Consider the following 70,658-nt stretch of genomic DNA (forward strand, 5'->3'; position numbering starts at 1 on the left):
TGTGCACCCTTGCTTTCCTGCTGGGACAAAAAGCCCTTTCACATCCAGTGTTTTTCCCTATTAGCTGCCCAGCTTCCTTGTTTGGACCAGTCCATTTAACTTAACTGTTTACACCCTGCTGCAAGGGCCTTTTTTTCCCTCTGAACTTTCTGTGGTTTGGCAGTGAGATCCTGGCTGCTGTTCCCAGGTGATGCTCTGCCCCAAAGATGTGCGGCTATCTTTCATGGTTGAGCAAAGCTTCGCATTTTTTTCCATCCTCCTACCCATCTGCTTCCCCCCGTGGTCCTGCAGAAAGATGGAGGCTGGGGGAAGCTCTGGGAGGCCAGGCAGCAGGGGGGCTCAACTTGGAGGCATGTCTCCCCACTCAGACCCACGCTGAGGACCACAGGGCCTGTCCCCTCCTCTCTCCCTCCCCTTGCACCTGTCCTGTTGAATTTCAACCTTTGGATTTGTTTATCTTGGCCTGACAGACTGAAGATCTCCCCAAAGTGCTTTCAGCCCTGGTGTGGGCTGCCACCCCTTTGATAAACCACCACATTAACCTCCGGCAGCCTCTCACCTCCGCTCTCTTCTCCAGTTTTCTTCATTGCTCTGGTGCCTCATCTCATCTCTGAATCCTTCCTGTTCAATATCCTTGAACTACGTGCTGGAGGGGAAGGACTACACAAAGAGCATCGTAGACACATTTTGATGGGACATGTTGAGCTGCGCAGAGCCGGACACAAACCACTGCCGCCCCCCAGCCCCTCCTTTGGGTGTGATTACCCCCGCATTTACAGCCCAAGACATTTTGGTGAGGGCAGGAAGAGCTGTGTTGCCACATAAAGCCAAGCACCACATGAAGCTCCCAGTCAATATAATCAATATTACAAATTTATCAATCCCACCAGAGGACAACGCAGATGGAAGAAAATGCAGATAATTATAACCACGTGGCACTGTCTCATTTCTGTATGAGTTACATATGCCCCGTATGCAGTGCTCGGTACTGTGCCCCACATCAGGGCTGCGCTGCCTGAGCTGTGAGCGTGGAGTGGGCACTGCAGGAGGAGCAGCGTGAGGGGGCAGGGGGCACATGGCCCCTGCCCTGCACACTCAGGGGCTACAGGGGGCTGTGCCAGAGGCCCCCCTGCATCAAGGCAGGCCTGTGGCAGGGTGACAGGCAGCTAGGAACCCTTGGGGACAGCCAGCACACCTTGCCCAAGCCTGGGCACCCCTGGCTGGCCCAGGTCCTGGGGGGCAGCACAGGGCCCCCCTCACTGGGTGGCCTCTGTGAGGGCACTGGTGACAGGGCCAAGCTCCCCTGGGTGCAGGCCATGTCCCCCCCAGTGCAGGCCTTGCCCCCCCGTGACAGACCTGAGCCCCCTGGCACAGGCTGTGCCCCCCCAGTGACAGGACCAAGTCCCTAACTGGTACAGGCCCTGCTCCCCCGTGACAGGATCAGGTCCCTCCGATGCAGGCCATATCCCCTGTGACAGGCCCAGATCCCCTCCCCCATTACAGGACCAGGTCTTCAAACGGTGCAGGCCATGCCCCCCCCACGACAGGACCAGGTCCCTCCCCGTGACAGGCCCGAGTCCCCCAGTGCAGGCTGTGCCTCCCCCATGACAGACCCGAGCCCCGGGGTTGAGGCTGTGCCCCCCCATGACAGACCCAGCTCCGCCCCGGTGCAGGCCGTGCCACCCCATAACAGACCCTAGCCTCGCCCCACTCCGGCTCAGCCCCCGCCCCCGCCTAGCGCGGCCCTTCCGGCGGCGGCGGCGCGCGCAGGCGGCGTGTGACGTCAGGCGGCCTCGGAAGGGTGGGGGGGCGCGGAGCCGGGTCCGATCCCGTCCCGGGTCCCGTCCCGGGTCCCGTCCCGGGTCCCGTGTCTTGCTGCCATGACGCTCGCCATCTTCTTCGGGTGCACCTTCATCGCCTTCGGGCCGGCGCTCGGCCTCTTCCTTTTCACCATCGCCCGCGACCCGCTCCGCATCATCATCCTTATCGCTGGGTCAGTCCCGCACCACCGGTACCGGTGCGGGAGGGGCACTGGTGCCACCGTGGGTACTGGTGTGGGCGTGGAGGGGGCACTGGTACTGGTATCGGTACTGGTATGGCACTAATATTGGTGCTGGTACCAGCATGGGTGTGACAGGGACGTGACTGGTACTGGCAGAGGCGCAACGGGGGGACTAGTGCTGGTGCCGTTGTGGGCACGACAGGGGCACCAGTACTCATACTGGTGGGGTTGCGAGCATGACAGGGGCACCAGTACCCATACTGGTGCCATTCTTTTCACAACAGGGGCTCCGGTACTGGTATTGTACTGGTACCATTGTGGTCACCACATGGCGTGGGCATGATGGAGAGGGATACTGGTATTGGTAATGGTATGGGGTCAGTAGAGCACTGGTACCAGTACAGAGTCAGTAGTGGTACTGACATGCGCACAGCAGGGGCAGTGGTACCAGTACCACTGTGGGATCAGTAGGGTATGGTACTGGTATTGGTACTGGTGTGGGCTTGGTAGGGGCACTGGTGCCAGTTCTGGTTACCAGCAGAAGAGGAGTGCAGGCACAACAGCAGTACCAGTACAGGCACCACCTACCCAGCACTGGTGCCAGAACAACACTGATACTGGTAGGAGAGTGGGCAAGGCTGGGGCACTGTTGCCAGTGCCAGTACCAACACAGAGGGGTGAAGGCGTAGTGCCGATGGGCATGGGCATGGCACTGGCACCAGTCCTGGCACGGCATCAGTGCCAGCAGGCACTCTCTCTCTTGCAGGGCTTTCTTCTGGTTGGTGTCACTGCTGCTCTCCTCCCTCATCTGGTTTATCGCTGTTAAAGCTAGTGACCCCTGGGATGAGCCGTTGCAGAAGGGGCTCTTGATATTTGGGGTGATGTTCTCTGTGCTGCTGCAGGAGGCCTTCCGCTTCCTCTACTACAAGCTCCTCAGGTAAGGGCATCTCCCACCCAGCTCCAGTGCTGCCAGATGGTCCTTCTGCCCTCCCAGCTATGGTGGGTCCAGATTTTGGCTGGGAGCTCCTGGGTGGGGGGGATGCAGAGCGTGGCACCAAGCCACCTTGGTCCTTGCTGGGAGCATGTGGGTGGTACCTGTGTCGGTACGTTGACCTCGAGCAGGTCTCAGGTGGCAGAGCAGAGCAGCCCTAAGGTCTGGAGAACCCAGGGCTGAGGTGGCTGGTAGTGTCTCCCTGAATTCAGGACAGGTAGGCTGTAGGTTTGGGTTGCTGGAGGACGTGTAACATCCTCTCTGCCCTACCACCTGGTGACTAGCGCCAGAAGTGCTCCCGCAGCTCAGACGGATGCTGGGGGTATGCCAGGCACCAGGAAGTGTCCGCTTTGCTGCGTGGGGGATGGGGAAGGGTTAGGGATCTGCCCTCGTCTCCTGGCAAGTCTTGTTCCTTTCTTAGGGATGGCTTTGTGTCAGCAGGGACAGCCTGAAAGTGGTTTCGGTGCTCTGCGGGGTGGTGCATCGTTGCCAGCCTGTGCTCGGTGCCCTGGCCAGTCCTGGGCAAAGTCTGTGCGCAGCCTCAGCAGCTCCCGGCCTCCTTGGTGCTGCCGGCCTGGAGTGCGGGAGCTTGTGCCGCCTGCTGGGTGAGCACATGCTGCGCCCTGTACTGTTTTTGGATGGACAGGCGGATGCTGTGCTGGGCCGGTCAGGCAGACAAGGGGAGGTGATGCTGGAGTCGGCATCCCTCGTTGTCTCCCCAGCAGTCCCCACCTTCCCAGCTGGCTGGGCACTGGTACAGGGCGAGGGGCTGGGGGAAGGGCGGGTACGCAGGCTCCCTGCGGCAGGGCACTACCAGAGGTGGGCAGGCAGAGGGTAGCAGAGTTCCGCGGTACAGCCTCTAACACAAACCACTGCATTTCATTGCCCTGCGGATCTCCGGCTGCAAAGGCTGCTGTCCTCCCAGGGCTGTGGAGCTGTCTGGCATCCTCCTCACCTGCTGCACCTCTAGCCGATAAAACTTATGAAGCCCAGCTCTCTCAGTTTCTCCCCCCAAAGAATTTTTCTAGCTCTTTGAGCTCTTCCCTGCACCCTCTCTGTTTTTTTTTCCCCAACATCTTCTAAGAGTATAACTGCTAAGATCAGGTACACCCTCCTGGCGTGCGCTTCCCACGCCAGTGCTGGGGCTGTTTTCTGTGTGAGGGTGCTGCTTGCTTTGCGCTTGACGTTCCACTTGCCCCACCCCTGCTCTGCGGGGCTGGCTTGCACTTGTGTCCCTCTATGGAAATCTTTCTATGTGGCTTCGTGTGGTTCTCATGTGTGGTTTGTTTGGTGGTTCAGGGTGGTCCCGTGGATGCTCTCTGCGGCAGGTGGTGTGGTTCAGTGATGGGGAGGTTACCAGGATGGTGGGATGGTACAGAGTGAGGCCCTGGCTCCCACCTACTCTGTCCTGGTGCTGCACCATGCCCTGGGAGGCGGCCAGGCTGTGCCGGCCTCCAGTGCGCTCTCCCCTCTGCAGGAAGGCCATCGAGGAGCTGGTGTCCCTCAGCGAGGACGGCTGCTCCCCCATTTCCATCCAGCAAATGGCATACGGTGAGTGCTGCACAGAGCAGCCAGGCAGGGCTGGGCACGGTGCTGGGGGGAAAGGGAGGTTTCTCACCTTGAAGCTGGCTGGGTCCCTCGAGGGGCTGGGAGGTGCCTGGGGTGGTCCTGGATGGCTCAGAGCTTGACAGCATCCCTGTCCTGGTAGTGGCTGGTGTGGGCTTTGGGCTCATGAGCGGCGCCTTCTCCATGATCAGTCTCCTGGCAGACGCATTAGGGCCTGGCACTGTGGGCATCCACGGGGACTCACAGCTCTACTTCCTGACCTCAGGTGAGCGACTGGCACCCTTTGCCCACATCTCTGCCCCACCACAGAGGCGGCAGACCCAGGGGGGCTGGGACTCAGCCCCCCATGCTCTCCCCTCCATGCTGCACCCTGCTGCCACTCCCCATACCTATCTGAGCCCTTTGTGGTCCCTTGTCACATCTCTCTCTGCCAAACCCTTCTCTCTGTCCTGTGACCCTCCCTGTTCCTCTCCCCCATCCCTCCTAACTCTTCCCAGTCTGACCCAGCAGTGCCCCTACTCCCCTGCCCTGGCTCCTCTCCATCCCTCCCCGAGCCTGTGGGCTGGGCCAGGACAAGTGGCTCCCTGGTGACACCCTGTCCTGGTTTCGGCTGGGATAGAGTTAATTTTCTTCCTAGTAGCAGGCATAGTGCTGTGTTTTGGATTTAGTAGGAGAAGAATGTTGATAACATGCTGATGTTTTTAGTTGTTGCTGAGTACTGCTTATGCTAGTCAAGGACTTTTTCAGCTTCCCATGCTCTGCCAGGCGCACAAGAAACTGGGAGGGGGCACAGCCAGAATAGTTGATCCAAACTGACCAAAGGGCTATTCCATACTATATGACGTCATGCTCAGTATATAAACTGGGGGGGGGGGGGGTGGCCAGGGAGCAGCGATCGCTGCTCGGGAACTGTCTGGGTATCGGTTGGCGGGTGGTGAGCAATTGCATTGTGCATCACTTGTTTCGTGTATCATTATTATTATTATCATTATTATACTGTTACTATTAGCATTACTATTTTACTTTATTTCAATTCTTAAACTGTTCTTATCTCAACCCAGGAGTGTTTCTCACTCTTACTCCTCCGATTCTCTCCCCCATCCCATCGGGGTAGGGGGAGTGAGCGAGCGGCTGCGTGGTGCTTAGTTGCTGGCTGGGGCTAAACCACGACACACCCCTCTGCTGCTTCCTGCAGCCTTTATGGTGCTGATTTTCCTTCACACCTTCTGGGCGATCCTCTTCTTCCATGGCTGTGAGCACCAGCACTGGTGGGAGATCACAGCTGTCATTGTCATGCACCTTGCCGTTTCAGGGTCGGTGAGTAGCTGGGAGCAGAGCTCTGCACTGGGACCTATATTCGGGGATGGCCATGGTGCATGCTGGTCCTTGTGCTGGGGGGGGCAACAGCCTTCAGCACTAGCGAAGCAGTTGGTTTTTGGGGATTTGCAGCCGTCCCCGCACAGGACAGGCCCTTTGCAAATTGAATGCCAAAGCTGGTGTCCCCTGTCCCGTTCCGCTCATTGAGGTGGTGACACTGCCACCCATCCTGGCCCTGTCCTCTCCTGCCTGCTCACCCCTTCCCTCTCCCACCTCTCTCCCTAGACGTTTTGCAACCCCCTGTACATGGGCAGCCTGGTGCCCTCCTACCTGCTGATGGCCACCACCGCCACTTGGGCTTACCTGCTCTCAGGGGGCTCTGCCCAGAACCTGCAGTGCTTCCTGCTCTGTAAGTCCTGCTCCATAATGGGGACAGGGGACCCTGCGGGTTCCTCTAGGTACCCGGACCAGCGCTGGGGTGAGGAGAGGGTGCCCTAGGGGCTGGAGCAAGGGCATCATCCCCTTGGCTGCCAGATTAGAGGAGACGCTGGGGTTTGGGGCCATGGTCAAGTTGTTGCCTCTCCTGGGGGAAGTGGATGGGGTAAGGAGTCTGGTGAAAACTGCCCCCCCCCCCCCCCCCCCCCCCCCCCTTGCTTCCCACAGGTTTACGGAGCAGAGCCAGCCCTCAGCTAGAATCCTGAGGCCCTGTGGGATGTTCCTGTCCCCAGCCACCCCTGCCCTCCCTTCCGTCCTGGCGTCAAGAGCAGCCATCACCTTCTCTGCAATATCTTTTCTTCTGGACTGGTGGACCCTGGCCAGTCCTGGCAGGCCAGGTGCTGGGGTCTAGCAGCAGCAGCCAGCTGACCGGTGTGGCTGGGGCTGGCTTGCTCCGCCACCCCTTTGGGAGCCCCCAGAGAACAGCTGTTTTGAGGGACTTGGCTTTGCTGGCCCTGCTGTGAACAGAGCCCCAGTTAGCTTGCCTGGGAAGGATGCTACCTTGGACTGTTGGAGGCCTGAGCCCAATGAAACCCATTGCTTCTCCCCCCTGCTGCAGAAGATGTGCCGTCCCCTGTGCCAGGGCAGGGAGAAACCCATGCCACCTCCTCGCTGTAGGGTGGAGGAAGTGGCTTTGCAAAGCACTGCTGGGCTCTGGGCCAGGGCTGACCGCTGTGGTGACACTTTCTCTGCCTCTTGGCCCAGCCTTGTTGCCCTGGGAGCCACAGCCCCCTACACTGGACTGTGGTAACTGCAGTGAGCTGGCATCCTGGCATGGGAAGAGATAGACAGGGGAGGATGGTGTGTTGGGAGCAGCCACCAGTACTGGGGGACCCAAGGGGGCTGACAGCTTCCAGGGCAGGAGGAGGATGGGAGAAAACAGTGCCATATGGAGGGTGACAGAGGGCTTGGGAGGAGATGCAACCCCACGACTGGTGCCAGCACAGCTTGGGGGGGGGGGGGGTCAGGGGGCCATGCCCTCTCCTGCCCTTCAGGCAGGCATCAGCCCTGATGCTGCGCCACAGGGCTGGGAGGGAGAAACTGCCATCAGGCTCAGGGCTGAGAAGTCCAGTGGGCTTTTATACCAATAAAAAGTACCATAGGTGGTGGTGGGGGGGGGGGGGGGGTATGTGTGCCACTGCTGGTGGCAGTGGCTTGTGTTGGTGTGACCGTGGGGGTTGTTTGGCAGTTGCAGACCTCAGTTGCCTGAAGGTCTTGCTCCTGCTCTGTCCATCTCTGGTTTTACTGCTTTGAGGGGGAGGTTGCTGAGAGCTAGAGACCTGCAGGTTCCTCCCCTCTCCCAGGTCCAGCCCATTTCTCTTGGCTTCAGTGTGGCCGTGGAGCTCCCCAGGGCTTGGCTCTGGCTGTGCTGGAGCTGCCAGGAAAGGTGGGAGGCAGCTATGGATCAGGGACCACTCCAGCTATGTCAGAGCTAGAGGGAAGCTGGGTGAGGGCCAGCCAGCAAGGAAGCTCAGCTCTACCTTTCTCCAGCCCTACTAAGCCACGGTTATGTTTTTTCCAACACTTTGCACAAATAAGGAGAGGAAGAAGTCCCAGAGTGATGGAGGGCAGGGCCAGGCCATGCAAGGAGCCCTGCGCTGCTTGCTCTAGAGCTCTGCCTGGGGCACAGAGGCTGATGTTGTCTCTGCCAGTTGGGAATGGGTCCCTGTGCACTCTCTCTGCTGTGGGTCCAGCTCCACCGGTGCCTGTTCCTGCCCTGCAGCTGCAGACTAGGACAGCAGAGACAGCTGGCACCGTTGGAGGCTTTTATTTTTTTTTCCCCCAAAATGTGTTTTAACTTTTTTTTTTTTTTTTAAATAACAAATATCTGCTGAGGCCAGATGCTGCCCCAGGCAAACAGTCCATGTGGGTAGCCTGTGTGGCCAAAGGATGCTGGAACACTGGCCCTCAGCCTGGGGCAGGAGCGAGGGGGGTGGGGGGGGTGGGGCAGGCTGAGCCAGCAGGGCCAGGACCTCTGCAGAGGCATGGGGCTCACATGGTGTTGTCGGTGGTGGCTGCCGTGTAGATGACCTTGGATTTGGTTGGTGAGTCCAGCCTGGGGGGGTGGTGGTGGGGGGAATGTGTGTGTGGTGTTAGAGCAGGCAGGGGGGCCCTGCTAACCCATGTTGCTGCCTGGGAGACCACCCTTAACCCCACTTCCCATGCCCCAGACTGACCCCTGCCACCCCCTGGGGCCCCTCCTCCTGCAGCTCCCCATCTCATCGCTCACCATTTGTTCTGACTGTGGTGCTTGTAGCTGTACAGCAGGAAGGCCAGTGCCATGATGGCAAAGAGCACCCCAAAGAGCATGGCCAGCACGTCCCCTGCAAGCAAGCCAAGCACAGGCATGTTGCACGGGATGGTCCCCTGTGGCTACCGGACGAGGGAGATGGGGCAAGGCTGGAGAAGGCCGGTGGCCCGAAGGCAGAGGGGACATGAAGGCAGCAGCCTGAGCTGAGCATGTTTACCTGCCTGAAATGAAGAACTGGAGTGTTCTGCAAGAGACAAAGACAAGAGGATGCCTGTGAGAGCCAGCTGTGTAGATGCTAGGGCAGCCCTGCACCCCCACCATGGCTGCCTGCCCCCCAGCTCAGCACACAGCTGCCAGGACCCCCCCTTCCCAGGCAGGTACACAGGTACACCGGTACACCCTGCTGGCTGCCTTCCCCTCCTTCAGGCCAGCACCTCACCTACCTGCTGCGGCTGAGCCGTTGCTATCTGGAAGAGAGACAGCGCAGTCAAGAGGTTGCCAGAGGTGTTTGGGGAGGGAAGAGTCAAGCCTGTGGGGCTTCAGGCCATGCTGCCAAAGCAGGGCTGCCTGCAAGATTCCCCATCGCCCATGAGCAGACAGGGGAGAGCTGCCCTCTGCATCCCCAGCAGCTTGCAAGCCTGGCCCCAACACCCTGCCAAAAGCATTAAGGGAAAGGAAGGGGGGGGAATTTAAAAAAAAAAAAAAAAAAAAAATTCCTTGAACCACAGCCCACGCAAAAGCCTCACTGAGTCCAGCCAGAAACTCCCCCACTGCAACTGCTGCTGCCCAGGAAGTGGGCAGGCAGGGAGCAGAGCACCGCAGCACCCCATGACCATGTCAAACCCTGCAGGAGACCCTGGAGAGGGACATGGGGCAAGCCTGGCAGGCAGCAACCACAGGGACAGCTGCCTGCAGCAAGATGGTGAGCAGCTCCCTGGGAGGAGATAGTTGGCCGTTGCTAGCCCCGGTTGCCCCAGCCTCAGTGGCTGGAGGCTTTGGAACAGCTTCTGCAAGAAAGCTAAAGAAAGGCTTGGCGGTAAGTGGAAAATATGATATAGTATCTAACAGGTTTACAAAAAATAGAGCATGCCAGCCTAACCCAATATCCTTCTTTGATAAGTGATATTCTAGAAAAAAGAAAATGTGGTAGATTTTATCTCTCCTGTCTTCAGTGAAGCATTTGATGTAGTGCCACATGGGAAACTGCTAGCCAGGCTGAAGACCATGTGATTAAAAGCCTATCGCCGTTAGCGAGCTGGCTGCAGGTGGGAAGTGCCCTGCACTGGTGTGTGGTTACTGAGGCATTGCCCAAGGGCCTGCGACCAAGCACGCATGCTGTTTCTATTAGTTACCTTGACACAAAGCGTAGGAAATGCCATCAAAACAGAAAAGGAACAGGATGTTGGACAAAAAACACCCCAGTGACCTCAGAGAGCAGCAACAGGCAATAATTCAGTGATGCGGAGCGATAGTCACACCTGAGGGTTAACAAAAATTTCACTCATCACTGGAAACCACCAATGCAAGAAAGGCCTTCGAGGACAAACTGAAAACAGGCAGATGGGGATGCGTCGGGCAGGGAACCGTGTGCCTGACCAGGATGGCTGCATTACCCCACTGGCAGAGCACAGCCTTCAGGAGGGGTCCCCTGCACTGCCCTTTCTGCAGTTCTTGGCATTTGGCAGTGGGGTGCTCGCTGCAAGCCTGTACCTTTGCAGCTCCTACTGAATTTAGCTATTGCTTCTGGAGATGAAGAATCTGGCTGGGATGCTAGGAGTTGGCTATTTGCTCTTGATCATACATCCCCCAGCCATGCTACTGTTGCTTCTGCAAGGCCAAGGACAAAATAGTTCCTAGAAACCAATCTTCCCCGTGCAGGGAGAGACAAGTGCAGAAACGGGGGAGAGCGTGACCCTGAGACCAGCGCTGCCACAAGTCACCTGCCAGGCAGGGCTAACCCATGCAAATGCTGCATTTCCAAAAGAGATGCGAAGCCTCAACTGCTGCTCCTTGCCCCGTCCCTGCATCCCCGCAGCTGGGTGCAGCCTGAGCACATTCACATGCTCCTTACCAGAAGGCAGCTGCTTTGCCAAAAGGAGGGTGGTCTGGAAACTTGCCAGGACAGCAGCAGGTCCTGCACCAGCTGGAACTTGTTCTGCAGAGGTTTGCTGTCATTGTTCCTCAGGCTTGTCACCAGCACTGACATCTGGAAGGAGAGCAGCATGAGCAGAGATGGGCGTGTCCCACCTTTGGGAGCCAGGCGAGCCCCAGGGGACCAATGTGTATGGTGCGTGCTTGTGGGGAGAGGCTGGGCAAGACTGAGCATGGAGCTCATTGCCCTGATGGACCTGGTCATGAGAGAGCAGCATGGTCTGGTTGAAGACTGTCCACTTCACCATCTGGTAGCAGAAAGGAGTGGTCAGAGAGCCACTGTAGTGAAAGTAGAGTTTTGGGTTGGGAGGCAGCAGGCCTGCAATGTTGAATCCAGGCACCAAGACTTCCTCGCCTGGGAGGAGAAACACTGTGGGAGAAAGTGGGGCAACCCCTCAGGGGACAACAGGCAGGACCAGCATGGAGATCATGGGAACAGACCTGACCTGGAGCATCACCCCCAGCCCAGCTTGGCACCACATGTGCCAGGGTCCACCCTGCTGCATCCAGTGTGCTGGAGAAAGGGCAGTAGGTTTGCCCTGGAGGCAGGGGAAAGCATTTGTGAGCAGAGAGCACCTTGGAAAGCTGTTTCTGTACAAGCTTTGCAATGCTCCCCTTCTCACATACACATGGCAAACACCTGCTGCAGCCTCTCTGCCATGCAGCGGGTTTCTCTGCTGGGCTGCAGCCCCTGAGACAAGTACTAGGTAGGACAGGGCCTTACCTTCTCTTTGGATTTTGCACAGATGCTCAAGTATTTCCTGATAGTATGGCTTCTCCCTTGGCCCAACCTGCAACACAGAAACCCCACAGAAATGACAAGCACAGGGGCTGAATGGAGACCAGGTGGTGATGGCAGTGCCAGCAGGGAAGAATCGCTCCCTGCAAGGGGCACCCTGTCCCAGTGAACCCTTCCTCCCATCAGGGCTGCCCTGCCCTCTCTCTCTCCAGGTACATTTGCACCTTTGCCTGTCCCCAAAACTGTACCTGACTCTGCCCCCCCAGTCCCACTCCCCCCCAGCACTGTTCCTACCCCTTCTTGCCCAGGGCTGAGCTATGAGACTCACCTCCAGGAAGGCTCCCAGTACGGCCAGACCATCCGGGTGGACTATTGCCTCCTTAAAGCTGTCATACTTGGTGCTGTAGTGGACCATGTGGATCTGGAAGGGAAACATGCAACCCTGATGTAGGATGGGCACCTCCAGGAGGTGCTCACCCCCATGGGGCTCTGGAGCAAGGGCTGTGAGAGACATGCACCCCTGCCGAGCACCCCTCTTAGGAAGGGAATATGCTGGTGGAACCAAGAAAGTGTGCCACTGCGAAGCAGCAAGTGTGAAGGGCTGCCCACAGGAACTTCCCTGCTCACAGACAGCAAACCAGTACGCTGCCCTAGATACCAGGGGGTCGTACTGCAGAGCTGGGCTTGGTTTGAGGACAACACTAGTGAAGGATGAATAAAACCAGATGGGATCTGCAGAGCAGGAAGACACTGTGTACAGAGTAAACAGTCCCTGCAGCTCCCAAAGCAGGCTGCTCAGGACTGGGCTGCAGCACAGGGACAGGCTGCACTGCTCACATGTGGCCAGCCCCAGCTCACCTGCAGGCAGAGCGTCCTGTTTCCTCCTCACTTCTGCACCGCAGGCTGCAGCGTGAGTTTGGCTCTTGTTTTGGGCACTTGGCACCAAAGCGTGGGCTCCTACACTGAACTCCGCTGCTGCAGAGCTGCCCAGGGAGCAGGGATCCTGGCCAAGTGGTTACAGCATTCATCCAGTGACAACCAGGACCATGGCCTAGGAGCAGGACAGCACTCCAGCACCAGGAGAGGAAAGGCTGCATCCACCACAAGGGTTCCTTACCTCCACAGCAAAGTGGTGCCCGTTGATGGTGTGCTCCGAGCCAGGTCCCAACAGGGAGCCCCAGTGCAGATGCAGCTGCACGGCTTGGTACTGCTGGGCATAGTCACTGGTGATGGCCAGTGACTGGGGCAGCTCAACGACAACTGCAAGGGCAGAAGGAAGAGGTCAGTCAGTAAAACACAAAGCCCAGTCCATCCCACAGGTACACAGAGATGTCTCAAGGGAAAGAAACACCCTGGGCTTGTGGAAATTTGCCACAAACAAGCTTGCTTTCAATATTTAATGAGGCTATGGGTGGGTCAATGTCCAGAGCTGTGCCAATGCAACAGGCTTCAATTTTCCGCTTCAGGTAGCGAGACACCCTGGTAAATACATCAGCTTCAAAAATAGCTGCTATGAAAATGCTGGAAAGTGAACAGCCCCCCCCCAAGACTCCCAGGGACCAGCTCCAAGCCAGATGTTATCCAACAATTTATTCAGTAAGTGAGAATAATATAAAGAGACTGTGGACAAAATTAATAGAGAAAGATATTGGTAGAGTGGTGAAAGCAGGACAGTCAAGGACAGAGAGCTGCAGCACTTGGCAAGCTGGGACCATTCAAAGTGGCCTGTGAGTGTCTGACCAGCACTGGAGCTGGTGACACAGTAGCATTAAATCTTCTGAAAGCATTTAGAGCTAAAACTTTGCCTCTTTGGGTACAGTAAATACATATTTGGGTTTGCCTTTTACTTTAATGTGGTTTAGCCAGGTATCTTGGACTCATAGAATGCTTTGGGTTGGAAGGGACCTTGAGAGATCATTGAGCCCAACCCCCCCTGCAGTGAGCAGGGATTGAACCTGTGAACTTGGCATTATTAGCACCATGCTCTAACCAACTGAGCTAACCCAGCTGGTCACCCTCATACAGCAGTGTGGCAGATCTAAAAGCTGAGTTACCTGGACATGCAGCAAAAATATCAGGAGCATCCCTGGACCCCGAGAAAGGCTATCCTATCCTTCTAAGCACCTTTTCCTCATTTTTAAAAATCAACTCTTTTCCTACCTCCTCCTTTATAGGTGAAGTGTCTCTTAGTTACATCACAGAGCTCGGGCACAGATTTGGGATTAACAACGTAACAGGGCTGTGACGGGTCATTTGTCCTCTGTGGCGTTCCCTGCCACTGGGCTCAGAGATACAAAACTCAAATACCAGAAGCAGGAGACTGCTCCCTCCCTGGGAATTTATCTGCTTTTACATTTCTTTTGTATATCTAAATCAGTACATTCCTTCTACTAGTTACCAGAGTCATTTTCAGGTCCTTGCAAAAGCTTATACAGTGTATATACTTTATATTACAAAAAAGGAGTAACTGTACAAATACCTTAGTAGATTTGCAACTTTTTATTTATGGCTTTTCAATAAAGCAGACCAGCAGTTGCCAGAATAAAAAAAAGCATCTTATAAGCATGTGAGAAACGACTTCTCCCCCACCACGGGGGCTTGAACACCAAGCAACACCAGATGCCAGGGTGTCTAAAATAGCAACTAGTTTAACTCTGCAGGCATGCTAGGGCAGGAGGAAATAATATAAAGCTCTGTGCATGCACTGCATGGCTGATCTGACCATGCACAGTGAGTCCAACCTGCTGAGTTTGCTGTATACACAGATCAGCTCCATCTTGCTAGCTACCAGGGCAAGGAGGTGCCTTATCACACCTTCAGCGAGTTTAAGTCCCTGTCTCCGCCAGCTTTTCTTAGCTTAGGGACTGGCAGACACCAGCACACACAAAACACTCAACGTGCTCCCAGAAAGAGCCAGTAGCAACCAGGACCACCATCCCCAGCTGTGGGGTGGTGAGCGGGAAGGAGATGGGTTTTTTCCCTCCATATCTTGACATGGTGAGACTGATACTAAAATAATGTGAAGAAGTTGTGTCTGGACTTTCCAAATAAACATTCTAAAACTGGAAAAGGAAAAAACCCTACAAAACATCTTAAGAACCTGAGATAGTGTCCTAAAGCACAGACTTAAAGAAGTTGGCCAATGTTGTGTCCTAAAAGACTGAGAAGTAGGTACCTTAAAGGCTAAGCCACATCAGAGACTTTAATAGTCCTTTAAAAGTGAAATGCAGGAGAAGAACCAGTTTCTGCAAACCTGCATCAGAAATACCAGGGACACATTTTTAAAGGAAACGTGGGTTGTAACAAATTCCTGGAGCAAGCAGCGAGTTCTCCATCTCCTGGTTTCTCCCCTCCAGCCAGGAAAGCACATGGACCTGTAAAGGCTCAGCAGCCCAATGCTTCCCTTTTGGCCTTGAAGGCAATGCGACTGCAGCCTGCAAGAGAATCCCCTTCCCAGAGCCCAGGGGAAGGGTGTCAGAGAAGCCTGGCCCTGCCAGGAAAGGCTAAGAAGGCTCTGCCTGCACTCCAGCCTGTGCCTTTGTACCCACCTGTGTGCCCACTATTCCTGAGCTTGAGCTTCTCATTGGCAGGCAGGCTGTAGCCAGAGACCTGGATCGGCCACAGCTGGGGGCTGAACATGGTCCTGGCTGTGTCAATGTTGATGCACGACTGCATGATGCCCACACAGCCCGGGTAGTCCACACCCCAGTGCTCCTGGTCTGGTACGGGGAGGGAGGGAGGGAGTGTCAGTGAGACCACCCAGGCAAGGAGTCTGCCAGAAAGGCAGGTGGTGGGCACTGGCCAGGGAATAAGCCATGCACGCAAGGTTAGTTTCCACCAAGTTAGCTTGGGAGCAGCTCTGTGCCACCATGTGACTGCATGCAGCTGTATCAGGAAAGGTCTCAGAGTGTGGTGAGCTACCAGGAAAGTCTATTTTAGGGGTGTTTGGAAAGAGCGCAAGAAGATAATTTACAAATGGACTTTGCAGGTCGAGGAGCTGCTGCTCTGCAGCTCATCACACACTTGCTGCCTTGCACAGCCTGGCCTCTGGCAGGTATCACTTTGCCTGCTCTGCTACCTGAGCCCCACAAGCAAGGTGCCACAGTGCTGCTGGGATCATGCAAGCCCACAGCCACAGGTCTGATGGGTTCCTGGCTGTAGCTGTGCTGGTACAGCCCTGCAGAGGGCCAGCTCACATGGTTGGGGTGACTGCTTAAATTGCTGCTTCTCCACAGCACCATAGCTGGGATAAGCATGGCTGATGCCCCCAAAACCTCCCCTTGCACCACAGGGGCTGCTTCTAGCACATCTTGGGCCAGCGCAAGCCCAGGCTCACCTTGCCAGCCCCTCATAGGACCCCTGTAAAGACTGAGCTGGGCATTAGCAGGTCCAAGCCAGCCCCTGGTCCCAAGCAGAGTGATGGTGCCAGGGCCTGGCCCACCACTGTGGCAGGAAGGGGTGCATTTGCACTAGAGCTGCAGCAATGCCCATCACAGGTACTGTGGAGAAGCCCCCCAAGCCATGGTGGGAGAGCAGGGCCAGGCAGGATAGGGAGGGAAGGGGACAGAGGTGAGGACACAAGCTAATCCCTGAGCAGGTCAAAGTCCCAGCATGGGCTGCAAGTCCAGCCTGGAGAGCCCAGCCTGCTTCCCAGTTTGGCACAGGATCAGGCAAGCACCCATTCAGGGAGGAGCCCTGCCCTGAGGGGCATCCCCCCACACCCAGGGGGCCCTTGATGCAGCTGCTGCTTCCTGCTCAAATCAGAGCAACCCCCAGCTCTTCAGCCCATCTTGTGCCCAGGTTCAGGCACCACTGAGGTGGCAGGGTCAGGTAGGAGGGAAGGGCGAGCCACGGAGTGTGCACAGGAACCCTGTAATCATTAACCACGTCTGGCTCAGGCCCAGGGTCTGCTGGGTGATAGGAAAAAACCAGGAGTAACTGCAGGGTATTTACCTTCATAGCTCCAGTGACTGCAGTCAGGACCTTGAAAAGGAGAAAAAAACCCCACATGAATGGAAGGGAAATGGCAGCAGACACACCTCTGCCAGGCAGCACTCCTGGCCCCGGCAGCAGGTCCCTGGGCTCCCACTACACCCCTCTGCCTTCAATCCCCCTCCCTGCCTTCGCTTTCCCACTCCTCCCCCTGCCCCAGTGAGGGGGATGCTCCCGGAGGGCACTGCCTCCTCTGAGCAGCGCCAGGTCTCCTGCATGCTTTGGCCAGAGGGAAAACCCCAGGGCTTGACACTTTGTTATCATCCTTATAATGGAAAAATCACAGATATTGGCTTCCATCATTGAGCAACTGTACCAGCGCTCCTGCAGCTACTCTGGAGCAGCCAAAACCTCCCACTATCCCAAGACAAAGCACTTAATGAGACAGGTCTGCAGCTTCCCTGCTCAGGTTCTGTAAGCAAGAGCAGACAGGGAAGTGGCTGTCCTGGTGGCACTCCTGCGATGCTGAAGCACTGGAGGAGGTGTGGGGGAAGAGCAGCTCCCACACCACGAAGAATTTGGGTAGCAAGTTGCATTGCACCGCACAGACACCCTCCTCCCACTGGGGAAAACAACCCCAGGACTCACAGCAGAGGAAGCAAATGAGCACCAAAACTTCGTCTTCCTCAACAGCAGGTGCCCCTAGCCACAGGGGCAGACTGCCACAGGAAAATGTGCCAGACCAAACATGCAGCTTCCATCCTGGCAGCCCCCTGCCCCAACTCACCTGACCACCCAAATTCCTACACAAAGGTGTGTAAGGGTCCTACCTCATGCAAACCCTTTTCCTAGGAAAAGCAGAGGGTAAGATGGGGAAGCCCATGCCAGGACCTCTGCACACCCCATGTCACCCATGGGGCACATGGCAGCCACAGCAGGGCAGGATGCACTCTTGGTGCAGGACATGCTGGCGTGCCCTGAGCCTCCCAGAGCTGGGGGCGTCCCCGGTGTGCAGACCTGGAGGGAGCAAAGCCCTCCTGGGGCAGGTTCTGAGGATACGACAGTGCTCCACACACCATCACTCTCCTCTGGAGCTGCCAGCAAAGCCCAGGCTCCCAGCATGTCGCTGGAGCTGGCCTTAGAGGTGCCCCAGAGCCTCTTCTCAGACACCCCTGACCAAACACCTTGGCTATCACCAGCCCTTCCACAAGCAACCAGCTCCAGGCAAAGGGACACAGGACTTGGATTTGCCCCAAGCAGAGAAACACAGCCCATAAGGATTATGCCCCTGCCCTGACTGGCACAATGGGTAATTCATGGGCTCCTCCTCTGACTTGTCCTTACCAGCACACTCACCATGGGCACAGCGCTGGTGCAGACAGGCTGTTGTCCCACCTGGGGTGGATCAGGCTTGGGGCAAGGGAGTGCATGCACCCAGCAGCAAGGGGCAGCACCCACACCCACCTCCATCAGCTGCCCAGGGTGCAAGGACATGGAGGAGCATTTAGCAGGTACAGTCCAGCCCTGATATGGTCTCCGTCCCTCAGTGGGGCAAATGCCTGCCAGCCCAGCCAGGATACAGGAGTAGCTTGGCAGGTGCTGCTCTGGTCCCCGTCCCTGCTGCTGACAACGGCTATCGACAGCCACTTGCTATTAATAGGAGTGGATTCCAGCTCAGGGGTGAGAAAAGACATCTGGGCCTTGGAAAGTATGCCTCTTCCTATGTGAGGCCCCAAGCCCACGCTCTCTGCTGGAGCACGTCTTCTCCCTTGGAAAGCCTCATGGTGCCAGGTCTCCTTTCTGCTGAACTGCTGCCATTCACCAGAAAAGAGGCGGCTGCGCCTCGGTGGTGGGTGCTGCAGCAGTTTGCGCACCCTGCCCTACTTCAGAGTACCCACAGCCCCAGAAGGAGCTGCAAAGCACTCCCAAAAATGTAGAGGGAAACAACCTAGCTGCTGCCCACTGCTGTGATGAGCACATTGGGAGATAACATGCAAGAAGAGGACTCCTTGCAGGGGTCCCAGCAGGAAAACCTAGCAGGGCACCAACAGGAGCTGACTGCCATTGCAGGTGAGAAAGCCTCTGTGTTCAGCCACACAGAGCCCCCCTTCCCCCAATAGCCCACAATCCAGTGGAGTTTCCCCCTTTCACTTGCTTCCTCTTTCGTGCTTTCTCCTCCTGTTGCTCACTCCCTCTCAGCCCTCCCATTTTGGGATACTGGCGCTGCCGCAAGCACCAGCTTTCTTCCCTCCTTGACATCCAATACCATCCAACGGCACTTTCCTGCTGAGTTCAGGCAGACACTGCTGTTACCAGCATGCTGCTCAGCATGTCCTGCAGCCTGGGAGAAAGGATAGGAGCAGCTTTTGGCAGGGTGAGGAGCCGGCACGACCACGGGCCACTGCTAATCTCATGTAGGAAAGGCACTGATGCAGCAGGCTGCTCCCAGGAGACCTCACCACAGGGATTAGGGATGGACCACACACCCAAGGGACTCCTAATCATTTGCATGGAGCAAGAGACACCCCTCAGAAGAGCCAGGCAATATGGAAGGAGACCAGAGGGTCTGCCCTCTGTGTCTGCCCCCTCTTTTCACATTTTAGGGTGTACACAGCCTGAAGCTGCTGCAGGACACCTGACAATGCTGAAATGTAGGACAGCATCCATGTGCCTTTCAGTGTGGATGCTGCCTGGCAGCAACACAGCCATCGGTGCTGCCTGCTTGCCTTGAACTCCAGCAAAAGAAGTTTGATGGCTTGTACGCAGAAGGCAGGGCAGTAGGCTCACTTCTGGCTTAGACATCCTGCTCTCTTATCATCTGGGCACACAATGCCCTGTGCTCAGCCACAGGGAGAACTCAGATCCTGCCAGAGCCTCTTCTTTCTGCTGGGACCCAGCCCTGGGCCAGACCCAGGTCTGCTGGTCAAAGGCCTGTGGGATGAGACTGGTTCACAAGGGGATGCCAGGGCAGGACCACCTTGCTGTACCCCCAAGGAAGAAGCCCTTGTCTGCAGATCAGTCCCAGACTGTGGGGGGACCAGTGGAGCTTGCAGCCCAGAGAAGAGGGAAAACAAGGTGTTAGTCCTGATGCTCAGTAAGCCAGGAGCTACCAGGACATGCAGAGATGCAGAGTGAAAGCCCCAAAGCAGGGACCAGCCACAGCAGCCAGGTCCCAGCCTACAAAACATCCAAGCACCTTGTCCCTTGAAAGCGATAACCTGATCACAGTACCCAGGCTGTGCTGCCATGCTCACAGCCAGCTCCCCAGGCCAGTCTGTGGCAAGCACAGTGCTGGCATGGGGTCTGGGCAGCAGGGCACACAACCCGAGCATCCTTCTACCAAGCCCCCCACCAAGGATTCTCTCTACAGGAAGGCTGTGCCTTCCCAGCCCTGCCTCCACAAGCACAGCCTTGGTTTCTCCATCCAGACACACCCCATGCAGAGCCCATGCTCTTTTCAGCCCAGGACACTGCCTTGTGCACTGCCCATGGGGACACTGACCCCTCCCAAGCCTGGCTACATTAAAGCCCCTTGGTGTTTATAAACTCTGACCCATTGCAAGCCTTTGGGATCAGCCTTTAATTTGCCACCAGTAGTGCAGGTCGGCACAGGGATTGTTCTTTGTGGTCCTGGGGGAGAACTGCTTGGGCTGCAGGGCCTGAGACCAGGCCCCACAGAGGGGCAAGGGTTTGGGTGGGGGAAAGCATAGGGCAGGCTTTACACCAGGGCACATTCCTGCTCCTTGTGAACCCAACTGCCCCAGCAAGTACCAGGGAAAAGAAGAAACAATCACAGAGCACTGCAGAGAAAGGGCCATCCCAGCAGAAGGGATAAAAATGGGGAAATTCCAGGGGACAGATCAGTGCTTGGAGCTGGGGAATGAGATGAATAAGTGGGATTAAGCAAGAGAAATGGGCTCAGCTGGACAAAAAGGGCATTGGGGGATGATCAAGAAGAGGACACAGAGATCAGGGCAGGTCTGAATAGGAGGGAGAGAAGAAACAGGCTGCAGTGAGAAAGGGAGTTACTGTTTCCCAAAGACACCCATAACACAGGACTTCAGTCTCTAAGCAAGCCCATGGAAAAGCCTCAGTGACAACCCCTGGCTTGTGCCAAGTACCCAGGGCTGGGGGGCCACCAGCCCTACCTCACACACAAGCCTCGAGGAAAAGGGAGCCAGCACATCACCCAGCAGCAGTGCAGAGGCATGCAGCTTCTAGTGCCTGGCAGGAGCTTTTGTGGATCCAAACCGAGACCTGCTCCCTCATGGAACTCTAGACAGATCTTTAGCCTATAACACCAGCACAACGTGGGACAGGCTGCCTGTTCCTTACCTACCTCCCTGCCACCTCCCACCTCCTTTTCCCCATCTCCATCCCAAACTCCCCACCCACCCCAAACTCCACGCTGTGCCCTGCCGCTTCCTGCCAGCACACCACTGAAACAAAAAATCACGGATACTATTTCTCAAAGTCCGAACCTCTCCATAGGAGGAAACGGAGTATTCAGAAAGTTCCCGAAATAAAACTCAATAGCAACAAAATTATTATTAAGCAGGCATCCTTTATTACAGCACTAGGCAGCACTGGGGATCATTCCACCATGAGTGCTCCAACGATTTGGCAAACTTCCAAAGATTATATACTATAAAGTCATACATATTCATAGGATTTCCGAGAATTCATCTACATAAACATGAGATTTCCTGTAAGCTCATTAATATATGCAAATGTCCAATCCGCATGCATAGTCATCCTCTTTGGTGGTCTTCGGGGGTCCTCCAGTGGTCTCCGATAGTCTTCCTCACTTGTCTGCTAGTTGAACTTTAGGCCTCCTTTGTCCATATATGGTCACTGAATTAGCTCATCAGTCCTTCAGCCTTGGAATGTTACAAAACCAGTTCCTTGAGTGCTCATCTCAAGGCACAGGTGTCCTGAGTCTATGTTATCAGTGTTTTACACAGGAAGCCTAACGAGCTTGCTTAAGGTCTGTTTTAATTGTGCCAGACAAGGAGTCACCTTCTTTGAAATATCTGTCCTATTTGTCTACTCTGCTCAGCAAATAACTAAAACTATCTGGGTCAGGGATTGTCAGGGGTTTAGCCCCTTTCAGTAGAACTTCAAGCACTGACAATGGAAACATCCTGCTACAAAGAAGGTTGTAAAGATAAGGGAAGGCCACAAATGTGAGGTCAGCAGTGTAAAAGGGATCATCTTGCCCCAGAAGATGCTGAGAAATCGGGCGATTGCAGAAGCATGGTAACTGAAGGAAAGGTAATTCTGGCAGGGGGAGATTGCGACCACCGACTCAATTGAGGGACGAAAGGACTAACCCCCCTACTCCTTTTGAGCATGTGCAGTGAATTAAAATCACACTGTAGCTTTAAAACTAAGCGGAAAAGATACAGACCAATGGAAGAAGAGGATGCTCAGTCAGTTCAATGATTATGTATTAGGTAGGCGTGGTGTGTTAACTGTCATGTATAAATGTCAAAATGAACGTCAGTAGGTGTGCTTGATTTGTGGAAATATTCCACCTTGCACCCAGCGTCGAATAAAGTAATGCCTGCTCTTTAATGCATCAAGATTATTACCCGTTGCTGGTTATACAGGTGGGTAGTGATGAGATTACAGAGAGAAGTCCTAAGGCAATGAAGAGGGACTTCAGGGCACTGGGGCGATTGGTCGCAGGATCGGGAGCGCAGGTAGTGTTTTCCTCAATCCCGTCAGTGGCAGCAAGGAATGCTGAAAGGAATGGGAAAACTCACCTGATTAACAGGTGGCTCAGAGGCTGGTGCCATTGGTGGAAATTTGGGTTTTTTGATCATGGGGAGGTCTACACGGCACCGGGCCTGCTGGCGGCTGATGGAGATCAGCTGTCTCCAAAGGGGAAAAGGATTCTCGCCCATGAGTTGGCAGGACTCATTGAGAAGGCTTTAAACTAGGTTTGAAGGGGGAAGGGGATATACACGGGCCCGCTAATGAGGAGCCCAGGGGCAGCACAACAACGTTGGGGGCGAAATCGATAGCCCAGCTTAAGTGCATCTACACCAATGCACGTAGCATGGGCAACAAACAGGAGGAGCTGGAGGCCCTTGTGCAGCAGGATGGCTATGACATAGTTGCCATCACAGAAACGTGGTGGGACGACTCTCATGACTGGAGTGCTGCACTGGAGGGCTATAAGCTCTTCAGAAGGGATAGGCATGGAAGGAGAGGCGGTGGGGTGGCTCTGTATGTTAGGGAGTGTTTCGACTGCATAGAGCTTGACAGTGGTGATGACAAGGTGGAATGCTTATGGGTAAGGATGAGGGGGAAGGCCGGAAAGGCGGATGTCCTGTTGGGAGTCTGCTATAGACCACCCAACCAGGATGTAGAGGTAGATGAGGCATTCTATAAATGGCTGGCAGAAGTCCCACAATCGCTAGCCCTTGTTCTCATGGGGGACTTCAACTTGCCAGACATCTGCTGGAAATACCACACAGCAGAGAGGCAGCAGTCTTGGAAGTTCCTAGAGTATGTGGGGGATAACTATCTAATGCAGCTGGTAAGTGAGCCTACCAGGGGAGGTGCCCTGCTTGACCTGCTGTTTACCAACAGAGAAGGGCTTGTGGGAAATGTCAAGGTCGGAGGCCGTCTCGGGCTTAGCGACCACGACATGATAAAGTTCTCAATTTTGGGTGATGCTAAGCGGAGGGGCAGCAAAACTATTACCATGGACTTCCGGAGGGCAGACTTTGGCCTCTTAAGGACCCTGGTTGGGAAAGTCCCTTGGGAGGCGGTCCTGAATGGCAAAGGGGTCCAGGAAGGCTGGGCCCTCTTCAAGAAGGAAGTCTTAAGGGCGCAGGAGCGGGCTGTCCCCGTGTGTCGTAAGACCAACCGGTGGGGAAATCGACCGGCCTGGCTGAATAGGGAGCTTTTGCAGGGACTCAGGGAAAAAAGGAGAGTCTACCACCTTTGGAAGAAGGGGCGGGCAACTCAGGAGGAGTACAGGGATCTTGTTAGGTCATGCAGGGAGGAAATTAGAAAAGCAAAAGCCCAGCTAGAACTCAATCTGGCCAGTGCTGTAAAAGACAATAAAAAATGCTTTTATAAGTACATCAGCAATAAAAGGAGAGCCAAGGAGGATCTCCATTCTTTGCTGGATGTGGGGGGGAACATTGTCACCGAGGACAAGGAAAAGGCTGAAGTACTTAACGCCTTCTTTGCCTCTGTGTTCAACAGCCAGACCGGTCATCCCCAGGGTACTCAGCCCCCTGAGCTAGAGGATAGGGATGGGGAGCAGAATGGAGCCCCCATAATCCAGGAGGAAGCAGTTAATGACCTGCTACGCCACCTGGACGCTCACAAGTCTATGGGGCCGGATGGGATCCACCCGAGAGTACTGAGGGAGCTGGCGGAGGAGCTCGCCAAGCCACTCTCCATCATCTATCAGCAGTCCTGGTTAACAGGGGAGGTCCCTGATGACTGGAGGCTTGCCAATGTGACACCCATCTACAAGAAGGGCCGGAAGGAGGACCCGGGGAACTACAGGCCTGTCAGCCTGACCTCAGTGCCGGGAAAGATTATGGAGAGGTTCATCTTGAGCAAACTCCACAGGGAAGTACAGGTCAACCAGGGGATCAGACCTAGCCAGCATGGGTTCACGAAAGGCAGGTCCTGCTTGACCAACCTGATCTCCTTCTATGACCTGGTGACCCGCCTGGTAGATGATGGAAAGGCTGTGGATGTCATCTACCTGGACTTTAGCAAAGCTTTTGACACCGCCTCGCATAATATCCTCCTCGGGAAGCTGGCAGCTCACGGCTTGGACAGGCATACTCTTCGCTGGGTAAAGAACTGGTTGGGTGGCCGAGCCCAGAGAGTTGTGGTAAATGGTGTTAAGTCCAGTTGGCAGCCGGTCACGAGCGGTGTTCCCCAGGGCTCTGTTTTAGGGCCAGTCTTGTTCAATATCTTTACCAATGATCTGGATGAGGGGATCGAGTGCACCCTCACTAAGTTTGCAGATGACACCAAACTGGGTGGGAGTGTCGATCTGCTGGAGGGTAGGATGGCCCTGCAGAGGGACCTGGATAGGCTGGATCGATGGGCCGTGGCCAACTGTATGAGGTTCAACAAGGCCAAGTGCCGGGTCCTGCACTTTGGTCACAACAACCCCATGCAACGCTACAGGCTTGGGGAGGAGTGGCTGGAAAGCTGCCTGGCCGAAAAGGATCTGGGGGTGTTGGTAGATAGCCGGCTGAACATGAGCCAGCAGTGTGCCCAGGTGGCCAAGAAGGCCAACAGCATCCTGGCTTGTATCAGGAATGGTGTGGCCAGCAGGAGCAGGGAGGTGATTGTCCCCCTGTACTCGGCGCTGGTGAGGCTGCACCTGGAATACTGTGTCCAGTTTTGGGCCCCTCAATACAAGAAGGACATTGAGGTGCTGGAGCGTGTTCAGAGACGGGCAACAAGGCTGGTGAAGGGTCAGGAGAACAAGTCTTATGAGGAGCTGCTGAGGGAACTGGGGTTGTTTAGCCTGGAGAAGAGGAGGCTGAGGGGAGACCTTATCGCTCTCTACAACTACCTGAAAGGAGGTTGTAGTGAGGTGGGTGTTGGTCTCTTCTCCCAATTAGCTAGCGATAGGACGAGAGGAAATGGGCTCAAGCTGCGCCAGGGGAGGTTTAGGCTGGAAATTAGGAAAAATTTCTTCATGGAAAGGGTGGTCAAGCGTTGGAACAGGCTGCCCAGAGAGGTGGTGGAGTCACCATCCCTGGAAGTGTTCAAAAAACGGGTAGATGTGGCACTTCGGGACATGGTTTAGTCTAGTCTACCCTTGATTGGTTTAGGTGGGCTTGGTAGTGTAGGTTAATGGTTGGACTGGATGATCTTAAAGGTCTTTTCCAACCTAGACGATTCTATGATTCTAAGTATTAGAGAGTTTTCCTCACGATTTCGGTGACACCCCCAGCATTGGGGACCCCCCCCCCCCCAAACATTTGGAGCCCAAATCCAGGATCCCATGCAGTGGGGTGCTTTGTGCATCTGTGACCCCAAACCCAGCAAGGGGGGGAAGCCCCATGCATCAGGGACCCCAAACTCAGTACTGGGGTGCCCCACACATCAAGGTGCCCGTGCACCAGGGACCCCAAACCCAATGCCCGGTGCATCAGGGCACCCCCCGACTCACCTCTCTCCCGGGAGTGCGGGAGGTCCTCGCCGCCGTGCTCCTGCTCGTGCTCGCTGCCGGCGCGGCCCAGAGCGGCCAGGAGCAGGAGGGAGACCCGCAGCGCGGCGCGGCGTGGCTCATCTCCAGCAAGTGCGCGGGTGCGGCGTGAGACGGCTGGTGGCAGCTCCGTGCATGCCTGCCCGCAGGGCCACGCGTACATGAGAGCAAGCGGGAAGAAGGCAGCAGCTCTGACTTACGCCACCATTACCTTTTATAGAGGCTGGCGGCAAAGTCTGCCTTCGCCCGTCCCGGCCAGGTGAGCCGCCCGACGCAGGACTCGAACTGGTGGTGCCCCCAGGGGTGGGGGGCGCGGCGGGGGCTGCCCCCACCCCAGCCCCCCGCCGACAGCTGCGTGGGACGCGCGTCCGGGCCCCTGCGCGGGGGGGGGGGGGGGAGACCCTGTCGGTCCCTCGGACCCCTCATCGGTGGGTGTCCCTTCTCTTCTACAATGTACAGTTAAGAAAAGCATTTCTTTCTGTTGAGGCCAAAGGATGATACAACCCCACTCTGGACAGAAGTCCTGCCTCTCTACTGCTCCTCAGAAGAGGTGGGAAGTGTGTAGGTGCAGCTTAGTATATGTATGTAGCGTACCTGGATCCCAAAAAGCTTTGAACCAGTTTCTGCACCAAATGTCCTTAGTCCATCTCATCCTATAACATGCTGGTCTCTGTGTCAAGCAGACAGGCAATGGAAGGTAGGATGGCAGGTCAGTTTTCAAGGTGGAGGGAGGTACCAGTGATGCTTCCCCGGGAGCTGCACTAGGGCTTGCGCTTTTCAGCATTTTCATAAACGGTCTGAAAAAGCACATGAGCAGTGATGGGACAGAATTAGCTGCAACACTAATTTAGGGCAGTAAAGGACTGAAGATGTTTTGAAGAGTTCAAGGGGGCAATAGTGGTGCTGGGTGACCGGACACAACAGCAGATTGCGGTCCGTGTTGGTAGATGCAAAGTGCTGCACGGGTGGTGTAATCAAGGATGCACTGCACGAGGGTGGACTTAAATTAGCTAATGTAACTTGCAGAAGAGATCAGAATCATGGTGATGTCAGCTCACTGCTTGCCAAGAAAAAAGTGAAGTAAACATCAGGGATTATCAAGAAAGAAACAAAGAACAACACTCCCCCCCCCCCCCCCCCCCCCGCCATCCTGCTGTTGTATAAATCTTTGGTGAAACCTCCTCTCAGTTATTGCCCACACTTTTGTTTCTCCCATCACAAAAGGGACAGAATCAGAAACAGCAGGCACATGGCCCCAGGGCTGTTCAGGGGCAGGGGTGGTTTCCATGCAAGGAAGGAGCAAAGCAGGTATGGCTGCCCAGCCGGTGAAGTGAAGTCTGTGCCTGTAGCATCCCAGCTTGTACAGGATTGGGGAGCAGGGAACAAGCACTTACTCTCTCGGGATAGTGGATTTAGGGCACAATCAACCAAAATCATCAAGCAGGAAGTTTGATCCCAAACAGCAAAGTATTTTTTCATGCGCTGCAGAAGGGAAGGGGGAACTCCTTTCCCCAAACATGTAATTTTTGCACACGCAAGAAAATATTGGACAAGTTAATGGACTCCTTGCTCTGCGGTGCTGCCAGAGTCCCAAATCTGTGCTGTGCCCCATGGGCCCCACACCTCTGCTAAACCAGTTTGCCCAGCTGTTTCCCAGCCTAAATCACTGGTCATCCCAGCACCTTCCTTTATGAATGTGCTCAGCATAGCTCCTGTGAATACATCCACATCCACAGACCTGCCACTGTCATCACTGAGACAGGGCTCAAGACCTGTCAAGCGGTACAGGAAATCCTGCTGGGGCTGGATTTTGTGCTGAGCAGAAGGAACCTCTCCTGAAAAGCTGGCAGCTGGGAACACAAGCCGCTGCACTGACCCTTTGCAACCTGGCACCATGGGTTCCTGCCCTCCGCTGTGCCAGAAATGTTCCCTTGCACCTGGCCTCTCCAGTGAGTCATGTCACTGGTGGTGACCTGCAGGTAGGATCAATGTGCTCCCAAACTGCAGACTTTATCCTGATTCACCTTGTTCCTCCCAACACCAGATAAGCTGAACCATCAGATAAGAAGACATTCATTTATCAAGGCTCAAGGAAATAGGACTGTGGGGGGGAAACAAACCATAAACCACAATTCCAACACTCTCCTTCTCACGTTCCTGTAGTTTATCTTATTAATGGTCTTTATCCTGAATGAAGAGGAAGAAGGCAGCTGGATATGGCAGAGGAAGGACAGGCTCAGTCTATCACTTTTTCAGGACAAGCCCCATGCGGTTCCCACCTCACACCTGTTTGCTTCCCCAGACAGGTTACTCTGTGTTCCCTGCTTCGACTCCACGCAAATGGAGTAATTGTGGAGCTGTCACCTTTGCTGCCCTGTCTTTCTTAGGTTTCATTGTCCTCCCTCTTCATTACTCTTCGAGGCTGCACATACCATATCACAGAAGCTGTAATTGCACGTGTCTTCCTTTCACCTAACATCTCTTATACTTTGTCAGCTTTTTTGTAGAGATGATACTTGGCAGCTGGAGACATTGTTAGAATGAAAGGTGACTCCATCATCAGGGCACTTTGTCTGGATGTGCCTTCTGGGAATGCCGCAGGTTGTGGATTACAGCTCCATCCCACGAGCCTTGAAGGCCAGGTGGAAGAGCACAACATTTGTCCTCTACAAGGTTCACGCCAATGTAATATCCTCACCAAAAGGTGTCCCCCAGGCTTCTCTGGTAGACTTATGTCAGAGGAGATCTGGTCAGCTGGATTCAGGCCCCTGTAAGCAGCCCAGCTCTGTGCCCTTCTTTTCTATGAGGCATCTTGAAATGCACAGCATCAAACCTCTGCTCAGCTCAGCATGGATACAGTCTGAGGCACAAAGCACCAAATTGCTACTCTACCCTTAACTGGTTTAATTGGTTGTCGTGGTTTAGCCCCAACCAGCAACTAAGCACCACCCAGCCGCTCGCTCACTCCCCCTACCCCGACTCCAAAACCCTAGGGGTCGACCTCGAATCTCCCCTGGTGCTTTCTGCCAGACGCTCCAGGTAGGGCCATTCTTCCCGGCTGCGGTGTAGAGCACATTTTTAATATCCTGCCCTGCCCAGACTGGCCCAAGGGCTACTGCATGAACTATCTCACGTTTAATTTGTTCAAAGGCTTGTTGTTGCTCAGGGCCCCATTTGAATTCGTTCTTCTTCCGGGTCACTTGATAGAGAGGGCTTATGATCTGGCTGTAATTTGGAATATGCATTCTCCAAAAACCCACAACGCCTAAGAAAGCTTGTGTTTCCTTTTTGCTAGTTGGTGGGGACATAGCTGTTATTTTGTTGATCACAGCCATTGGGATCTGACGACGTCCATCTTGCCATTTTATTCCTAAAAATTGGATCTCCTGTGCAGGTCCCTTGGCCTTACTTTGTTTTATGGCAAAACCAGCCTTCAGAAGGATTTGGACTATTTTCTTTCCCTTCTCAAAAACTTCTTCTGCTGTATTGCCCCACACAATGATGTCATCAATGTACTGCAGATGTTCTGGAGCTTCACCCTGTTCCAGTGCTGTCTGGATCAGTCCATGGCAAATGGTGGGGCTGTGCTTCCACCCCTGGGGCAGTCGATTCCAGGTGTACTGAACACCCCTCCAGGTAAAAGCAAACTGGGGCCTGCACTCTGCTGCCAAAGGGATGGAGAAAAACGCATTAGCGATGTCACTTGTGGCATACCACTTGGCTGCCTTTGACTCCAGTTCATATTGAAGTTCTAGCATATCTGGCACGGCAGCACTCAGCGGCGGTGTAACTTCGTTCAGGCCACGATAGTCCACTGTTAGCCTCCACTCCCCATTAGACTTTCGCACTGGCCATATGGGACTGTTAAAGGGTGAGCGAGTCTTGCTGATCACTCCCTGGCTCTCCAGTCGACGAATCCGGTTATGGATGGGAATCAGGGAGTCTCGGTTGGTGCGATATTGCCGCCTGTGCACAGTTGTGGTAGCGATTGGCACCTGTTGTTCCTCAACCTTCAGCAACCCTACAATCGAAGGGTCGTCTGAGAGACCGGGCAAGGTGGACAGCTGTTTAATTTCTTCCATCTCCAAAGCAGCTATACCAAAAGCCCACCGGTACCCTTTTGGGTCCTTGAAATACCCTCTCCTGAGGTAGTCTATGCCAAGGATGCACGGAGCGTCTGGGCCAGTCACAATGGGGTGCTTCTGCCACTCATTCCCGGTTAGGCTCACTTCAGCCTCCAGTACAGTGAGCTCTTGGGATGCCCCTGTCACTCCAGAAATACAAATGGGTTCTGCCCCTCTATAGTTTGATGGCATTAGCGTGCACTGTGCACCAGTGTCCACTAGAGCCTTATACTCCTGTGGGTCTGACGTTCCAGGCCATCGAATCCCCACAGTCCAGTAAACCCGGTTGTCCCTTTCCTACGCCTGGCTGGAGGCAGGGCCCCTCTAACACTGGTCACAGTATTCGCTGCTCACTTCCTGTAAATGTGAATCAAAAGTCCCCTGATCAAGGTCGGACGTAAAATTAGCCCTCTTACTCTGTCTCGGGAACTGCTCACTGGAAACTGGAGCTGCAATTTTCCTGGGAGAACCGCCTTTTCTAATATTTTTCCTTGCAATTCACGCACCCGTGCCTCTAAGGTTGAGGTGGGTTTTCCATCCCACTTTCTCATGTCCTCTCCATAATCACGCAGGTAAAACCACAGGGTGCCCCGTGGTGTGTATGCTCTATATTCTCTCTCTTGAGCATAGGGACGTTGACTCCTAATGGCTGAGATACTGGTCCGTGCAGGTGGGGAGTAGGACAGATCCTCTCTGAGTTGTTGGAACTCTTGGCATATTTTTTCAGACAGTTTTTCCACAGCCGAGACACAGGCCCGTAGGGAGGAAGAGAGACTTTCTTCGTATTCCTGGAGTCGGCCAGCCACTTCATCCACCGTTGGTGCCTCGTCATCTTTCCAGGCCAGTATTGCCAACGAGTTGGAATACGATGCTGGTGCGCTCCGTACCACCTTCCGCCACATGGGTTGTGTGCACCTGACTTCATCTGGGTCTTTGGGTAACTGTTCATCATTCAGGTCACTGTAAATCACCTCCAGCACGCCTAATTCCCTCAGGTACTGGATACCCTTCTTTACGGTTGTCCTGGTTTCGGCTGGGATAGAGTTAATTTTCTTCCTAGCAGCAGGCATAGTGCTGTGTTTTGGATTTAGTAGGAGAAGAATGTTGATAACATGCTGATGTTTTTAGTTGTTGCTGAGTACTGCTTATGCTAGTCAAGGACTTCTTCAGCTTCCCATGCTCTGCCAGGCGCACAAGAAACTGGGAGGGGGCACAGCCAGAATAGTTGATCCAAACTGACCAAAGGGCTATTCCATACCATATGACGTCATGCTCAGTATATAAACTGGGGGGGGTTGGCCGGGGAGCAGCGACCGCTGCTCGGGAACTGTCTGGGTATCGGTTGTCGGGTGGTGAGCAATTGCATTGTGCATCACTTGCTTTGTATATTATTATTACTGTTATTATTATTATATTGTTGTTATTATTATTTTACTTTATTTTATTTTAATTATTAAACTATTCTTATCTCAACCCAGGAGTGTTTCTCACTCTTACTCCTCCGATTCTCTCCCCCATCCCATCGGGGTAGGGGGAGTGAGCGAGCGGCTGCGTGGTGCTGAGTTGCTGGCTGGGACTAAACCACGACAGTCCTTTTTGGCGCCCAACGTGGGGCACGAAGGGTTTGAGATAAGAACAGATTAACTAGAGTGTATTAAGGAGTCTGTTAACAGTTGCCGGTCATGATATTAGTTCATCTGATCTGTACCATGTTCTTTTCTTGGCTGTGCATGTTAAAGCTTGGTGTTGGTCTGTGCATTGCGCTATGCTCTGTAGTGATTAAGGATGTTTTGATTGGGAGGTTCCTTATCAAAATCCTGACCTTGAGCATGGTTTTGTATCTGGGTTTTATACACAAGTCATTACTGTACTTCGGGTACCACCTCATGGAGAGAGTTAGCAATTATACCTTTCCCTCGGAGACGTCTGTTGTGGAGGAACTACAGAATGGCACCTTCATTACCTTATTCTATAATGCTTCCTCCCTCATTACAGAAAGTTTTCAGTATTTTGAACATCCCTGGGCAGTTAAGATACTTCTATTGATACTTCTTGGGAATATTGTTTTGGTTTTGACAAAGGTTAGTAAGCAATTTAAGAATATCATCCAGAGATCTGCCCCAAGGCTGGAGAGTTATGAGTGGCAGGGTGTGTGGGATCGTATGCGCAAGTACCTAGGGCAGTGGGGACCTCCAGTGTTTTGGAACTTCACCCCTGAACAAGTGCAGAATCCTGAAGAACTAGTAAAGTATTTGGAAGAAGTATGTTCTCACCCTGGCAACTCCAAAGAGACACAACTCATTGCAACATGCTGGGGACTGGCCCATGCTTATAGAGCCCTGTTCAACACTATTCAGTACCCTCAAGGGAAAGAGAGGGTCTCTGGATCTGATGACAAAACAACAGGCACTGTGGCTACTCCAACCACAGCCATGAGCACTGTGGCTACTCCAACCACAGCCACAAGCACTGCAGCTACTCCAACACCCACCACAAGCACTGCAGCTACTCCAACCCCAGTGGCAGGCACTGCGGCTAAACCAGAGAACCAACCTGCGCCGGTATCAGTTGCCCCTATACAGAAGAAAAAATACACAAGGAAATCAGTTCGTTTAGTAAGGGATGAAGATGAACCAGGGCCATCACGAGAACCAGAGGAGGAAGAACCCATAAATGAGATGGTGACCACCCGATCCCTATCCCTGAGTGAGCTGCGAGATATGCGAAAAGATTTTGGTCGTCATCCAGGCGAGCACATCATCACCTGGCTGCTCCGATGCTGGGATAACGGGGCCAGTAGCCTGGATTTAGAGGGTAGGGAAGCCAAGCAGCTGGGATCCCTTTCCAGGGAAGGGGGCATTGACAAAGCAATTGGAAAAGGGGCAAAACCGCTCAGCCTCTGGAGGCGACTTCTGTCAAGCGTGAAGGAAAGGTATCCCTTCAAGGAGGATGTTTTATACCGCCCAAGCAAATGGACCACCGTAGAGAAAGGTATCCAGTACCTGAGGGAATTAGGCGTGCTGGAGGTGATTTACAGTGACCTGAATGATGAGCAGTTAACCAAAGACCCAGATGAAGTCAGGTGCACACAATCCATGTGGCGGAAGGTGGTACGGAGCGCACCAGCATCGTATTCCAACTCGTTGGCAATACTAGCCTGGAAAGACGACGAGGCACCAACGGTGGATGAAGTGGCTAGACAACTCCGGGACTACGAAGAAAAGCTCTCTTCCTCCCTACGGGCCTGTGTCTCGGCTGTGGAAAAACTGTCTGAAAAAATATGCCAAGAGTTCCAACAACTCAGAGAGGATCTGTCCTACTCCCCACCTGCACGGACCAGTGTCTCAGCCATTAGGAGTCAACGTCCCTATGCTCAAGAGAGAGGATATAGAGGATACACACCACGGGGCACCCTGTGGTTTTACCTGCGTGATTATGGAGAGGACATGAGAAAGTGGGATGGAAAACCCACCTCAACCTTAGAGGCACGGGTGCGTGAGTTGCAAGGAAAAACTATTAGGAAAGGCGGTTCTCCCAGGAAGATTGCAGCTCCAGTTTCCAGTGAGCAGTTCCCGAGACAGAGTAAGAGGGCTAATTTTACTTCCGACCTTGATCAGGGGACTTTTGATTCACATTTACAGGAAGTGAACAGCGAATACTGTGACCAGTGTTAGAGGGGCCCTGCCTCCAGCCAGGTGGAGGAAAGGGACAACCGGGTTTACTGGACTGTGTGGATTCGATGGCCTGGAACGTCAGACCCACAGGAGTATAAGGCTCTAGTGGACACTGGTGCACAGTGCACGCTAATGCCATCAAACTATAGAGGGGCAGAACCCATTTGTATTTCTGGAGTGACAGGGGGATCCCAACAGCAAACTGTACTGGAATCTGAAGTGAGCCTAACTGGGAATGAGTGGCAAAAGCACCCCATTGTGACTGGCCCAGATGCTCCGTGCATCCTTGGCATAGACTACCTCAGGAGAGGGTATTTCAAGGACCCAAAAGGGTACCGGTGGGCTTTTGGTATAGCTGCTTTGGAGACAGAGGAAATTAAACAGTTGTCCACCTTGCCCGGTCTCTCAGAGGACCCTTCGATTGTAGGGTTGCTGAAGGTTGAGGAACAACAGGTGCCAATTGCTACCACAACTGTGCACAGGCGGCAATATCGCACCAACCGAGACTCCCTGATTCCCATCCATAACCTGATTCGTCGACTGGAGAGCCAGGGAGTGATCAGCAAGACTCGCTCACCCTTTAACAGTCCCATATGGCCAGTGCGAAAGTCTAATGGGGAGTGGAGACTAACAGTGGACTATCGTGGCCTGAACGAAGTTACACCGCCGCTGAGTGCTGCCGTGCCAGACATGCTAGAACTTCAATATGAACTGGAGTCAAAGGCAGCTAAGTGGTATGCCACAATTGATATTGCTAATGCATTTTTCTCCATCCCTTTGGCAGCAGAGTGCAGGCCCCAGTTTGCTTTTACCTGGAGGGGTGTTCAGTACACCTGGAACCGACTGCCCCAGGGGTGGAAGCACAGCCCCACCATTTGCCATGGACTGATCCAGACAGCACTGGAACAGGGTGAAGCTCCAGAACATCTGCAGTACATTGATGACATCATTGTGTGGGGCAACACAGCAGAAGACGTTTTTGAGAAGGGAAAGAAAATAGTCCAAATCCTTCTGAAGGCTGGTTTTGCCATAAAACAGAGTAAGGTCAAGGGGCCTGCACAGGAGATCCAGTTTTTAGGAATAAAATGGCAAGATGGACGTCGTCAGATCCCAATGGATGTGATCAACAAAATAACAGCTATGTCCCCACCAACTAGCAAAAAGGAAACACAAGCTTTCTTAGGCGTTGTGGGTTTTTGGAGAATGCATATTCCAAATTACAGCCAGATCGTAAGCCCTCTCTATCAAGTGACCCGGAAGAAGAACGAATTCAAATGGGGCCCTGAGCAACAACAAGCCTTTGAACAAATTAAACGTGAGATAGTTCATGCAGTAGCCCTTGGGCCAGTCTGGGCAGGGCAGGATATTAAAAATGTGCTCTACACTGCAGCCGGGGAGAATGGCCCTACCTGGAGCCTCTGGCAGAAAGCACCAGGGGAGACTCGAGGTCGACCCCTAGGGTTTTGGAGTCGGGGATACAGAGGATCCGAAGCCCGCTATACTCCAACTGAGAAGGAGATACTGGCAGCATATGAAGGGGTTCGAGCTGCTTCAGAAGTGGTTGGTACTGAAGCACAGCTCCTGCTGGCCCCCAACTGCTGGTGCTGGGCTGGATGTTCAAAGGGAGGGTCCCCTCTACACATCATGCAACTGATGCTACATGGAGTAAGTGGGTTGCATTGATCACACAACGGGCTCGAATAGGAAACCCCAGTCGCCCAGGAATCTTGGAAGTGATCATGGACTGGCCAGAAGGAAAAAACCTTAGAATATCACCAGAGGAGGAGGTGACACGTGCTGAAGAGGCCCCACTGTATAATAAATTGCCAGAAAATGAAAAGCAATATGCCCTGTTCACTGATGGGTCCTGTCGTCTTGTGGGAAAGCATCGGAGGTGGAAAGCTGCTGTATGGAGTCCTATACGACAAGTCGCAGAAACTGCTGAAGGAGAAGGGGAGTCGAGTCAGTTTGCAGAGGTGAAAGCCATTCAGCTGGCTTTAGATATTGCTGAAAGAGAAAAGTGGCCAGTCCTTTATCTCTATACTGACTCATGGATGGTGGCAAATGCCCTGTGGGGGTGGCTGCAGCAATGGAAGCAGAGCAACTGGCAGCGCAGAGGCAAACCAATCTGGGCTGCCGCATTGTGGCAAGATATTGCTGCCCGGGTAGAGAACCTGGTTGTAAAAGTTCGTCATGTAGATGCTCATGTACCTAAGAGTCGGGCCACTGAAGAACATCAAAACAACCAGCAAGTAGATCAGGCTGCTAAGATTGAAGTGGCTCAGGTGGATTTGGACTGGCAACATAAGGGTGAATTATTTATAGCTCGGTGGGCCCATGACGCCTCAGGCCATCAAGGAAGGGATGCAACGTATAAATGGGCTCGTGATCGAGGGGTGGACTTAACTATGGACAGTATTGCACAGGTTATTCATGAGTGTGAAACATGCGCTGCAATCAAGCAAGCCAAGCAGTTCAAGCCCCTTGGGTATAGTGAACGATGGCTGAAATATAAATATGGGGAGGCCTGGCAGATTGATTACATCACGCTCCCACAGACCCGCCAAGGCAAGCGCTATGTGCTCACCATGGTGGAAGCAACCACTGGGTGGTTGGAAACATATCCCGTGCCCCATGCCACTGCCCGGAACACCATCCTGGGCCTTGAAAAGCAAGTCCTGTGGCGACATGGCACCCCAGAAAGAATTGAGTCAGACAACGGGACTCATTTCCGAAACAACCTCATAGACACCTGGGCCAAAGAGCACGGCATTGAGTGGGTATATCACATCCCTTACCATGCACCAGCCTCCGGGAAGATTGAGCGATACAATGGATTGTTAAAGACTACCCTGAGAGCAATGGGTGGTGGGACGTTTAAACATTGGGATACGCATTTAGCAAAAGCCACCTGGTTAGTCAACACCAGGGGATCTGCCAGTCGAGCTGGCCCTGCCCAATCAAAACTTTTACGTACTGTAGAAGGAGATAAAGTTCCTGTAGTGCACATGAAAAATATGCTGGGGAAGACAGTCTGGATTACGTCCCCCTCTGGCAAAGGCAAACCCATTCGTGGGATTGCTTTTGCTCAAGGACCTGGGTGCACTTGGTGGGTGATGCGAAAGGATGGGGAAGCCCAATGTGTACCTCAAGGGAATTTGATTTTGGGTGAAAATAGCTAATGAACTGAATTGTATAATATTAATTGCTTTATAATACTGTATGTTATCTCTTAACTATATGTTATCTCTTAACTGCATGTTAATATAATAATATAGTAGGTTAATATTAAGTATATAATACTGTATATTATGATTGCTATATGCCACATCAATGGTATTGCAGTAAGAATTGCCCAGCTTAATGAAAATGAACTTTGATGAAACCATTTTGGAATGAGAACTGACTTCAGCATGCAACAGTCCAACACTGCACACCACCTCTCCTGCTCTGAAAGACTGTGATGACAGATGGAACCCAAAGTCATGGACTAAATGAACTCAATGGACATTTTAGAGGGATGGGCCATAGACGAAGGGAATGATATCTGTGTGTATATCAAGATAGGGAAAGTGGTGGTGATTAATTGGAACACATTGGAAAGGGGAGGGCCTGTGCATGACTTAGATGGTATAGAATAAGGGGTGGATACTGTCCTGGTTTCGGCTGGGATAGAGTTAATTTTCTTCCTAGCAGCAGGCATAGTGCTGTGTTTTGGATTTAGTAGGAGAAGAATGTTGATAACATGCTGATGTTTTTAGTTGTTGCTGAGTACTGCTTATGCTAGTCAAGGACTTCTTCAGCTTCCCATGCTCTGCCAGGCGCACAAGAAACTGGGAGGGGGCACAGCCAGAATAGTTGATCCAAACTGACCAAAGGGCTATTCCATACCATATGACGTCATGCTCAGTATATAAACTGGGGGGGGTTGGCCGGGGAGCAGCGACCGCTGCTCGGGAACTGTCTGGGTATCGGTTGTCGGGTGGTGAGCAATTGCATTGTGCATCACTTGCTTTGTATATTATTATTACTGTTATTATTATTATATTGTTGTTATTATTATTTTACTTTATTTTATTTTAATTATTAAACTATTCTTATCTCAACCCAGGAGTGTTTCTCACTCTTACTCCTCCGATTCTCTCCCCCATCCCATCGGGGTAGGGGGAGTGAGCGAGCGGCTGCGTGGTACTGAGTTGCTGGCTGGGACTAAACCACGACAACGGTGGTCCATTTGCTTGGGCGGTATAAAACATCCTCCTTGAAGGGATACATTTCCTTCACGCTTGACAGAAGTCGCCTCCAGAGGCTGAGCGGTCTTGCCCCTTTTCCAATTGCTTTGTCAATGCCCCCTTCCCTAGAAAGGGATCCCAGCTGCTTGGCTTCCTTACCCTCTAAATCCAGGCTACTGGCCCCGTTATCCCAGCATCGGAGCAGCCAGGTGATGATGTGCTCGCCTGCATGATGACTGAAATCTTTTCGCATATCTCGCAGCTCACTCAAGGATAGGGATTGGGTGGTCACCATCTCCTTTATGGGTTCTTCCTCCTCTGGTTCTCGTGATGGCCCTGGTTCATCTTCATCCCTTACTAAACGAACTGATTTCCTCGTGTATTTTTTTTTCTGTATAGGGGCAACTGATACTGTCGTGGGTTGGTTCTCTAGTTTAGCCACGGTGCCTGTCACTGGGGTTTGAGTAGCTGCAGTGCTCATGGCTGTGGTTGGAGTAGCCACAGTGCCTGGGGTAGGGGTTTGAGTAGCTGCAAGGCCTGTAGTGGGGGTTGGAGTAGCCGCAGGGCCTGTAGTGGGTTTTGAGTAGCCACAGTGCTTGTTGTTTTGTCATCAGATCCAGAGACCTTCTCTTTCTTTTGAGGGTACTGATTAGCGTTGACCACAGCTCGATAGGCATGGGCCAGTCCCCAGCATGTTGCAATGATTTGTGTCTCTCTGGAGTGACCAGGGTGACAACATACTTCTTCCAAATACTTTACTAGTTCTTCAGGATTCTGCACTTGTTTCAGGGGTGAAGTTCCAAAACACTGTAGGTCCCCACTGTCCTAGGTACTTGCGCATACAATCCCACACACCCTGCCACTCATAACTATCCAGCCTTGGGGTAGATCTCTGGATGATATTTTTAAACTGCTTACTGACCTTTATCAAAATGGAAACAACATTCCCAAGAAGTATCAATAGAAGTATCTTAACTGCCCAGGGGTGTTCAAGATACTGGAAAGTTGTTGTAATGAAGGAGGAAACATCATAGAAGAAAGCAGCAAAGGTGCCATTCTGTATTTCCTCCACAACAAGCCTCTCAGAGAAAGAAGTATAATTGCTAACTCTCTCTATGAGGTAGTACCCGAAGTACAGTAGTGACTTCTGTATGAAACCCAAATACCAAAGAATGCTCAAGGTCAGGGTTTTGATAAGGAGCCTCCCAAGCAAAAGATCATGAATCACTGCAGAGCATAGCACACTACACAAACTGACAACAAGCTTTAACGCGTGCTGCAAAAAAAAGAACATGGTGCAGATCAGAAGAACTAATATCGTGACCGGCAACTGTTAACAGACTCCTTAATACACTCTGGTTAATCTGTTGTTATCTCAAACCCTTCGTGCCCCACGTTGGGCGCCAAAAAGGACTGTCGTGGTTTAGCCCCAGCCAGCAACTAAGGACCACGCAGCCGCTCGCTCACTCCCCCTACCCCGATGGGATGGGGGAGAGAATCGGAGGAGTAAGAGTGAGAAAAACTCCTGGGTTGAGATAAGAACAGTTTAATAATTGAAATAAAGTAAAATAGTAATGCTAATAGTAACAATATAATAATGATAATAATAATGATATACAAAGCAAGTGATGCACAATGCAATTGCTCACCACCCGACGACCGATACCCAGACAGTTCCCGAGCAGCAATCGCTGCTCCCTGGCCACCCCCCCCCCCCCCAGTTTATATACTGAGCATGACGTCATGTGGTATGGAATAGCCCTTTGGTCAGTTTGGATCAACTATTCTGGCTGTGCCCCCTCCCAGCTTCTTGTGCGCCTGGCAGAGCATGGGAAGCTGAAAAAGTCCTTGACTAGCCTAAGCAGTACTTAGCAACAACTAAAAACATCAGCATGTTATCAACATTCTTCTCCTACTAAATCCAAAACACCGCACTATGCCTGCTGCTAGGAAGAAAATTAACTCAGCTGAATTATCCCAGCTGAAATCTGGACATTGGTTTAGTGGTGGACTTGGTAATGTTAGGTTAATGGTTGGACTGGATGATCTTAAATTCTTTTCCAACCTAAATGATTCTATGATTCTATAATGTACCAGGGAGCTTCTCTGATCCTCAGCAGCATAAGATACACCGGGCTGATCTAGAGTGGATGTACTTCTGGAAACACTGGCTGGTCTTGTTTTAGCTCCAGTGCTGTGGGGAGGGATGACCTCTAAATGCTTGTAAAAAGGTTTATTCTCTGGAAAAAGATGTCATTCCCAGGAAAATTAACTCATGATAAGGAGAGGCTCAGATGTCTAGAAGAACTTTAGGACTCTGGGCCTGATTCAAATTTGTACCAGTAATCCTATTCCACGGGAATTCCTGAGCTCTTGTGCGGGTTTATTGCCTTTTAATGGAACAGCAATGGACACTAGTTCATCAGTGATGTTGTTGTGCCTATTCACGATTTAGAAGTTCACTGTATGACTTCCAAATGAAACCAGACCGATCTATGCCATTCAGTGAGGTGAATTCCAGACACGGGCACCTGCAGTTTGAATTTTGTTACTGAGATTTGGTTAGAATTGCCTAAATAACAATCTGTCCTTCAAGGTGTTATTAGACTCTGCTTTGCAGTTGCAAAAGTTGCATAAAATATCTCCCTCCAATTGTTTTTGCTTTCATCTCTCTATAGCCGTTTGGAGAAAGCGAGTGCCTTCTGAAAATGGGAACACGTGGACCCACCATCATAACAGGAATGGCATGGTGACAACTCTCATTATGTATGTTGTTAAAACAAGAATAGGCAGCAGCTAGGCTACCTGAAGGGAGGCTTCCAAGGACCAGTGATGAACAAGTGCTGTAATAGAATCGTAGAATCATAGAATCATAGAATGCTTTGGGTTGGAAGGGACCTTTAGAGGTCATCTAGCCCAACCCCCCCTGCAGTGAGCAGGGACAGCTTTAACTGGATCAGGTTGCTCAGAGCCCCATCCAACCTGACCTTGAACGTTGCCAGGGATGGGGCCTCTACCACCTCTCTGGGCAACCTGTTCCAGTGCTTGACCACCCTCATTGTAAAAAACTTCTTTCTAATGTCTAGTCTAAATCTGTTCTTCTTTAGTTTAAAACCATCATTCCTTGTCCTGTCACAACAGGCCTTGTTAAAAAGATTCTCCCCATCTTTCCTGTAGGCCCCCTTTAAGTACTGGAACGCCGCAATAAGGTCTCCTCACAGCCTTCTCTTCTCTAGGCTGAACAATCCCAACTCTCTCAGCCTGGCCTCGTAGGAGAGGTGCTCCAGCCCTCGGATCATTTTTGTGGCCCTCTTCTGGACCCGCTCCAGCAGGTCCATGTCCTTCCTGTGCTGAGGGCCCCATAACTGGATGCAGTACTCCAGATGAGGTCTCACCAGAGCAGAGTAGAGGGGCAGAATCACCTCCCTCGACCTGCTGGCCACGCTTCTTTGGATGCAGCCCAGGATATGGTTGGCTTTCCGGGCTGCAAGCGCACATTGCCGGCTCATGTCCAGCTTGTCATCTACCAGTACTCCCAAGTCCTTCTCCGCAGGGCTGCTCTCAATCCCTTCATCCCCCAGCCTGTATTGATACCGGGGGTTGCCCCGTCCCAGGTGCAGGACCTTGCACTTGGCCTTGTTGAACCTCATGAGGTTCACAGAGGCCCACCTCTCCAGCTTGTCCAGGTCCCTTTGGATAACATCTCGTCCTCCTGGCGTGTCAACTGCACCACTCAGCTTGGTGTCGTCTGCAAACTTGCTGAGGGTGCACTCGATCCCACTGTCTATGTCATTGATGAAGATGTTAAATAGCACCGGTCCCAGTACGGACCTCTGAGGGACTCCACTTGCGACTGGTCTCCATGTGGACATTGAGCCATTGACCACGACCCTCTGGATGTGACCATCCAGCCAATTCCTTATCCATCGAACAGTCCACCCATCAAACCCATATCTCCCCAATTTAGAGAGAAGGATGCTGTGGGGGACTGTGTCGAACGCTTTACAGAAATCCAAGTAGATGACATCCATTGCTTTTCCCTTGTCCACTGATGCAGTCACTCCTTCATAGAAAGCCACTAGGTTGGTCAGGCAGGAAATTCCCTTGGTGAAGCCATGCTGGCTGTCTCGAATCACCTCCCTGTCCTCCATGTGCTTGAGCATAGCTTCTAGGAGGATCTGCTCCATGATCTTCCCAGGCACAGAGGTGAGGCTGACAGGTCGGTAGTTCCCAGGGTCCTCCTTTCTTCCCTTTTTACAAATGGGCACAACATTCCCCTTTTTCCAGTCAGCAGGGACTTCACCGGACTGCCATGACTTTTCAAATATCATGGAGAGTGGCTTGGCAACTACATCAGCCAATTCCCTCAGGACTCCGGGGTGCATCTCATCAGGTCCCATAGACTTGTGTACATTGAGGTTCCTCAGGTGGTCTCGAACCTGATCTTCCCTTACAGTGGGAGGGGCTTTACCCCCCTGCTCCCCATCTTGTGGTCCATCGATTTGGGAGGGGTGAGGAGAGAGGTTGACGGTGAAGACCGAGGCAAAGAAGTTGTTGAGTGCCTCAGCCTTCTCCTCGTCCGTTGATACAAGTTCGCCTTTCTTGTTCATCAAGGGGGGTACGCTTTCTTTAACCTTCCTTTTCTGGTTGATATACCTGTAGAAGCCCTTCTTGTTATTCTTTACGTCCCTTGCCAAATTCAGCTCCATCCTCGCCTTGGCCTTCCTGACCTCCTCCCTACACAAGCGGGCCGTTTCCCTGTATTCCCCCCAGGACACCTGTCCCTGCTTCCACTGCCTGTGCAGTTCTCTCTTACTCTTTAGTTTGACCAGCAGGTCTCGACTCAGCCATGCTGGTCTCTTCCCTTCCTTGCCTGATTTTTTACACTTGGGGACTGAGAGCTCTTGTGCTCTATGGAAGGTGTCCTTAAAGATCTGCCAGCTCTGTTCTGCTCCCTTTTCCCTGAGGGCAGTTTCCCAGGGGGTCCTTCTGACTAACTCCTTGAAGAGCTGGAAGTTTGCTTTCCTAAAATTTAGGGTCCTGACTGTACTCCTCGCTTTTCCCATGTCCCTCAGGATCATGAACTCCACCAACGCGTGATCACTGCAGCCCAAGCTGCCTCCAGTCTTGATGTCACCGATGAGCTCACTTGCATTGGTGACCATCAGATCCAGTATCGCATCCCCTCGGGTAGGGGTGTCTATTACCTGGCTTAGGAAGTTGTCGTCTATGCATTCCAGGAATCTCCTGGATTGCCTACAGCTCGCCGTGTTGCTTTTCCAGCAAATGTTGGGGTGGTTGAAGTCCCCCAGCAGGACGAGAGTCTGCAAGAGCGAAGCCTCCCGGAGCTGGAGGAAGAAGGCTTCGTCAGCAGGCTCCCCTTGATCAGGCGGCCTGTAGTAGACACCAACCACAAGGTTCCCTTTGTTGCCTCTGTCTCTGACTCTTACCCATAAGCTTTCGACCTGCTCGTGGCTATTCTTCAGGGACAGCTCTTCACACTGTATTGATTTCTTTACATAGAGGGCAACGCCTCCGCCCCTCCTTCCTTGCCTGTCCCTTCTGAACAGCCTGTAGCCATCGATAGCCACATTCCAGTCATGGGATTCGTCCCACCAAGTTTCAGTTATGGCAATCAGGTCGTAACTTTCTAGTAGCACAGCAGCTTCCAGCTCCTCCTGTTTGTTCCCCATGCTGCGTGCGTTCGTGTAGAGGCATTTCATCTGGGCTGTTGGCCGTGTCACCTTCTTAGTGGAACATCCCTTGTTTCCCTCAGGGTGTTTCACAAAGGTTTCCTTGTGAGCTCTAACTATCTCAGGAGCCCCCGGCTCATCTCTGCCAGACTTCAGCTGTGCTGCAGCGTCCCCATCATGCCTCTGCGCAACAGGTTGAGGGCTCACAGTAGCACCCCGTCCCTCTAACCATTGTGTACCATCCCACAGCTTGTCGCAGGCAAGCCTGGTACGTTCCCCCTCCCCCTTCACATCTAGTTTAAAGCCCTGTCAATGAGCCCTGCAAGCTCCTGAGCAAAGACCCTCTTCCCCCTTTGAGAAAGGTGGCTCCCATTTGTCACCAGCAAGCCTGGTGCCATGTAGGCCGTCCCATTGTCAAAAACCCCAAAGTTGTGACGGTGGCACCAGCCACGGAGCCATGTGTTAAGAGATTGGATCCGCCTGTTCCTACCAATGTCACCTCCCACAACTGGAAGGAGGGAGGAAAAGATGACCTGTGCCCCCAATTCCCTCACTAACCGTCCCAAGGCCCTGAAGTCTCTTTTAATCACCCTTGGGCTGTGCACTGCAACTTCATCACCACCCACATGGAAGAGCAGTAAGGGGTAGTAGTCTGAGGGCCATACCAGGCTGGGAAGTCTCCTGGTGATATCTCTGACCTGGGCTCCTGGCAGGGAGCAGACTTCTCTATGAGGAGGGTCCACCCAGCATATTGGACCCTCCGTTCCCCTCAGGAGGGAGTCTCCTACAACTATGACCCGTTTTTTCGTCCTTGTGGAGGTTGTAGTAATATGGGGGGTAGGTCTTTGTGGTCTTGGCAACTCTTCTGGTGTAGATGGATCAACGCCCACATTGTCCACTGACTGGTCCTCCACATCTAGAGCCTCATACCTATTGTGCAGAGGCACCAGGGAGGTCACAGTGGGCAAGGAAAGGGTTCACTTGCCCCAATTGTGGACTTGTTTCCACTCGCCACTTCCCTCTGAGACCCTGCCTACATCCTGGTTGGGGGAGGATACTGGATCCCTTTGGTCACAGGCTTTTTCTGGAGACTGTCCCTGGTCAGGTTTCTGGGAGCGCAGAGCATGATTCCACCTGTCTATCTCTTGCTCAGCCTCCCTGATGCTCCGTAGCCTGTCTACTTCCTCCCTTAGCTCTGCTGCCAGGCTGAGTAGATAGTCCACTTGGTCACAGTGCACACAGCTGTTCGCTCCGCTGCCATCTATTCCCAGAGCAAGCTGGTGGCACTCCCTGCAGCCAGAGACCTGGACGGCTGTGTGTTTCCCTGGCAGCTCAGTCTGGGTAGATACATCCTTTCTGGGTAGTGCAGAGGATACAGCCTTCCACCAGGTGGATACCATGGCCATGCCTAGGCTCCCTCTCACCAGCTGAACTTACCGAACCTACCTCTTGAGCTAGGAAGGGGGGCACTTAGCCTTCCCCGCTCTCCCTGCCCGCGCCAACTGCCGCGCAAACTGATGTGCCACACCCTGTTTGCCCATCCTGGTCGCCGTGCTCCTGGTTGCTCACGCTCCCTGGGGGCTGCTTTTATAGGTGGGGGGGTTTGGCCGCCGTCACTCCTGTCCCAGCCCACGCTGCGTCAGAGCTGCCACATGTCAGCAGCTCGCCCTTTCCCGCTCTTTCCCGCTCTACGCTGGGGGCTGGGCTGCCCGTTCTCTCCCTGCCCTTTTTTGACTCCTTAGCAAGGGTGCCCCGGCGCGAGCGTCCGCTCCGGAGCCCTTCGCCTCGGAGATGAGGCGATATAAATCTATTTTCCATTACAGAGGTAGGAAAGTTAGCAGGAGCTGGTGAAAGTATACACCCTGCTGACATTCACTGAAGGAGTGGGGCCACCCTCACATATGTTACATGGGAAACCCAGAACATTCCCATAGCAAATGCTCCATCACACTGTACATTATCATGCTTGTAACGTCAGCCCCCGCAAGTCCTCCACCGCCGCAGTGCATAGCTTATCTCCAGCAAATAATCATCTCCGAGTGCCTAAGGGTAGAAGGCGAGAATGTTAGTTAGCTCGTTGATGTTCCCTGATTTTCCAGGATAACAGTTCCTAATTTCAGAGTAACCCCATGTCATGGTTTAACCCCAGCCAGAAACTAAGCACCACGCAGCCGCTCGCTCACCCTCCCCTCGGTATGATGGAGGAGAGAATCGGAAGGGCAAAAGTAAGAAAACTCGTGGGTTGAGATAAGAACAGTTTAATAATTGAAATAAATTATTATTATTATTAATAATAATAAAAATGGTGAAAAGGAAAACACCAAGAAGAGGAACAAAAACCAGGGGGGGAAAAACCAAGTGACGCAACCTCTCACCACCCATGGACTGACGCCCAGCCACTTCCCGAGCAGCGATCGCTGCCCCTGGCCAACTCCCCCCCAGTTTATACACTGAGCATGACGTCATATGGTATGGAATAGCCCTTTGGGCAGTTTGGATCAACTATTCTGGCTGTGCCCCCTCCCAGTTTCTTGTGTACCTGGCAGAGCATGGGAAGCTGAAAAGTCCTTGACTAGCCTAAGCAGTACTTAGCAACAACTAAAACATCAGTGTGTTATCAACATTCTTCTCATACTAAATCCAAAACACAGCACTGTGCCAGCTACTAGGAAGAAAATTAACTCTATCCCAGCTGAAACCAGGACAGTATCCACCCCTTATTCTATACCGTCTACATCATGCACAGGCCCTCCCCTTTCCAATACATTCTAATTAACCACCACCACTTTCCCTGTCTTTTGATGTATACACACAGATATCATTCTCTTCATCTATGGGCCATCCCTCTAAAATGTCCATTGAGTTCATTTAGTCCATGACTTTGGGTTCCATCTGTCATCACAGTCTATCAGGGCAGGGGAGATGGTGTGCGGTGTTGGATTGTTGCATGGGTTTGCCTTTGCCTGAGGGGGAAGTAACCCAGACTGTCTTCCCCAGCATATTTTTCATGCGCACTACAGGGACTTTATCTCCTTCTACAGTACGTAGAAGTTTTGACTGGGCAGGGCCTGCTCAAATGGCAGATCCCCTAGTGTTGACTAACCAGGTGGCTTTTGCTAAATGTGTATCCCAATGTTTGAATGTCCCACCACCCATTGCTCTCAGGGTAGGCTTTAACAGCCCACTGTATCGTTCGATTTTCCCGGAGGCTGGTGCATGGTAAGGGATGTGATATACCCACTCAATGCCGTGCTCTTTGGCCCAGGTATCTATGAGGTTGTTTCGGAAATGAGTCCCATTGTCTGACTCGATTCTTTCTGGGGTGCCGTGTCGCCACAGGACTTGCTTTTCAAGCCCCAGGATGGTGTTCCAGGCGGTGGCATGGGGCACAGGATATGTTTCCAGCCATCTGGTGGTTGCTTCCACCATGGTGAGCACATGGCACTTGCCTTGGTGGTTTTGTGGGAGTGTGATATAATCAATCTGCCAGGCCTCCCCATATTCATATTTCAGCCATCGTCCACCATACCCGAGGGGCTTGAACCGCTTGACTTGCTTGATTGCAGCGCATGTTTCACATTCATGGATAACCTGTGCAATAGTATCCATAGATAAGTCCACCCCTCGATCACGAGCCCATCTATATGTTGCATCCCTTCCTTGATGGCCTGAGGCTTCATGGGCCCACCAGGCTATAAATAATTCACCCTGATGTTGCCAGTCCAGCTCCACCTGAGCCACTTCAATCTTAGCAGCCTCATCCACCTGCTGGTTATTTTGATGTTCTTCAGGGGCCAGACTCTTGGGTACGTGAGCATCTACATGACGTACTTTTACAACCAGGTTCTCTACCCGGGCAGCAATATCTTGCCACAATGCAGCAGCCCAGATGGGTTTGCCTCTGCGCTGCCAGTTGCTCTGCTTCCATTGCTGCAACCATCCCCACAGGGCATTTGCCACCATCCATGAGTCAGTATAGAGATAAAGGACTGGCCACTTTTCTGCTTCAGCAATATCTAAAGCCAGCTGGATGGCTTTCACCTCTGCAAACTGACTCGACTCCCCTTCTCCTTCAGCACTTTCTGCGACTTGTTGTATAGGACTCCATACAGCAGCTTTCCACCTCCGATGCTTTCCCACAAGACAACAGGACCCATCAGTGAACAGGGCATATTGCTTCTCATTTTCTGGCAATTTATTATACAGTGGGGCATCCTCAGCACGCGTCACCCCCTCCTCTGGTGATATTCTAAAGTTTTTGCCTTCTGGCCAGTCCATGATCACTTCCAAGATTCCTGGGCGACTGGGGTTTCCTATTCGAAATCGTTGTGTGATCAGTTCACCTACTTTACTCCACGTAGCATCAGTTGCATGATGTCTAGAGGGAACCTTCTTCTGTCTAGAGGAAACCGGTTTCAAGAAGGATTTGGACTATTTTCTTTCCCTTCTCAAAAACTTCTTCTGCTGTATTGCCCCACACAGTGATGTTATATATGTATTGCAGGAATTCCGGAGCTTCACCCTGTTCCAGTGCAGTCTGGATCAGTCCATGGCAAATGGTGGGGCTGTGCTTCCACCCCTGGGGCAGTCGATTCCAGGTGTACTGAACACCCCTCCAAGTGAAAGCAAACTTGGGCCTGCACTCTGCTGCCAAAGGGATGGAGAAGAAAGCATTAGTGAAATCAGTTGTGGCATACCATTTAGCTGCCTTTAACTCCAGTTCGTACTGAGCTTCTAGCACGTCCGGCACAGCAGCACGCAGCGGTGGCGTGACTTCGTTCAGGCCACGATAGTCCACTGTTAGCCTCCACTCCCCATTTCACTTTTGCACTGGCCTTATGGGACTGTTAAAGGGTGGGCGAGTCTTGCTGATCACTCCCTGGCTCTCCAGTCGACGAATCAGCTTATGGATGGGAATCAGGGAGTCCCGGTTGGTGCGATATTGCTGCCGGTGCACTGTTGTGGTAGCGATCGGCACCTGTTGTTCTTCAACCCTCAGCAACCCCACAATAGAAGGGTCCTCTGAGAGACCGGGCAAGGTGGACAGCTGTTTAATTTCCTCTGTCTCCAAAGCAGCTATACCAAAAGCCCACCAGTACCCTTTTGGGTCCTTGAAATACCCTCTCCTGAGGTAGTCTATGCCAAGGATGCTGTCACGAATGCAGGTTTGTGAATCCTGCTGATTATGTCAATTTACTATGAATGAGTGATTTTACGCAGTTTGATTTACTAACAGTTAGAATTTACTTGTAGTAAATCGCAGAATTTGATTATAATATTTTTAACAGCACTCAATCATCAATGATTAATAAAATGTTTAGACAAAACTGATCAAAACAGTGACTTAGTTACAGATTCCAAGATGGCAAGGTTCACTCTATTACTACATAGAAGCGCATAAAAGAGAATTAAATCACAATGAGTTAGAATGATTCATAAAAGGATTGCCTATATATGGAATAAGGGGGGGCCCTCCCGTTGAATCACGAGGTTTAGACTAGACCCCCTTGCTTTCTAAACTCCTTCTCAGAGAGGAGCCTAGGTGCGGCTAGGTCTAGTCTTAGTCTCAGATTTGGTCAACGGTTTATATGGATAAGGATAATGTATATATATGCATATATGTATATCTAGTACATAGGAAAAATATATAAAGGAAATTGGATTATATGAGAGAGAAAGAGAAATCGTATGTAGGGCATACGGAAACCCCCACGTTGAGTCACGAGGTTCAGAATAGACCCCCTTGCTTTCTAAACTCCTTCTCAGAGAGGAGCCGAGGTGCGGCTGGGCCCACTCTTAGTCTCAGACTTGGTCAATGGTTTAGGAGAGTAATGCTATGAGAATAGTACAGCAATATAAAACTTCTTTTAAAATTAAATCATACATCTACAAACTACTTAAATTGACTCATGCATGCACACTCACAAGTATAAATGCATATATGAAAATAGTATACCTGTTAAAAATTCCCCTCGAGTTTATTGAAATACGTCTAATGCCTTGGCATTTCTCAATGGGCGAGAGTAGAGTCTCGAGGAGTGAAGAATATCAGCAGCCCAGGCTCCGTTGTCGATCTTCGGCAATTGAGTTCTGGTAGCAGCAGACTTTCAGAATCTGCTAGTTTTCGCTGACTCTGAGAGACCTTTCGATCAGAGGGAGATGCTGGTGCGGCCCGCAGCAGTCTGGGAGAGCTCAAAGGGCCTCACTTAGGACTGCCGTTTATAGGATTGTGAGATGATTGACTTGAATCACCAGTAAATTTCCATCCGAGCCACAATTCGGGTCGGCTTGTTGTTGGAATTCCAGCAGTGATGATACCACCCTGTTTCAAGGCTGTCTGGGGTAGCTGTTTGTTCTCGTTCCCCTCGTTAGCCATAATATGAATCTTGATAAGAACAGAGCTGCTCTCTGCTCCAGCCATGTAGGAGTTTCTGCTACAATTAAGGGGTGCTTAACTGACCAACTCGCTACACAAAAGCTGCGGCCTGGAATTCCTGAGATTCTAAAGCAGCCGAAGTGAAGGGGAAAAACAACAAAAAAATAAAGGGGGGGGAGATGTACCACCACATATGCACGGAGCCTCTGGGCCAGTCACAATGGGTACTTCTGCCACGCATTCCCGGTTAGGCTCACTTCAGCTTCCAGTACAGTGAGCTGTTGGGATCCCCCTGTCACTCCAGAAGTACAGATGGGTTCTGCCCCTCTATAACTTGATGGCATTAGGGTACACTGTGCACCCGTGTCCACTAGAGCCTTCTACTCCTGTGGGTCTGATGTGCCAGGCCATCGAATCCACACAGTCCAGTAAACCCGGTTGTCCCTTTCCTCCACCTGGCTGGAGGCAGGGTCCCTCTAATACTGGTCATAGTATTTGTTACTCACTTCTTATAAATATGAATCAGAAGTCTCTACATTAATATCAGGTGTAAGATCAGTCCTTCTACTCTTTCTGGGGAATTTCCCACTGGAAACCAAAGCAGGAATTTTCCTGGAAGAACCCCCTTGTGTGATTGTTCTTCCTTGCAGGTCATGCACTTGTGCCTCTAGGGTCAAGGTAGATTTTCCATCCCACTTCCTCATGTCCACTCTGTGGTCACACAGGTAAAACCACCGGGTGCCTCGTGGTGTATATCCTCTGTATCCTTCTCCTGAGCATAAGGATGTTGACTCCTAATTGCTGTTATACTGGTCCGTACAGACGGGGAGTAGGACATATCCTCTTAGAGTTGCTTGAACTCCTGGGACAGTTTCTTAGACAGTTTTTCCACAGCCGAGACATAGACCCATAGGGAAGAATAGAGACTTTCTTTGTATTGCTGGAGTGGGCCAGCCAATTCATCCACTGTTTGTCCCTCTCCGTCTTTCCAGGTCATTACTGCCAATGAGTTGGCACACAAGAATGGTGCGCTCCATACAAACCATGGAGCAGCCAGGTGATGATGCGTTCGCCTGGACGACAGCTGAAATCCTTTCGCATATCTCACTCAGGGATAGAGATTGGGTGGTTACCGTCTCATTTATGAGTCTTCCTCCTCCTGTTCTCATGGAGGCCCTGCTGTAGAGTGGTCTGCCTCCTAGATGATCTCTCAAGGTCCCTTCCAACCCAAAGCATTCTATGATCCTATGATTCCTTGCTGTCAAGACAGTATGCTGCTTCCTCCTGCTCCCTCTTAGGAGGAGCTTCCTCATCGCTTTCTAAATGAGCTGACTTAGGCTTCCAAGATTTCTTCTTGTGCATGGGGGCGACTGATACCGGCATGGGTTGGTTCCGTGGTTTAGCTGCAGTGCCTGTCGCAGGGTTTGGAGTAACCGCAGTGCCTGTCAGTTTGTTTTCCCTCTCTTCTCCCTGAGGGTGCTGCATAATACCGAACAGTGTTTGGTAGATACTAGCCAGGGCCCAGCACAGTGCGATGAGTTGTGCCTCTTTGGAATAAGCACGACATTTTCTTTTCAAGCATTCTGTCACTTCATCAGGATCCCCTAGTTGTTCGGGAGTGAAGTTCCAGATCATTGGAGGGGAGAAGCTGTCTAAGTATGTGCCCATATTCTACCACATGCCATGACACCCATGACTGTCCAGCCTCAGGGCAGAGCTCTGGGTAATTTTTTTAAATAGTTGTTTAACCCTAAACAAGACCTGTGTCCTGGTTTCAGCTGGGATGGAGTTAATTTTCTTCCTAATAGCTGGCACAGTGCTGTGTTTTGGATTTAGTATGAGAAGAATGCTGATAACACACTGATGTTTTAGTTGTTGCTAAGTACTGCTTATGCTAGTCAAGGACTTTTCAGCTTCCCATGCTCTGCCAGGTGCACAAGAAACTGGGAGGGGGCACAGCCAGAATAGTTGATCCAAACTGACCAAAGGGCTATTCCATACCATATGATGTCATGCTCAGTATATAAGCTGCAGGGAGTTGGCCAGGGGGCAGCCATCACTGCTCGGGAACTGTCTGGGTATCGGTTGGCGGGTGGTGAGCAATTGCTTTGTGCATCACTTGCTTTGTATATTATTATTATTATATTGTAATTATTACCATTACTATTTTACTTTATTTCACTTCTTAAACTGTTCTTATCTCAACCCAGGAGTTTTTCTCACTCTTACTCCTCCAATTCTCTCCCCCATCCCATCGGGGTAGGGGGAGTGAGCTAGCAGCTACATGGTGCTTAGCTGCTGTCTGGGGCTAAAGCATGACAGTCCTTTTTGGCACCCAACGTGGGGCATGAAGGGTTTGAGATAATAACAGATTAACCAGAGTGTATTAAGGAATCCGTTAACAGTTGCCGGTCACAATATTAGTTCATCTGATCTGCACCATGCTCCTTTTTTTGCTGTACATGTTAAAGATTGGTGTTGGTTTTTGCAGTTTGCTGTGCTCTGCAGTGATTAGTGATGTTTTGCCTGGGAGATTTGTTATTAAAACACTGACCTTGAGCATTATTTGGTATCTGGGGTTTGTGCTGAAGCCATTACTGTACTTTGGGTATCACCTCATGGAGAGAGTTAGCAATTATACCTTTTCCTCGGAGAGGTTTGTTGTGGAGGAAATACAGAATGGCACCTTTGCTGTCTTCTTCTATGATGTTTCCTCCTTCATTACAACAACTTTTCAGTATCTTGAACATCCCTGGGCAGTTAAGATATATCTATTAGTATTTCTTGGGAATACTGTTTCAGTTTTGACAAAGGTTAGTAAGCAATTTAAGAATATCATCCAGAGATCTGCCCCACGGCTGGATAGTTATGAGCGGCAGGGTGTGTGGGATCGTATGGGCAAGTACCTAGGGCAGTGGGGACCTCCAGTGTTTTGGAACTTCACCCCTGAAACAAGTGCAGAATCCTGAAGAATTAGTAAAGTATTTGGAAAGAGTATGTTGTCACCCTGACAACTCCAGAGAGACACAAATCATTGCAACATGCTGGGGACTGGCCCATGCTTATAGAGCCCTGTTCAACACTAATCAGTACCCTCAAGGGAAAGAGAAGGTCTGTGGATCTGACGACAAGACGACAGGCACTGTGGCCACTCCAACCTCGGCCACAGGCACCGCGGCCACTCCAACACCCACCACAGGCACTGCGGCTACTCCAACACCCACCACAGGTACTGCAGCCACTCCAACCCCAGTGGCAGGCACTGCGGCTAAACCAGAGAACCAACCTGCGCCGGTATCAGTTGCCCCTATACAGAAGAAAAAATACACAAGGAAATCAGCTCGTTTAGTAAGGGATGAAGATGAACCAGGGCCATCACGAGAACCAGAGGAGGAAGAACCCATAAATGAGATGGTAACCACCTGATCCCTATCCCTGAGTGAGCTGCGAGATATGCAAAAAGATTTCAGTCGTCATGCAGGCGAGCACATCATCACCTGGCTGCTCTGATGCTGGGATAACGGGGCCAGTAGCCTGGATTTAGAGGGTAAGGAAGCCAAACAGCTGGGATCCCTTTCCAGGGAAGGGGGCATTGACAAAGCAATTGGAAAAGGGGCAAAAATGCTCAGCCTCTGGAAACGACTGCTGTCAAGCGTGAAGGAAAGGTATCCCTTCAAGGAAGATGTTATATATTGCCCAGGCAAATGGACCACGACAGAGAGAGGTATCCAGTACCTGAAGGAATTAGGAGAGCTGCAGGTGATTTATAGTGACCTGAACAATGAGCAGTTACCCAAAGATCCAGATGAAGTCAGGTGCACATGACCCATATGGCGGAAGGTGGTACAGAGCGCACCAGCATCGTATGCCAACTCGCTGGCAGTGCTGGCCTGGAAAGATGACGAGGCACCAAAGGTGGATGAAGTGGCCAGACGACTCCGGGAATACGAAGAAAGTATCTCTTCCTCCCTACGGGCCTGTGTCTCGGCTGCAGGGAAACTGCCCCAGAAGGTCCAGCAAGTCAGAGAGGATCTGTCCTACTCCCCACCTGCACGGACCAGTATCTCAGCCATTAGGAGTCAACGTCCTGCACAAGAGAGAGGATATAGAGGATACACACCACGGGGCACCCTGTGGTTTTACCTGCGTGATTATGGAGAGGACATGAGAAAGTGGGATGGAAAACCTACCTCGACCCTAGAGGCACGGGTGCGTGAGTTGCAAGGAAAAACTTTTACAAAAGGCGGTTCTCCCAGGAAAATTGCAGCTCCAGCTTCCGAAGAGCAGTTCCACAGACAGAGTAAGGGGGCTAATTTTACTTCCGATATTAATCAAGGGACTCTTGATTCACATTTACAAGAAGTGAGCAACGAATATTATGACCAGGACTAGAGGGGCCCTGCCTCCAGCCAGGGTTACTGGACTGTGTGGATTCGATGGCCTGGCACATCAGACCCACAGGAGTAGAAGGCTCTAGTGGACACCGGTGCACAGTGTACCCTAATGCCATCAAGTTATAGAGGGGCAGAACCCATCTGTATTTCTGGAGTGACAGGGGGATCCCAACAGCTCACTGTACTGGAAGCTGAAGTGAGCCTAACTGGGAATGAGTGGCAGAAGCACCCCATTGTGACTGGCCCAGACGCTCCGTGCATCCTTGGCATAGACTACCTCAGGAGAGGGTATTTCAAGGACCCAAAAGGGTACCTCTGGGCTTTTGGTATAGCTGCCTTGGAGACAGAGGAAATTAAACAGCTGTCCACCTTGCCCGGTCTCTCGGAGGACCCTTCTGTTGTGGGGTTGCTGAGGGTTGAAGAACAACAGGTGTGGATTGCTACCACAACAGTGCACCGGCAGCAATATCGCACCAACCGGGACTCCCTGATTCCCATCCATAAGCTGATTCGTCGACTGGAGAGCCAAGGAGTGATCAGCAAGACTCGCCCACCCTTTAACAGTCCCATATGGCCAGTGCGAAAGTGAAATGGGGAGTGGAGGCTAACAGTGGACTATCGTGGCCTGAAGGAAGTCACGCCACCGCTGCGTGCTGCTGTGCCGGACGTGCTAGAAGCTCAGTACAAACTGGAGTTAAAGGCAGTCAAATGGTATGCCACAACTGATTTCACTAATGCTTTCTTCTCAATCCCTTTGGCAGCAGAGTGCAGGCCCAAGTTTGCTTTCACTTGGAGGGGTGTTCAGTACACCTGGAATCGACTGCCCCAGGGGTGGAAGCACAGCCCCACCATTTGCCATGGACTGATCCAGACAGCACTGGAACAGGGTGAAGCTCCAGAACATCTGCAGTATATTGATGACATCATTGTGTGGGGCAATACAGCAGAAGAAGTTTTTGAGAAGGGAAAGAAAATAGTCCAAATCCTTCATGAAGCTGGTTTTGCCATAAAACAGAGTAAGGTCAAGGGACCTGCACAGGAGATCCAGTTTTTAGGAATAAAATGGCAAGATGGACGTCGTCAGATCCCAATGGATGTGATCAACAAAATAACAGCTATGTCCCCACCAACTAGCAAACAGGAAGCACAATCTTCCTTAGGCGTTGTGGTTTTTTGGAGAATGCATATTCCAAACTACAGCCAGATCGTAAGCCCTCTCTATCAAGTGACCCGGAAGAAGAATGATTTCAAGTGAGGCCCTGAGCAGCGACAAGCCTTTGAACAAATTAAACGGGAGATAGTTCATGCAGTAGCCAGTCCGGGCAGGGCAGGATATTAAAAATGTGCCCTACACCACAGCCCGGGAGAATGGCCCTACCTGGAGCCTCTGGCAGAAAGCACCAGGGGAGATTCGAGGTCGACCCCTAGGGTTTTGGAGTCGGGGATACAGAGGATCCGAAGCCCGCTATACTCCAACTGAGAAAGAGATATTGGCAGCATATGAAGGGGTTTGAGCTGCTTCGGAAGTGGTTGGTACTGAAGCACACCACCTGCTGGCCCCCCGACTGCTGGTGCTGGGCTGGATGCTCAAAGGGAAGGTTCCCTCTAGACATCATGCAACTGATGCTACGTGGAGTAAAGTAGGTGAACTGATCACACAATGATTTCGAATAGGAAACCCCAGTCGCCCAGGATTCTTGGAAGTGATCATGGACTGGCCAGAAGGCAAAAACTTCAGAATATCACCAGAGGAGGGGGTGACGCGTGCTGAGGATGCCCCACTGTATAATAAATTGCCAGAAAATGAGAAGCAATATGCCCTGTTCACTGATGGGTCCTGTTGTCTTGTGGGAAAGCATCAGAGGTGGAAAGCTGCTGTATGGAGTCCTATACAACAAGTCGCAGAAAGTGCTGAAGGAGAAGGGGAGTCGAGTCAGTTTGCAGAGGTGAAAGCCATCCAGCTGGCTTTAGATATTGCTGAAGCAGAAAAGTGGCCAGTCCTTTATCTCTATACTGACTCATGGATGGTGGCAAATGCCCTGTGGGGATGGTTGCAGCAATGGAAGCAGAGCAACTGGCAGCGCAGAGACAAACCCATCTGGGCTGCTGCATTGTGGCAAGATATTGCTGCCCGGGTAGAGAACCTGGTTGTAAAAGTACGTCATGTAGATGCTCACGTACCCAAGAGTCTGGCCCCTGAAGAACATCAAAATAACCAGCAGGTGGATGAGGCTGCTAAGATTGAAGTGGCTCAGGTGGAGCTGGACTGGCAACATCAGGGTGAATTATTTATAGCCTGGTGGGCCCATGAAGCCTCAGGCCATCAAGGAAGGGATGCAACATATAGATGGGCTCGTGATCGAGGGGTGGACTTAACTATGGACAGTATTGCACAGGTTATCCATGAATGTGAAACATGCGCTGCAATCAAGCAAGTCAAGCGGTTCAAGCCCCTCGGGTATGGTGGACGATGGCTGAAATATGAATATGGGGAGGCCTGGCAGATTGATTATATCACACTCCCACAAAACCACCAAGGCAAGTGCCATGTGCTCACCATGGTGGACACAACCACCAGATGGCTGGAAACATATCCTGTGCCCCATGCCACCGCCTGGAACACCATCCTGGGGCTTGAAAAGCAAGTCCTGTGGCGACACGGCACCCCAGAAAGAATCGAGTCAGACAATGGGACTCATTTCCGAAACAACCTCATAGATACCTGGGCCAAAGAGCACGGCATTGAGTGGGTATATCACATCCCTTACCATGCACCAGCCTCCGGGAAAATCGAACGATACAGTGGGCTGTTAAAGCCTACCCTGAGAGCAATGGGTGGTGGGACATTCAAACATTGGGATACACATTTAGCAAAAGCCACCTGGTTAGTCAACACTAGGGGATCTGCCATTTGAGCAGGCCCTGCCCAGTCAAAACTTCTACGTACTGTAGAAGGAGATAAAGTCCCTGTAGTGCGCATGAAAAATATGCTGGGGAAGACAGTCTGGGTTACTTCCCCCTCAGGCAAAGGCAAACCCATGCAACAATCCAACACCGCACACCATCTCCCCTGCCCTGATAGACTGTGATGACAGATGGAACCCAAAGTCATGGACTAAATGAACTCAATGGACATTTTAGAGGGATGGCCCATAGATGAAGAGAATGATATCTGTGTGTATACATCAAAAGACAGGGAAAGTGGTGGTGGTTAATTAGAATGTATTGGAAAGGGGAGGGCCTGTGCATGATGTAGACGGTATAGAATAAGGGGTGGATACTGTCCTGGTTTCAGCTGGGATAGAGTTAATTTTCTTCCTAGTAGCTGGCACAGTGCTGTGTTTTGGATTTAGTATGAGAAGAATGTTGATAACACACTGATGTTTTAGTTGTTGCTAAGTACTGCTTAGGCTAGTCAAGGACTTTTCAGCTTCCCATGCTCTGCCAGGTACACAAGAAACTGGGAGGGGGCACAGCCAGAATAGTTGATCCAAACTGCCCAAAGGGCTATTCCATACCATATGACGTCATGCTCAGTGTATAAACTGGGGGGAGTTGGCCAGGGGGCAGCCATCGCTGCTCGGGAACTGTCTGGGTATCAGTCGGCGGGTGGTGAGCAATTGCATTGTGCATTACTTGCTTTGTATATTATCATTACTGTTATTATTATATTGCTATTATTACTACTCCTCCTCTTTTAGTTTATTTTATTTCAATTATTAAACTGTTCTTATCTCAACCCAGGAGTGTTTCTCACTCTTACTCCTCCGATTCTCTCCCCCATCCCACCGGGGCAGGGGGAGTGAGCGAGCGGCTACGTGGTGCTTAGTTGCTGGCTAGGGTTAAACCACGACACTCATATTGTTTGATATGATTTTCGAGTCTAGATTATGATTGTTATATTGATACTGCAAACCAAGTATTAAGATTTGACCCAATCTGCAGAGGGTCCAGGTGATTAGAAACCATAAGCTAAGTGGTCTATAAAATTCTGTATTATGTTACTTATAAAATTGTACTACACTGATTCTGCTTATAAAAATCTTGTGCTATTCTGATTATAAATTCTATGCTATGCTAATCATAAAATCCTGTTAAGAAAATACAGCTTTAATTGTAACTAGAACTTAGGGATCCTTGGCAGACTCATAACAGCACTAAAAGAACCTGTCTGTCCCCTTAGTGTCAGGTGACACTAGAGGTAAGCAGAAAACCCTGTAAAAAAAAAAACAAAAGAGAAATTGTTGCAAGCAGATCACTGTCTGCTCTTATTTTCAACCAATTCCTGTCTGTTCTCATTTTCAGCCAGTTTCTCAAATAATAAATATCAGGTAAGTATGCCATCATTTATCAATTGTCATGTGGACCTGAAGTGCAATACCTTGGTTTTCACATGAGGTATCAGTGTCCCCATCCTGGAGACAGTGGCTGTAAGAACAGGGGCAATAATTAATTTTGTACCTCTGCTCGCAATCAACCATGTCTAAACATTCAAACCTCACTTCACACACAAGTTTCCCTACAAATACTGAATCACAGACAGGACTTTAGGTTTCACCATCTGGAAATACAAGGAAAGAGCTAAAGAAAGGGAGAAGAAAATGCAAATATATGAAGCATACAATCCAGGCAATATTATTTTCTGCCACTGAGAAGACAAGGCAATCAGGTTATTGAACAACCCTAAATGACCTTTAAAAGAAATATCAACAACAGGCATCTAACAATACAGAAAAAACTATAGATAGCAAATGGGAAGCTCACCTACAGCAGTCAACATGGGAGATTATATAAAATCAGATAACTTAAAACTAATTCAGTGACAAGATGAAAAATTCAGGGAAGTTGAATTTACTAAGTATCTAATGACAGTCTTGCACACCCTTGATGCAGCGGTCTTATGTGAATCATAGAAACACAGAATGGTTGAGTTTGGAAGAGACCTCTGGAGGTCATCTGGGCTCTGGCAGATGACCCTTTGTTCAGCAGGGCCACCTACAGCCGGTTGCCCAGGACTGGACAACCAATCTGCACTGAGAACAGGTTATCTCTGCTGTTTATGAAATTTCAAAGAGTTGGAACTAGACTAAATATCTTCAGTAACAGTGAGGAAGTGGTATCAAAGAAAGATACTCCTGAGCAGAAGAGCTGAAAAACACAGTGGAGAATAGAAATTAAATTAATCAGTTACTTGTAAATCCCAGGAAGTGGCTTGGACTGAAAAGAACAACAACAAAAAATTCCGCACCAGAAGCACTCTGTTCAGCCAGATAAATTCCAAGGAAGCATCCATCTAAGTTTTCTTTAAATATTTACTTTCATAGAAGCTTTGGAGACTCTGAAGGTTTATCAATAACTGGAAAAAGGGAGTGTAGTGGTGGGAGAGAAATAATGCATGACCTCAGAGTTTTTTTAACAAGTTGTACCTGAAAAACAAAATGTGTTCAAAAAGGATCATCTCTACACTCATTGCTTGTGGCTCTACAGCACTCTATTTTCAGTGTGAACAGTTAGGAGCTATGGCTTTGTCCACCTTCATTTCTGGACAAGAACAGAGCATATGGAAAGGGCCAATGGAGACAGTCCTGCACTGGCCCTGGAGAAGATGGGCTATCTGATCTGAGGGAAGACATCTGAGCAGTGGCTAATTTTCTGGAAGAGGATACTACCTGCCTTGCTTTCCAGCCATGGTCAAACCAAAAGATGCTGGCTAGAAAATCTACTGGGTAGATCCCAGGAGGTCTTGCTGATGGGAAAACTTGCATCCTGCTTCAGCAAAAAGACAGCAATTAACCAAAAACTAATCCCTGGAAAGAGCAGGCTCTGCTGTAACTACCATCTGTAAAGAAGGTCAAGCTTGTGGTCAGAACTATGCCTATGCAGTGGCCCTTCAATTGCATAGGAAGAACACCTCTGAAGGCTATTCCTGCTATTGTGCCTAGGTACCAAGGGGAACAAACAGCTCTGACAACTCGGTATGCCAGCAGCCCCACTCCAGGCTGCAGCCTTTCCAGAGTCTCCCTGAGGCTGCCAGCTGTGAAACACATTTGTAGCACATGAGCCTCATCCCTACACTTAGATCTTTCCAAGGTGGGCCCTGATTCATGTGGGATATCCTATTGTAACAGAGGGACTTGCCTGTGAACAGAACACTGAGCAAGGGGGTGATGCTGTTGATGAAGAGGCCATGAACATTGGCTGGCAAGGTGTCTCTGTTCTTCTCTAGAAAGCCCCCAGCAGTATATTGTACCTAGGGGAAAGAGCAGCAAGTCACTAAGGCCATCAGTGCTTGCAGGCTTGCTGTGAAAGCCACCTCCACAGCTTGCCAAGGAGCAACTGTTAAACTGAATGTATGCTGGCTCGCAAGTGAATTCTGTAAATGCATATGCACCCCATTCAGATGCAAAACCTGAGGAACAAAACCCAGAGGATGGCACTGAGGCATTAGAACCACAGGAGTGCAGCATAACACTGAGACATTCACCTTTTCTTGTTCTGCTTTCCTTGATTATGAAGTTTCATTTACTTTTGGTTTATGCTTCACTCTTTTCCTTGCTCTCCCCCTCTTCCATTTGAATAGGCTTCCCTCCTCTTGTCATGCATCCCCTTGTTTCTCTTGCTCCCTTTCTCACCTCCAGTCTGCCACTCTCCTTTCTATGTTAGGTGTTAATTTTTGTAATAATGTCACAAGTAATAACTTAGTCAACAATTGTAGGGTTAGATTACTAAATTACATATTACAATGACCCAATTTTCATCTCTGCTACTGCACCAAAAATTATCTCCAATCAATTCAACATGTTTGGGCCATTTCTTTCAAAATTGGTAGCAGTAAGGTTACATGCAATAGTCCTAGAACCCAAGCTGCTTAGTTACCATTTGAATGTATAAATGAGTGCCTCCATTTTCAAAACATTAATTACCTGGCTGCTCTCACTGTGTTCCTCAGTGCTTGCAATAAAATAATGACTGCTGCTCTGGACCCCAATAGGTAAAGGTAAAGCCATTAGACTGTCCTTTGGTGCTGCACAGTGGATGCAGAGCTTTTATTTTATAAAGGACTATTTTAAAACTGGAGCTCCAATAGAGTGATGATGAGTACAGCAAATTCTTCTAAAACCCTATGCTTCCCAGAGGAAGCCCCACTTTCCTCAGGGGTCCTCTCTTCCTATACCTTCTACAGAGCTCCCAGGGAACCCTAGGAGGCAACTCCCTGGGAACACATTATTTCTGTTATATCATCTCCTTAACTTCAAAGCCTTACTTGTCAAGCAACACATTTCCTCCCTCCTACATACATTGCAACAGCATTCTTCCTGCAAACAGTACATAACCTTCCCAGCATAGTGAATGATGCTGAAGCCCAAAATACGGCCTCAGCCTGGTTGGAAGTATAAATTCCCTTTAAAGCTGCCATTTAATTTATCCAGAAACATCTTATCAGTTGCCTGCAAGAAAGCAGATTTCGTAATCAAACTATAAGGCTGCAACAGAGACCTGATCAGGGCACATGGAAGCAAAACAAAGGGTTGGAAGTGGCCTTGGCTGTGCAACAGTTTTGTACTGTACTCTCTCTCTGACTCTCCACAGGGATGCTGGTATCATTAGACTATCCATGATCTGGCTGTCCTGTCTCATCAGTCACACATAGGGACACCTCTGCTCATCCTGCTCTTTATAGTCACACTCCAACATAAGAGCTCTCTCTGCAGCCTAGATATTTATTGCTACATTCCCCACACCATTTTCTCTGCCCCCTATCTCATGCATACCTGAGGGAACGCACTCTGCTCATCCAGAAGAGACAGCAGACCAAGTGGCTTGGCCAGGAGCAGATTCTGCAGGGAGAGACATTACACATACCTAAAGCAGTACAGGGCATCCACTCTCACCTACACCACCCTTTTAAGAGGTTCTTCTCAGGTGCATCTCCTCCCTATGATAGAAAGAGCAAGAGTCCTCTCTTGGCTGGATGGAGCACCTCTCTTCTGTCAGTCCTCTTTCACTCACCAGAATAGGTTCATTATTGTTGAATGTGATAGTCTCCCAAGGCAGCTCTTCTTCCCTATAGGCAGCCTGCTTCAGCTGGAAAATGTGCTGAGACAGAAAAAAGAGGTTGGAGCACCCAGCAGACTTGGTTAGACAACCCCAAACATCTTCCTTCCCACCCTGAGCAGAGGACAGAGGCATGGCTCTCTCACCCATGGTGTCACAGGCCCAAGATGAAACTGCTGTTCTGCATGCTCTTCCATAAGCTTGTCACTCACTGATGCTGGTGCATAAAGCAGGAACACATCTCAGAGTGTAAGTATCCCTGCTCTGCCAACTTTGGTCATTGCTTGACCCTTCTACTCCTTCCTTCCCTGCACCAGTGGCTCCTCTGCCACAGCAGAGAAAGTTGCTGCTCTCTACCCTGCTTCACTAATCACCATTTCTGCCCTTCCAGACAATAGACCTGTTTTCCCCCAAGCTCTCCTTCATATGCCAGGTAGATCAGTGCTCTGCTTTCCCTGCCATGCAAGGTGAGATCACCCACAGCAGACTTACATGGTTGAAGAAGTGCTGCAGCTGCTCATTGGCCAAATTTATGCAAAGCTGTTCAAAACAATTCACTGCAAAGTTTTCAAACCCCAAAATATCCAAGATACCTAAAAGAAGGAAGATGAGCACACCATGGAGCCTGCAGACCATCCCTGCAGACAGCTGCATACCCCAACACACAACTAAATCTCCCATCACCTAGCTCTTGTGGCACATGGAACCACCAGCCAAGTCACCAGCGGCACCTCTCCCATAACTTCCCTTGGAGAACCCCCAGTTCCTCTGCAAAGCCAGAGTGCCCCAGAACTATAGTCTCACAGTTGCTTTAGAGTAACCAACTGCCCAGAGTTGGCTGAGGCCCTACAGACTTCATGCTGCTAACTAGTATCTCCAACATGATCACATTTTTTAAAATGGAGCCCTGCACGCAATCTCTGTGAAACCTCATATTGTGCCTTGCCTTCATCGTGGCTGAGGGATGCACGTTTGAGGACAGAACAGGAGCAAGGCAGGCAGAACTCACCTATCTCCCTCAGCTCCACCTCAGGATCCACATTCTCAGCCAGCAGCTCATTGATCTTGCAAACGATCCAGCCAAATACTTGGCCATATGCCATGTTTGCAATGGAGTCCCGAGAATCTGCACAGAATGACAGCAGCTCACTGAAGGGCTCCGAGGAGGGTAGAGAACACAGCACACAAGCTGGCTCCGCACATTCGCCTCTAGCAACAATGTTTAGTGGTTTATGAAGCTATTTTAAAGATCAGATAAACATTAGATATCTGTCTGATTGTCCCTGCCCTCTGCAAGCTCATACAGAGCTTTTTCATTCAGAAATCTTCATTCAGACATCTTCACAATCTTTCTACAAGATCAGATATGGCATACTAGGGATATTGTGAGACCATCTAAAATGGAAAATTTAATTTCCAAAAAAGTCCAGCCATTTTTTAGTATATCCAGAGACTTGCTTTCCCCTCTGCAGGTCTACTGAATATGGATTCCCTCACAGCTAAACCAAGCGAGAGGCTCCAAGTTGTACTTGGAAAATTGAATGGTTCTGTTCCTCCTGGCCCACAGATGCAAAGTGTTTAAACACTGTGGGCAAGAGGAGGATGCAATTGATGGAAAACTTGCTGACATTCTAAGGAGGAGGAGACCAAATCAACATGACCTACTGCATGATCAGGCCCAGCCAGCACGGGTTTAAGAAAGGCAGGTCCTGCTTGACCAACCTGATCTCCTTTTATGACCTGGTGACCCGCCTGGTAGATGATGGAAAGGCTGTGGATGTCATCTACCTGGACTTTAGCAAAGCTTTTGACACCGCCTCGCATAATATTCTCCTTGGGAAGCTGGCAACTCATGGCTTGGACGGGCGTACTCTTTGCTGGGTAAAAAACGGGCTGGGTGGCCGAGCCCAGAGAGTAGTGGTGAATGGAGTTAAGTCCAGTTGGCAGCCGGTCACGAGCGATGTTCCCCAGGGCTCTGTTTTGGGGCCAGCCTTGTTTAATATCTTTATCGATGATCTGGATGAGGGGATTGAGTGCACCCTCAGTAAGTTTGCAGACGACACCAAACTGGGTGGGAGTGTCGATCTGCTGGAGGGTAGGATGGCCCTGCAGAGGGACCTGGACAGGCTGGATCGATGGGCCGAGGCGAACTGTATGAGTTTCAACAAGGCCAAGTGCCGGGTCCTGCACTTGGGTCACAACAACCCCATGCAACGCTACAGGCTTGGGGAAGAGTGGCTGGAAAGCTGCCTGGCTGAAAAGGACCTGGGGGTGTTGGTAGACAGATGGCTGAACATGAGCCAGCAGTGTGCCCAGGTGGCCAAGAAGGCCAACAGCATCCTGTCTTGTGTCAGGAATAGTGTGGCCAGCAGGAGCAGGGAGGTGATTGTCCCCCTGTACTCGGCGCTGGTGAGGCCGCACCTGGAATACTGTGTCCAGTTTTGGGCCCCTCAATACAAGAAAGACATTGAGGTGCTGGAGCATGTTCAGAGAAGGGCAACGAAGCTGGTGAAGGGTCTGGAGCACAGGCCTTATGAGGAGCGGCTGAGGGAACTGGGACTGTTTAGCTTAGAGAAGAGGAGGCTGAGGGGAGACCTTATCGCTCTCTACAACTACCTGAGAGGAGGTTGTACTGAGGTGGGTGTTGGTCTCTTCTCCCAAGTAGTTAGCAATAGGACAAGAGGAAATGGGCTCAAGCTGCGCCAGGGGAGGTTTAGGCTGGAAATTAGGAGAAATTTCTTCATGGAAAGGGTAGTCAAGCATTGGAACAGGCTGCCCAGAGAGGTGGTGGAGTCACCATCCCTGGAAGTGTTCAAAAAACGGGTAGACGTGGCACTTTGGGACATGGTTTAGTCTAGTCTACCCTTGATTGGTTTAGTGTGGACTTGGTAGTGTAGGTTAATGGTTGGACTGGATGATCTTAAAGGTCTTTTCCAACCTAAACGATTCTATGATTCTATGATACTATTATTATTATCATTACTATTTTACTTTATTTCAATTATTAAACTGTTCTTATCTCAACCCAGGAGTTTTTTTCACTCTTACTCCTCCGATTATCTCCCCGATTCCACCGGAGGGGGGAGGGTGAGCGAGTGGCTGTGTGGTGCTTGGTTGCCGACAGGGGCTAAACCACAACAGTGTGGGTGGGGGTGTGTGTCTGTGTAGCGTGAGCTCTGGATAGGGGATCCTAGAGATGATCCATACTTTAGGTATCATATACCCAGGAGGTCACCCAGGCTTGAAAGATGCCACATGAAAGACTGTCACAGGAGTAAGAATGAAAAAAACCACTCCTGGGCTGAGATAAGAACAGTTTAATAACTGAAATAAGGTTAAATGATAATAATAATAATATAATAATGATAATAATAATAACAATATACAAAGCAAGTAATGCACAATGCAATTGCTCACCACCCGCCGACCGATACCCAGACAGATCCCAAGCAGTGATCACGGCTCCCCGGCCAACCCCCCCCAGTTTATATACTGAGCATGACATCATATGGTATGGAATAGCCCTTTGGGCAGTTTGGATCAACTATTCTGGCTGTGCCCCCTCCCAGTTTCTTGTGTACCTGGCAGAGCATGGGAAGCTGAAAAGTCCTTGACTAGCCTAAGCAGTACTTAGCAACAACTAAAACATCAGCGTGTTATCAACATTATTCTCCTACTAAATCCCAAACACAGCACTGTGCCTGCTACTAGGAAGAAAATTAACTCTATCCCAGCCGAAACCAGGACAGTATCCACCCCTTATTCTATACCATCTACATCATGCACAGGCCCTCCCCTCTCCAATGTGTTCTAATTAATCACCACCGGTTTCCCTATCTTGTCTTGATATATACACACAGATATCATTCCCTTCATCTATGGCACATCCCTCTAAAATGTCCATTGAGTTCATTTATCCCATGACTTTGGGTTTCATCGGTCTTTCAGAGCAGGAGAGGTGGTGTGCAGTGTTGGATTGTTGCATGCTGAAGCCAGTTCTCATTCCAACACGGTTTCATCAACGTTCATTTTCATTAAGCTGGGCAATTCTCACTGTAATACCATTGATGTTGCATATAGCAACCATAACATACAGTATTATATACTTAACATTAACATACTATATTATTACATTAACATACAGTTAAGAGATAACATACAATAAGAGATAACATACAGTATTATATAGCAATTAATATCATACAGTTCAGTTCATTGACTATTTTTACCCAAAATCAAATTCCTTTGAGGTACACATTGGACTTCCCCATCCTTTTGCATCACCCACCAAGTGTACCCAGGTCCTTGAGCAAAAGCAATCCCACGAATGGGTTTGCCTTTGCCAGAGGGGGAAGTAACCCAGACTGTCTTCCCCAGCATATTTTTTCTGTGCACTACAGGGACTTTATCTCCTTCATACAGTACGTAGAAGTTTTGATTGGGCAGGGCCAGCTCGATTGGCAGATCCCCTAGTGTTGACTAACCAGGTGGCTTTTGCTAAATGTGTGTCCCAATGTTTGAATGTCCCACCACCCATTGCTCTCAGGGTAGGCTTTAACAGCCCATTGTATTGCTCGATTTTCCCAGAGGCTGGTGCATGGTAAGGGATGTGATACACCCACTCAATGCCGTGCTCTTTGGCCCAGGTGTCTATGAGATTGTTTTGGAAATGAGTCCCGTTGTCTGACTCAATTCTTTCTGGGGTGCCATGTCACCACAGGACTTGGTTTTCAAGGCCCAGGATGGTGTTCCATGCGGTGGCATGGGGCACAGGATATGTTTCCAGCCATCCGGTGGTTGTGTCCACCATGGTGAGCACATAGCGCTTGCCTTGGCGGGTTTGTGGGAGTGTGATGTAATCAATCTGCCAGGCCTCCCCATATTTATATTTTAGCCATCGTCCACTATACCTGAGGGGCTTGAACCGCTTGGCTTGCTTGATTGCAGCACATGTTTCACATTCATGGATAACCTGTGCAATACTGTCCATAGTTAAGTCCACCCCTCGGTCACGAGCCCATTTATATGTTGCAGCTCTTCTGTGATGGCCTGAAGTGTCATGGGCCCACAGACCTATAAATAATTCACCCTGATGTTGCCAGTCCAGATCCACCTGAGCCACTTCAATCTTAGCAGCCTGATCCACCTGCTGGTTGGTTTGATGTTCTTCAGGGGCCAGACCCTTGGGTACATGAGCATCTACATGACGTACTTTTACAACCAGGTTCTCTACCCGGGCAGCAATATCTTGCCATAATGCGGCAGCCCAGATGGGTTTGCCTCTGTGCTGCCAGTTGCTTTGCTTCCATTGCTGCAACCATCCCCACAGGGCATTTGCCACCATCCATGAATCTGTATGGAGATAAAGTACTGTCCACTTTTCTCGTTCAGCAATATCTAAAGCCAGATGGATGGCTTTCACCTCTGCAAACTGACTCGACTCCTCTTCTCCTTCAGCACTTTCTGCGACTTGTCGTATAGGACTCCATACAGCAGCTTTCCACCTCCGATGCTTTCCCACAAGACGACAGGACCCATCAGTGAACAGGGCATATTGCTTCTCATTTTCTGGCAATTTATTATACAGTGGGGCCTCTTCAGCACGTGTCACCTCCTCCTCTAGTGATATTCTGAAGTTTTTTCCTTCTGGCCAGTCCATGATCACTTCCAAGATTCCTGAGTGACCGGGGTTTCCTATTCGAGCCCATTGTGTGATCAATGCAACCCACTTACTCCATGTAGCATCAGTTGCATGATGTCTAGAGGGAACCTTCCCTTTGAACATCCAGCCCAGAACCAGCAGTCGGGGGGCCAGCAGGAGCTGTGCTTCAGGACCAACCACTTCTGAAGCAGCTCGAACCCCTTCATATGCTGCCAATATCTCTTTCTCAGTTGGAGTATAGCGGGCTTCGGATCCTCTGTATCCCCGACTCCAAAACCCTAGGGGTCGACCTCGAGTCTCCCCTGGTGCTTTCTGCCAGAGGCTCCAGGTAGGGCCATTCTCCCCAGCTGCGGTGTAGGGCACATTTTTAATATCCTGCCCTGCCCAGACTGGCCCAAGGGCTACTGCATGAACTATATCCCGTTTTATTTGTTCAAAGGCTTGTTGTTGCTCAGGGCCCCATTTGAAATCATTCTTCTTCCGGGTCACTTGGTAGAGAGGGCTTACGATCTGGCTGTAATGTGGAATATGCATTCTCACAAAACCCACAACGCCTAAGAAAGCTTGTGTTTCCTTTTTGCTAGCTGGTGGGGACATAGCTGTTATTTTGTTGAACACATCCATTGGGATCTGACGAAATCCATCTTGCCATTTTATTCCTAAAAATTGGGCCTCCTGTGCAGGTCCCTTGGCCTTACTTTGTTTTATGGCAAAACCAGCCTTCAGAAGGATTTGGAATATTTTCTTTCCCTTCTCAAAAACTTCTTCTGCTGTATTCCCCTACACGATGATGTCATCAATATACTGCAGATGTTCTGGAGCTTCACCCTGTTCCAGTGCCGTCTGGATCAGTCCATGGCAAAAGGTGGGGCTGTGCTTCCACCCCTGGGGCAGTCGGTTCCAGGTGTACTGAACACCCCTCCAGGTAAAAGCAAACTGGGGCCTGCACTCTGCTGCCAAAGGGATTGAGAAAAATGCATTAGCGATGTCACTTGTGGCATACCACTTGGCTGCCTTTGACTCCAGTTCGTATTGAAGTTCTAGCACATCCGGCACAGCAGCACGCAGCGGTGGCGTGACTTCGTTCAGGCCACGATAGTCCACTGTTAGCCTCCACTCCCTATTAGACTTTCGCACTGGCCACATGGGACTGTTAAAAGGTGAACGAGTCTTGCTCCTTGGCTCTCCAGTCGACGAATCCGGTTATGGATGGGAATCAGGGAGTCTCGGTTGGTGCGATATTGCCGCCTGTGCACTGTTGTGGTAGCGATCCACACCTGTTGTTCTTCAACCCTCAGCAACCCCACAACAGAAGGGTCCTCCGAGAGACTGGGCAAGGTGGACAACTGTTTAATTTCCTCCATCTCCAAGGCAGCTATACCAAAAGCCCACCAGCACCCTTTTGGGTCCTTGAAATACCCTCTCCTGAGGTAGTCTATGCCAAGGATGCACGGAGCATCTGGGCCAGTCACAATGGGGTGCTTCTGCCACTCATTCCCAGTTAGGCTCACTTCAGCTTCCAGTACAGTTAGCTGTTGGGATCCCCCTGTCACTCCAGAAATACAGATGGGTTCTGCCCCTCCACAGCTTGATGGCATTACGGTACACTGTGCACCGGTGTCCACTAGAGCCTTATACTCCTGTGGGTCTGACGTTCCAGGCCATCGAATCCACACAGTCCAGTAAACCCAGTTGTCCCTTTCCTCCACCTGGCTGGAGGCAGGGCCCCTCTAACACTGGTCACAGTATTCGCTGCTCACTCCTTGTAAATGTGAATCAAGAGTCCCTTGAATAAGGTCGGGAGTAGAATTAGCCCTCTTCCTCTGTCCGGGGAACTGCTCACTGGAAACTGGAGCTGCAATTTTCCTGGGAGAACCGCCTTTTGTAAAAGTATTTCCTTGCAACTCACGCACCCGTGCCTCTACGGTCGAGGTGGGTTTTCCATCCCACTTATCCCAGAATCATAGAATCATAGAATGCTTTGGGTTGGAAGGGACCTTTAGAAGTCATCTAGCCGAACCCCCCTGCAGTGAGCAGGGACAGCTTTAACTGGATCAGGTTGCTCAGAGCCCCATCCAACCTGACCTGGAATGTTGCCAGGGATGGGGCCTCTACCACCTCTCTGGGCAACCTGTTCCAGTGCTTGACCACCCTCATTGTAAAATATTTCTTTCTTATGTCCAGTCTAAATCTATTCTTCTTTAGTTTAAATCCGTTATTCCTTGTCCTGTCACAACAGGCCTTGTTAAAAAGATTCTCCCCATCTTTCCTGTAGGCCCCCTTAACGTATTGGAAGGCCGCAATAAGGTCTCCTCGCAGCCTTCTCTTCTCTAGGCTGAACAATCCCAACTCCCTCAGCCTGGCCTCATAGGAGAGGTGCTCCAGCCCTCGGATCATTTTGGTGGCCCTCTTCTGGACCCGCTCCAGCAGGTCCATGTCCTTCTTGTGCTGAGGGCTCCAGAGCTGGATGCAGTACTCCAGATGAGGTCTCACCAGAGCAGAGTAGAGGGGCAGAATCACCCTCGACCTGCTGGCCACGCTTCTTTTGATGCAGCCCAGGATACGGTTGGCTTTCTGGGCTGCAAGCGCACATTGCCGGCTCATGTCCAGCTTGTCATCTACCAGTACCCCCAAGTCCTTCTCCGCAGGGCTGCTCTCAATCCCTTCATCCCCCAGCCTGTATTGATACCGGGGGTTGCCCCGTCCCAGGTGCAGGACCTTGCACTTGGCCTTGTTGAACCTCATGAGGTTCACAGAGGCCCACCTCTCCAGCTTGTCAAGGTCCCTCTGGATGACATC

At 51.1% G+C, this 70,658-nt stretch overlaps 2 protein-coding genes across 2 annotated transcripts; one reads left to right on the forward strand and one right to left on the reverse strand.

The window, feature by feature from the left end:
- The first annotated feature begins 1,880 nt into the window (after positions 1-1,880).
- On the forward strand, positions 1,881-6,577 carry LOC142596506 (gamma-secretase subunit Aph-1b-like). Its single transcript, XM_075725645.1, has 7 exons — positions 1,881-1,993; positions 2,769-2,939; positions 4,471-4,544; positions 4,702-4,824; positions 5,755-5,876; positions 6,162-6,285; positions 6,540-6,577. Exons 1-7 carry the CDS (start codon positions 1,881-1,883, stop codon positions 6,575-6,577), a joined length of 765 nt encoding a protein of 254 aa, XP_075581760.1.
- A 1,786-nt stretch (positions 6,578-8,363) lies between these two features.
- LOC142596437 (carbonic anhydrase 9-like) lies at positions 8,364-25,812 on the reverse strand. The gene is made up of 13 exons (XM_075725534.1): positions 25,614-25,812; positions 21,372-21,378; positions 16,466-16,482; positions 15,061-15,231; positions 12,630-12,772; positions 11,841-11,933; positions 11,498-11,564; positions 10,971-11,128; positions 10,702-10,828; positions 9,066-9,089; positions 8,840-8,866; positions 8,602-8,695; positions 8,364-8,427 (listed from the first exon to the last, which is right to left on the reverse strand). The coding sequence occupies exons 1-13, from the start codon at positions 25,810-25,812 to the stop codon at positions 8,364-8,366; spliced, it is 1,191 nt and encodes a 396-aa protein (XP_075581649.1).
- Between the last annotated feature and the right edge of the window lie 44,846 nt (positions 25,813-70,658).

This window comes from Pelecanus crispus, chromosome W (assembly GCF_030463565.1).
Source record: "Pelecanus crispus isolate bPelCri1 chromosome W, bPelCri1.pri, whole genome shotgun sequence".
Taxonomy (NCBI): domain Eukaryota; kingdom Metazoa; phylum Chordata; class Aves; order Pelecaniformes; family Pelecanidae; genus Pelecanus; species Pelecanus crispus.

What these genes read in the sequence shown, in the direction of transcription:
- LOC142596506 (XM_075725645.1), top strand. Translation starts at nt 1,881, where the DNA reads ATGACGCTCGCCATCTTCTTCGGGTGCACCTTCATCGCCTTCGGGCCG. An exon ending in ATCATCATCCTTATCGCTGG is followed by an intron (nt 1,994 to 2,768) that starts GTCAGTCCCGCA and finishes TCTCTCTTGCAG; the next exon opens with GGCTTTCTTCTGGTTGGTGT. An exon ending in ACCTTGCCGTTTCAGGGTCG is followed by an intron (nt 5,877 to 6,161) that starts GTGAGTAGCTGG and finishes CTCTCTCCCTAG; the next exon opens with ACGTTTTGCAACCCCCTGTA.
- LOC142596437 (XM_075725534.1), bottom strand. Translation starts at nt 25,812, where the DNA reads ATGTACGCGTGGCCCTGCGGGCAGGCATGCACGGAGCTGCCACCAGCC. An exon ending in GGCACCACTTTGCTGTGGAG is followed by an intron (nt 11,934 to 12,629) that starts GTAAGGAACCCT and finishes TTTCCCTTCCAG; the next exon opens with ATCCACATGGTCCACTACAG. An exon ending in CAGTTCTTCATTTCAGGCAG is followed by an intron (nt 8,696 to 8,839) that starts GTAAACATGCTC and finishes GCTTGCTTGCAG; the next exon opens with GGGACGTGCTGGCCATGCTC.